A 72,089-nucleotide genomic window follows, 5' to 3' on the forward strand; every position below is an offset into this window, starting at 1 on the left:
ATTTAAGTGGCTTTAATGAAAGCCATCCCTTTTATGGGATTAAATGCATTAAATTCTATTTTAGCGTAATTGTTCTCTTAGTCCTGGCATTTGACTTATTTCAGAATGTCTAATCTACATTTATGCTTCACAGAAGTTTATTTTCTCATCCAAAAAATAAGAGGACATAAAGAGACACACAGGTTGGACTTCTTAGTGCCGGTTATTATGTTAAAGCAAAATCAATATAGAGCTTGATTTCTTTGGCCTAACTCCATTGACTTACTTTACGTGGGTGGTTTTGGTTGGAAATATACTGGGCTGCTAAAGAAATGAGGAGAAAAAAAAAAAATCCATGCCACAAGAGTGCTAAATAAACACATCTGATTTTCTGTCTAATTTTCTGACAGCATGGTTAATAAGGTTATCTGGAAAGAATCAAACAATCCAAGCTAAATCCTGGCTATGTTCTCTACTTTCCCATGTAGCATTTATCAAAAATGTAATTATCTAATGGCTTGTAATTATCTAGTGGTTTTTATTTTCTATCTTCACCACCTAGACCGGTACCACTCCCCAACCTCACCCCAGCAAATCTCTCTTCATTCAGGGTTGTATTCCTGGCAATGTGCATAGGCCTGTTCATATGGCAGGGGCTCCATAAATTCTTCTAGATTATAAGCCCCAAGGACAAGGATGGTCTCATAGTCAGCTTCAGATTCCTAGTATTTAGCCCATAGAATGGTAGAGCATGTAAATTTAGTAAATATTTCTTAGATAAAGTGTTGTCTAATGTATATATTCTCTTTACCAGGTACCATAGTGAACAAAACAAGTTTCATGCGCTCATGGAAACATTCTAGTAGGAGGTGGGACAACAGAGGTAACAGATACATATGCATGAATAATTCAAATATCAGACAGTGATCAGTGTAGGTAGACTCCTGTAGCACCACAAGAAAGTCACTGACAGCCAAATGCAGAGCCAAAAGTGCTGGCTGTCCTCTGAAAAGCACAGAAGAGTCTCCTAGGCAAGGGAATCTCTTGTGCAAAGACCCTGCACAGGAATTTGGTAGGTTCAAAAGGTCAGTGAGGCCAGGAGTTGCAGAAGGAAGGCATAGCCAATCCACCTATACCATTCTCTGCGCTGGAGACTGAAGAAAAGCAGCTTGAAAAGAGTGACACAAGGAATGCAGTAATGATGCTGAAAATTCGGCCTCCATGCACCAGTGCTGAATCGAATCTCAGAGACAGAGTTTTTGGTGAAATAGAAAAGAATAGCTTTATTGCTTTGCCAGGCAAAGGGAGACACAGCAGGATCATGCCTCAAAAACTGTGTGCCTCAACCCGGGGAGATTTGATGAGGAGTTTTATAGGATGGTTCAAGGGCAGGGTTCTGATAAGGATCAGGGTGTATGTGGGGCCTGCACTCCTTTAATCTGGCCTCAGGTGGTTTCCTGATGAGCTTCAAGTTTATCAGACTGTTACCTTCTCTCTGGAACATCTTCCATTTGGCGGGGCTTTTAATTTTGCAGAAGTCCTTAAAGATATTATTATGTGTATCCCTTGAGGTGGACCCAGGACCCTGCCCCGAGGCTGCACTATTGTTTCTTGGTGGCTTCTCCCTTGTCTCTGCATCCCCTCCCTTCCCTGTTTAGCAACTGGTTGAAAGTCTTCCGTGCTTGGTTTCAGTAACAGAACAACCATCTAAGAATGGATACAAAGAAATCCTGTCCTACTCACTCAAAGCCTTGGTGTTCAACACTCAGCATCCAATTTTGCAGCATTACGAGAAGATTCTCTCCTAAAAGCTTGGGGAGATACTATGTATATAACGTTAATTTAAATATCAAGATTCCAAATTGCTTAGATAGGATAAATTCAACTAAGCAAGGACTATTCAAGGGAATAAGACAATATTCGTGTTCATCCATGAAGGCATTATTTAACAAATAATAAGTGAGTGCCTCGAATGTCAGGCATCATTCTTGGTGGTGGGGATACAACCGTGAACAAAACAGAAAAAGCACCTGTCTTCATGGAGTTCATCTATATTATTGAGGGCGAGATAGCCAAAGAATAAAAATTACACAAAGGACAAGATCATTTCAGCTGTGACAAGTGCAACAAAGGAAGAGTGCCAGGATCAGCTTGGGTGGTCAGATGTATTCCCAGGTCCCCTTCACAAATCATGTCAGCCAACGAGTACAGCAAACACTAGGAGAGGTTTCCTTTAAGTCGTGGAATGATGAAATGGTTTTCTCCTTTATGTTTTCTACATTATCTAATTTTTTGCAATGAGGATGTTATTCGATTTACGTAATCAAATTGACAAAATTTATTAAATAATACATAAAAACATTCTCATTAAAGTTTCAGCTGCTAAAGATAAAATTAGGAGTTTCCTTTGTCAAGGGGAAGGAGACAGGCATCAAGTAATATTATAAATGAACTTTATTAAAAGTGACTTTATTAAAAGGTCCGTGTTTTGTGCCTCTGCTGCATAACTGGAACAAGTTTTCTCGGAAACAGTAATCTCTATTCCCAGAAGTATAAGACAGCATACTTCACTATTTTTAACACAAATGCTTCCTTCTTTAATTTATGAAGAGTGCTATCAGCAGGGATACCATTGTTAGTTCCATGTGATCCTCGAGATAATCCTGTGATTTTATCGTAGATAAGGAGCAAGAAGCACTTTTCGGGAGTTTGGTTCACATATTATGGAGACGTTAGTAAACCTCAGCAGAACCAAGCTCTTTTTTTAAAAAAAAACCTTCTTGGTCAAATGTTCAAACCCAGATTGAAAACGTTGTTGATTGCCACAAAACCAACTGTGGGCATGAGTCATCAACGTTGACTACAATTCAGCAGGACGTAAGGTATATTCTTGCTGCACGTACCTGGGAAGGAGGAACTACCATGAATGTTACAGTCCTCGGATGACAGGATCGGTAACCAGTGCGTCACAGGACTTTCATGTGCCGTGCCTCCCCTGACCAGTACTTGACATTGACGAGAAATGACACAGGTGAGGGAATGGGGACCAGCTCACTTTTTATTTAAAGCATACAGTCTGCTGTAAGCAATGTAATACAATCCAGAACAGTACGAAACAGGAAGAAACAATCTACTTAATTTGATCAAAACCAAAACAAACAGAAGTGTTATTTTCTTTGTCTCTGCTCTGCTAATGTACATACAAGTTTCTAGATAAACATTAATATAACCACTAGAAAAATGGGGAGGGAGTTATAGGGGAAGGTTCAATAAAGTGCCAAAACAGATAAAGCTGATATACTGGACCCAAGTCTCGTTAAACTGTAATTTTTTTCCCTCAGTCTTCTGTGTCCCTTTGCTTCCCCCCTCCTGTTATAGAACATCAATTAAATTTTTTTTTCCTTGGTGTTACAGTGAAGAGCATTCAGTGATTCTCAAGGAAAAACAGGCATCTATTTCTCTTTTCCCAGGCTTTCTTCTCTTTCCTTGAAAGAAAAAAAAAAAAAAGAGGCAACAAGGAGACTGTTTGGTGCTGCCCAGTTCCCCATCATGTGATGCTGATGTAACGAGCTGGGGGCGCCCTGACGGTCTGACTGAGAACTGGTCATGCTTTCTTCACCCATGGAGCGGCAATCAGCTTACAAGTAAATCACCTCTGAGCACAAGCTGTCTCCACAAAGGCAGCCAAAGAGGCAGCATTCAAAGGCTGACAAAACATCCCTAAAGCGTGAAAGAAAAGGAGCCCCTGAGGCTGCTGGAGGGAGAGGCTTCCAACATTAATCCCCACCCTGTCAGGCATTATGCGCACTCCAGAGGGAGCTTGACCGATGGAATACCATCTGAAGTTCACACTTGGAAAAAGCCACAAGTTCAACATCAGGAGTGAGGGGAAAGTGTCAAGATATAGGATAAACAAATAAATAAGAAGAGGGGGAGAAAAGAATAAGAAGGAAATGCAGTGTTGTGTGGTGACACCCAGAGCTGATGATGTCTGTTGCACCTTAAACTTCCAGTGAACTCCATTAATTATTCATAAGCGGACATTTTGTGAATTGTATACACTTTGCTTGTCATTTACTTTCTAATGTAAACATTGAGAAGAGAGTCATTTCTTGAAAGTGCAAATGTTTTTTGCAAGAAACACTTTGAAAAATCATAACACTGACCAAAGATCAACAAATGACATCTAAAACACAGTCTAAATATAGTAAGTCTGTTCTTCCTGAGCGGAGACTGTTAGTTAATACTCTATAAATTATTTACAATCATGGTACTGGTGAGCTTAGAAATGAGTTGAACCAGAAGAAATGCACCAGCTCTCACTTACTCTGGTCCTGAGATCTGCACTACTTCTGCTTACGGGATACGTCATGTACTTATCTATCTACGTTACCTACACATTTGTCTGCCTATCCCTACCTATGCATACTTTCATGCATCCAACACTTACCAAGCAGCTCACATATTGCTTGTGGCTGTATTTACATCTTTGTCATATCATCGCTCTCCTCTTCTAAAGAGACTTCCACAGTAATAAGTTACATCCTTTTTTTTTTGGCCGCATCACACTGCCAAGGAAGTCCCCCGTAAGTCCCCCACATAAGAACAAATTCCATTCTGAGAGCACGTTTGTAAGCCTAGTTTGTTTGTAAGTCCAACAAAGTTAGCCTAGGTACCCAACTAACACAACTGGCTATATAGTACTGTACTATAATAGATTTATAATACTTTTCACACAAAGAATACATAGAAAAAAAACACAAAAGATAAAGAAAACATTTTAAATCTTACAGTACAGTACCTTGAAAAGTACAGTCGTACCAGCTACATCACCACTGTTTTTACTCTTGCTTCTGGACATCTTGGGCTTGAAATAAAGATACTGTACTACTGTACTCTATACAGTGCTATACAGTAAAGTACACAAAAGCACAACCACTTGTAGAGGATGCACGCACGTGACAATGTATGTCAGACACGTGAACTAACTTACGTGATTGGACATATGAACGCACATTCACATCTTTGAAAATTCGCAATTTGAAGGTTCGTATGTACATCCTTTTTTTTTTTTTTTTTTTTTTTTTTGGACTCTCCCGTTGCGGAGCACAGGCTCCGGACGTGCAGGCTCAGCGGCCACGGCTCAGGAGCCCAGCCGCTCCGCGGCATGTGGGATCTTCCCAGACCAGGGCATGAACCCGTGTCCCCTGCATCGGCAGGTGACTCTCAACCACTGCGCCACCAGGGAAGCCCTGTACATCCTTTTTTGATAGACTTTTTCAAAGAGACATTTGATAAGATCCGTATATGATCCTTTTTTGATAGCCTTTTTTTTGTAGACTCTTTCACAGAGACATTTGATAAGATCTGTATATGAAAAATGTTTAATTCCAGGTTATTAACATGCAAATGTCAATTTCCTTTTAACCAAGCTAAGCAAAATAATCAAAACATTGAGCCTACTAAAAATTGATTGTGAAAAAAATTGAATAGGAGATATACAAGGTTTAGAACTAGATATGGAAAGAAAAAGAAAACTAAGAGATTAGTTCACAGGTATGCGTAGCTTACCCCATTTATTTAATGATATTAACTTATAGTTATAGTGGGGGGTTTTTTGCCAGATGCTATTCTAAGCACTTAAAAAGTATTAATTCCTTTAATGCATACCATAATTTTGTCATATAAATCCTATATTCATCATATTTTATAGATCAGGAAACTAAGGCCCAGAAACTTGCCAAGGTCATGCAGCTAATAAGAAATGGAGATGAAATTTGAACCCCAGCAGTCCTGATCCAGAAGCTGAGCTCTTAACCTCTTTGCTACACAGCCTTCATGTTAAAGCATATTTATGATTTTTTAAATCAGCTCCTTTTAAGGAATTTTGACACTTAATTTTCTAAATGAAAAATAAATGTCATTTTATTAACTTGCAAAAATAAATATGAGCAGGTCATTAAGCAGATCAAATTCTTATATCAGCTTAGCCAGCACGCAATTCCTGCTACCTGGGAAGTCAAAACATGAGAAGAATGCTTGATAAGGAAGGGATTAGAACAAAATGTTCATTGCAGCTCTATTTACAATAGCCAGGACATGGAAGCAACCTAAGTGTCCATCATCGGATGAATGGATAAAGAAGATGTGGCACATATATACAATGGAATATTACTCGGCCATAAAAAGAAATGAAATTGAGTTATTTGTAGTGAGGTGGATGGACCTAGAGTCTGTCATACAGAGTGAAGTAAGTCAGAAAGAGAAAGACAAATACGGTATGCTAACACATATATGGAATCTAAGAAAAAAAAATGTCATGAAGAACCTAGGGGTAAGACAGGAATAAAGACACAGACCTACTAGAGAATGGACTTGAGGATATGGGGAGGGGGAAGGGGAAGCTGTGACAAAGCGAGAGAGAGGCATGGACACATATACGCTACCAAAGGTAAAATAGATAGCTAGTGGGAAGTAGCCGCATAGCACAGGGAGATCAGCTCGGTGCTTTGTGACCACCTAGAGGGGTGGGATAGGGAGGGTGGGAGGGAGGGAGACGCAAGAGGGAAGAGATATGGGAACATATGTTTATATATAACTGATTCACTTTGTTATAAAGCAGAAACTAACACACCATTGTAAAGCAATTTTATTCCAATAAAGATGTAAAAAAAAAAAAAGGAATTCACTACAAGCCTTCGTCAGTTGGGGCTGCAATCACAAAAATACTATAGACTGGGCTTAAACAGCAAACATTTATTTCTCTCAGTTATGGAGCTGGTAAATCCCCGAAAAAGGTGCCAGCAGATCCAGTGTCTGGTAGTGACACTTCCTGTTTGCAAATGGCCATCCTCTCCTTATATCCTCACATACTGGAGAACAGAGAGAGCAAACTCTCCTGTTTCTTCTTATAAGGGGCACTAACCCTATTCATTAGGGCTCCACCTTCATGACCTAATTACTTCTCAGAGTCCCCACTTCTTAGTACCATCACATTGGGGATTAGGATTTCAACATATGGATTTTGCAGGGACGTGAACATTCAGTCTGTAACACTATGTGATACAAACGTAGAGCAGCATCAGGTCCTGATGTCCTGCTGCATCCATCTCCACCAAAGGTGGAATCAAGCTTTGTGCTGATCTGATTCAAGAGCCTTTTAAGAGCTGGCCTAGAGGAATCAAACTTATCCTCTTGTTTTGGATAGAGATATTTCACATACTAGCCTTTTTAAAGATAACCGTACTTAGCATCAAGTGTATGATCTTTCCATTTGGAGACCACCATACAACCAAAGAAGGCAGGATATATATTCAGGTCAAGAGTGACCACAAAGAGGATCTTGAGGGCAAATTAAGAACATACCAGAGAACAGTTTCAAGCAGTATGGGCTACAATTTTAAATGCTGTGAAAATATCACAATAATCTCAAAATTGTTTATGTTTTAATTGAGACTGATTTAAATTACTTTAAAAGCCTGTGGTTATCATTGAAACTCAACAAAAATCACAATGATCATAATAATGTTATTCCTGAGAAGCAGGAGTCGAATCTAGATTGTGATCAACTCTGTTTCATAAAGTCGTACCTATAATACAGTCAACTGAACGTGTTACAAATGGATTAGATATTTTCTGTGCATTTGAGGAATGGAGGGTGGGGGAAGAGGGTGGCTCAGGACTTAAAATCTATAATCCTATCACACAGTCTAATACAGTCACCAGGTACAGCCCATCTTCTAGTTTGTGTGTGAAATTGAGATGGAGAGACACTTTGCAAAACATACTAGTTCAGTCCAGAGTAGTCTTGCCTCTTACCTTGTTTTTTAGACTTTTTGATACTACTCTGTATCAAAAGTGGTTTATTCAAAGAAATGAGTAATAAGATATCACTAATCACATGGTTGAAAGTCTTTTTTTTTTCAACTTTTTTTTTTAACATCTTTATTGGAGTTGAAAGTCTTAAAAAAGGTTGTAATCATTGTTTGGTAGAGTGTGTTCTCTGTTTTGCTAGCAAGAGTATAAATTGGAATATACCATCTCATATGAAGAAAAAATGGCATCAGCAGCCTTATAATTTTTCATATCATTTGATCCAGTAATTATTGTTTCAGAAATGAATGCTAGGAAAATTAAAATCTACTTAAAGATTGATATATAAGAATATCCCTCATAACATTTATAATGATAAAACACTGGACCTAGATTTCTGCTATCAAGTGAATGGTTACATTATTGGTTATATTATTCACTTTAACTGCCGGGTCAATGATTACCCAGGTTTCAGAGGACATTCACTACTGAATTCCCTCAAGAGAGTGTGTCAATTATTCTCCCCCAGCTCCGTGCTGAGCGAGCTGGACTCATCTGGCTCCATCCTCGACGCTGTCTCTCAGGTTGCTGCCTCATCGCTTTCCTCTTTAGTTTTCCACAGTGACTCAGATCTGCGTCTCACTCCTCAAAGCATCAAGCTGCACAATCTGGTTCCAATCCCTAACCTCTCAGCTGTCGTCCCCTCCTCCACACTCCTCAGGAAGGAGCAAAGTAGCACATTTCTCAGTAGTGAATCTGTAAGTTATTGGTCCTCAGGGACCCAATTAAGAAGGGGTATGTCATTAGGAATCCATGCAGTATTTGGCTATTACAGAGCCAGGCATACAACAGGTGGTCACTTCCTGGGAAATCTGTCTGCCTGGAGCAGAAACCTCACCAAGGAGCTGAGGGACGGGGCTGGGTCCAGAGGAATGCAAAGAACTGCTTGGAGCTCTGTTTGATCAGGGTCTGAGCCCACATGTAGGAACTGTCCAGCCTTAGGGGTCTGCAGAAAATAGGCACAGAAGATTAGGGAGAAGCAGGCACCAGTTAGTATCATCATGCTTACATCTGCAGAGTGACCCCTCAGGCAATGGGAGATGTGCTTCCTTGGGCTGGCTTTTTGGGTTAGCCATAAAATTCCCCATCTGCTCCTGCATCTGCAGCCAACATCTCACCTTAGGGAATGATTCCATCAGATCCCAACTTGTTTCTCCCTCCTTAGCAATTTCTGTAAACTAAACCCTATCTCGGGGATCTTCAGACATTTTTACTTACATACTTTCTAAAGTAATTTATACAACGATGTACTCTCACACACATTTTTTTTTTTTTTTTGCGGTACGCGGGCCTCTCACTGTTGTGGCCTCTCCCGTTGCGGAGCACAGGCTCCGGACGCGCAGCCTCAGCGGCCATGGCTCACGGGCCCAGCCGCTCCGCGGCATGTGGGATCTTCCTGGGCCGGGGCACGAACCCGTGTCCCCTGCATCTCCAGGCGGACTCTCAACCACTGCGCCACCAGGGAAGCCCACCTCACACACATTTTTAAGTTCACAGGGAATACTACTCATCTTAAGTTTAAATAATTGCAAAGAATATAAATTCTGATGTATTCCAAATTTGACATTTTAAAATAAATCTGTTAAAAACTCTTGGAAAAGTATCCAAAGCGTTATAACGGCTCCATAATATGTTGGCTAGGCTAGGCTACACTATTTCCCCCAGAATTCTCTTTCCTGTGTGTTTCTGGTAAGGGTGGGCCACAGGAAGGAGTCTTGTGGGAAATTGGAGAAGAACAGTGAAGCAGCAGCCATTTTGTGGTTCACGTGAATCTTTGCTTCCCTGCTGGCTCACCTTGTTGGAGAGGACCTGCAACTGTTCTATCTGCTCCTTCAGCTCCTCCAGTTCCTGGGAGAAGTGTGTATTTAGCTGTGTGGTCAAGGCACCACCCTCTCCTACAAGCCACCCAATGTCAAGATTGGAGGCAGTGAGAACTGACATGGATTCCAGTCTCTTCTTGCTTGAGTTCATGCTGAAGAGATGCTTGTTCTTGTTCTCCCCAACTTCACATCTATTTCCGCTTCCCAATGGTTTGCCTTGTTGATTTCAAGCTCCAGTGTCAGAGGCAAAGTCTGCCAGTTTACAGAGACTGTTTAGCCAGTTCCCAAAATTGTATTAGATCAAATCCTTGTGGCAAATCTCTTATTCCATAAAAACAGAGAAATCGATATAAAGAGATAGGTAGGTAGATGGATAAACAGACTCCTCCTCAGTGGTTCTGATTGAACCCTAATACACGAAACACCATAGTGATTTGATCCCCATTATTATTCATTTAAAAAATACATGACCGGGTTTCCCTGGTGGTGCAGTGATTGAGAGTCCACCTGCCGATGCAGGGGACACGGGTTCGTGCCCCGGTCCAGGAAGATCCCACATGCCGCGGAGCAGGTAGGCCCGTGAGCCATGGCCGCTGAGCCTGCGCGTCCGGAGCCTGTGCTCCGCAACGGGAGAGGCCACAACAGTGAGAGGCCCGCGTACCGAAAAAAACTTGATCCATCTCTTCTTGAACAGTCAGAATGTTACTTCATTTATTTCATTCCTTGAATTCATATTTCCATCCCATTTTAATGCAAATGTACTACTTTTACATTTTACTCAAATATTGATCACTCAATCACACTTCTCTTCAACTAAAATAAATTCACAAGTTATTTTTTTTTATTTCCTGTGGCCATGATGCTCAAAGTATTAAAACATGTCTTATGGATTTTATTCTTATTCCATTATTAATAGTAAGCTATTGATCAACATTACAAAAATACTTTATTAACTACTAGACATTTATTTTAGTTAGCAATTGCTGCTGACACTCCAAAACTCAGTGATTAAATCAATAATTTATTTTTCTTGCTCATGTGTCTGTGATTAGGAATCTACCTTTTTCCAGGTTGCTATTGCTGGGGGCAGATTATCTGGGATTATTCTGCCCAATGTGCCTCTCGTCCTCTCCATGGACGAACTGCCTGGCCAGGCCACTTCTTTCCCATGGCTATGATGGAAACCTAAGAGAAAACATAGGCAAGGTGTTAGCTCTTCTCTAAATGTTTGATAGAATCTGCCTGTGAAGTCATCTTGTGGTGGGCTTTTATTAGTTGGAAGATTTTTAATCACAGTCTCAATTTCAGTGCTTGTGATTGGTCTGTTTATATTTTCTATTTCTTCCTAGTTCAGTCTCAGAAGATTGTAGTTTTCTAAGAATTTGTCCATTTCTTCCAGGTTGTCCATTTTATTGGCATATAGTTGCTTGTAGTAATCTCTCATGATCCTTTGTATTTCTGCAGTGTCAGTTGTTACTTCTCCTTTTTCGTTTCTAATTCTATTGATTTGAGTCTTCTCCCTTTTTTTCTTGATGAGTCTGGCTAATGGTTTATCAATTTTGTTTATCTTCTCAAGGAACCAGCTTTTAGTTTTATTGATCTTTGCTATCGTTTCCTTCATTTCTTTTTCATTTATTTCTGTTCTGATCTTTATGATTTCTTTCCTTCTGCTAACTTTGGGGTTTATTTGTTCTTCTTTCTCTAATGGCTTTAGGTGTAAGTTTAGGTTGTTTATTTGAGATTTTTCTTGTTTCTTGAGGTAGGATTTTATTGCTATTAAGTTCCCTCTTAGAACTGCTTTTGCTGCATCCCATAGGTTTTTGGTTCTTGTGTTTTCATTGTCATTTGTTTCTAAGTATTTTTTGATTTCCTCTTTGATTTCTTTAGTGAGCTCTTGGTTATTTAATAGTATATTGTTTAGCCTCCATGTGTTTGTATTTTTTACAGATTTCTTCCTGTAATCGATATCTCGTCTCATAGCATTGTGGTCGGAAAAGATACTTGATACGATTTCAATTTTCTTAAATTTACCAAGGCTTGATTTGTGACCCAAGATATGATCTATCCTGGAGAATGTTCCATGAGCACTTGAGAAAAATGTGTATTCTGTTGTTTCTGGATGGAATGTCCTATAAATATCAATTAAGTCCATCTTGTTTAATGTATCATTTAAAGCTTGTGTTTCCTTATTTATTTTCATTTTGGATGATCTGTCCAGGGTGAAAGTGGGGTGTTAAAGTCCCCTATTATGATTGTGTTACTGTTAATTATCCCTTTTATGGATGTTAGTATTTGTCTTATGTATTGATGTGCTCCTATGTTGGGTGCATAAATATTTACAATTGTTATATATTCTTCTTGGATTGATCCTTTTATCATTATGTAGTGTCCTTCTTTGTCTCTTGTAATAGTCTTTGCTTTAAAGTCTATTTTGTCTGATATGAGAATTGCTACTCCAGCTTTCTTTTGGTTTCCATTTGCATGGAATATCTTTTTCCATCCCCTCACTTTCAGTCTGTATGTGTCTCTAGGTCTGAAGTGGGTCTCTTGTAGACAGCATATATGGGTCTTGTTTTTGTATCCATTCAGCCAGTCTGTCTTTTGGTTGGAGCATTTAATCCATTTACATTTAAGCTAATTATACATATGTATGTTCCTATTACCATTTTCTTAATTGTTTGGGTTTATTACTGTAGGTCTTTTCCTTCTCTTGTGTTTCCTGCCTAGAGAAGCTCCTTTAACATTTGTTGTAAAGCTGGTTTGGTGGTACTGAATTCTCTTAACTTTTGCTTCTCTGTAAAGGTTTTAATTTTCCATCAAATCTGAATGAGATCCTTGCTGGGTAGAGTAATCTTGGTTGCAGATTTTTCTCCTTCATCAGTTTAAATATGTCCTGCCACCCCCTTCTGGCTTGCAGAGTTTCTGCTGAAAGATCAGCTGTTAACCTTATGGGGATTCCCTTGTGTGTTATTTTTTGTTTTTCCCTTGCTGCTTTTAATATTTTTTCTTTGTATTTAATTTTTGATAGTTTGATTAATATGTGTGTTGGCATGTTTCTCCTTGGATTTATCCTTATGGGACTCTCTGTGATTCCTGGACTTGATTAACTATCTCTTTTCCCATATTAGGGAAGTTTGCAACTATAATCTCTTCCAATATTTTCTCAGTCTCTCTCTTTTTCTCTTCTTCTTCTGGTACCCCTATAATTCGAATGTTGGTGCATTTAATGTTGTCCCAGAGGTCTCTGAGACTGTCCTCAATTCTTTTCATTCTTTTTTCTTTATTGTGCTCTGCAGTAGTTACTTGCATTATTTTATCTTCCAGGTCACTTATCCGTTCTTCTGCCTCAGTTATTCTGCTATTGATCTCTTCTAGAGAAGGTTTCATTTCATTTCTTGTGTTTTTCATCATTGTTTGTTTCCTCTTTAGTTCTTCTAGGTCCTTGTTAAATGTTTCTTGTATTTTCTCCATTCTATTTCCAAGATTTTGGATCATCTTTACTATCATTTTTCTGAATTGCTTTTCAGGAAGCCTGCCTATTTCCTCTTCATTTGTTTGGTCTGGTGGGTTTTTGCCTTGCTCCTTCATCTGCTGTGTGTTTCTCTGTCTTCTCATTTTGCTTAACTTAATGTGTTTGGGGCCTCCTTTTCACAGGCTGCAGGTCCGTAGTTCCCGTTGTTTTTGGTGTCTGTCCCCAGTGGCTAAGGTTGGTTCAGTGGGTTGTGTAGGCTTCCTGGTGGAGGAGACTAGTGCCTGTGTTCTGGTGGATGAGGCTGGATCTTTTCTTTCTGGTGGGCAGGTCCATGTCTGGTGGTGTTTTGTTTTGGGGTGTCTGTGGTTTTATTATGATTTTAGGCAGCCTCTCTGCTAATAGATGGGGCTATGTTCCTGTCTTGCTAGTTGTTTGGCATAGGGTGTCCAGCACTGTAGGTTGCAGGTCGTTGAGTGGAGCTGGGTCTTGGCGTTGAGATGGAGATCTCTGGGAGATTTTCACCATTTGATATTACATGGAGCTGGGAGGTCTCTTGTGGACCAGTATCCTGAAGTTGGCTCTCCCACCTCAGTGGCTCAGCCCTGATGCCTGGCTGGAGCACCAAGAGCCTGTCATCCACACATCCAATGAAAGAAAGAAAGAAAGAAAGAAGAGGTTAACCTTTTTAAAGGCTCAGAAAGAAACTAAAGATGGCTGTGAGAAAGTAAGAATGATTCACACAGCTCTTGAACTTGGCCTTTTGAGAGAACAGATATATTCTACCATGTGTTTACAGCATCTAATCCCAATCATCTCCACAAGAAAACCGGTAATGAAAGCTGATTATGCCATAATGTAACACTAGAATGAATGATCCATCTATTTTCCATTGTTTACTGAGTTACAAGAAGTTACCATGGTTCAGGCAGCCTCGTTACAAGCAATGCTAACCATGCAGTGTGAATGGAGATTCATAACAGTACCAGGGATGGTGCATTATGAAATCAAATGGTTCCTTGTTTTATAGGAACAAAATAGTCTGCTAAAAGGTGAGTATAGCAAGAGAGAGAAAAAAAGTTCAAGAAAACATGTAAGTCACATTTAATGTAAAAGTTTGTTACCTAAAATAATTAAGAAATAGTTTATGACACTAAAGCAAAAAAATGGATATTTTAGAGAGTAAGAAGTATGTAAATAAAACAAACCTCACAATTTTGTCCCTAATCTTTATGACTTGATTCAAATATTCCATTATTTTTCAAGCCACAAACAGCAGGAAAAACAACATTGTTGCTTCAATAACTTTCACTTTCTTTTGCTTTGTTTTGTTTCGGTTTTTAGCTTGAAAGTTTTTCTTGAATTAACTTTGCTATACATTGGTGTGTTTTTTCAAATGCAATTGTAGGATATCTCCCTTGTGAACAAAGGGACTGATGGATGCATGTCCAAGAGATAGTTTATCTTTTAATATTAGATGCTCTGCGGGTCCAGAACCAGTGCAGAAACTTGAAAAACATTCCATAAACTGGAGTAATCACGTATATAGGAACTAATTTTGTACCTTGTTTAAAATGGGTGCTCAGTAGATCATGTTAAATAGATAACTGACTGAGCCCCATTAAATAAATAATGAGCTATTAGAATTAACAGAAAGTTTTCTAGAAACATATTGAAAGTAATGATGCACTTAATATGTAAAAATCAAGATTGAAAAAAAATCTCTTATACTTGAAAAGTTACATTTTACCTACTCTGAAGTAAAAGAAAAAGGATAAACTCTTTCTTACATGATTCCTAAATTGTGTCTGTCAGGAGAAAAAAGAAACCAAATTATAAAACAGAAGTTTTAATTTAATAAAAGCAGGTCAAGACAACATCACGCAGCCTTCGTTGCGTTTTCAACTTATCAATAACAATCAAGTGAGTGTTTCCTCATAAGGAGGTATGTAGCGTCAAAAGAATATTTATTCTGAGATCTCAGAACAGGCAGATTCTAACAGGAAAAGAGGCAAGAGTTTACTGAATAAACACATTTTGAAATACTGACAGGCAATCTTGGAAAAATTCCATTGCCTAACTCAATTGTGAAGCACGTAATTGAAATTGTTTTAGTAGAAGAGTTTATTATCTATGCTTTATGAACCTGATGAATTATAACTCAATGTAGAAAGTGCTGGAAACTGCAAATTTGACTAGTATAATGGAAGGAATACTGAGCTTGGCGTCCGAAGGCGTGAGTTGAGTTTCAGCTTCTTTACTTACTCGGGTATATTCCTTGAGCAGATTACTTAATCTTTCTGAGTCAACTGTGCCCATAAATAATTTGGTAGATGGGCTAAAACACTTTTGAAAGACTAAAGAGCTGAAGGAATTATTATTTTGCAAGTTTATGTAGGAAATATACACAAAGATATACATTTTTATTTAAATTTTTAAATTTCTTTAATGAGCAATTTATCGATATTAAAATAGGTTGAACTGAAAATGACTTTAAAAATTAAAGTTCACTAGATATGCCTTACGTGCCTTTGGTTGAACTTTGGTGTCAAATGACATCTGTCTAGCAGCTCATCATATTGCCACTCTATGAATTCACAGAATAAGATCAAAAGGCACAACAATAAATTAAGCTCTATAAAGTCATGGATATTTTATCCTGTATCCCCAGTGCCTAAAGAGCACCTAGCATGTAGGAGGAATTCCATAAATATTTCATGAAAGAATAAATTAATTAACCAGGACCAGGAGTCATCTTGTCGTCAGAATCCAGAAAGAATTTGAACTGATAACTTGATGGGAATAACAATTACTGACCTTTGCATAATATACAATCAAGCATTGCAAGTCTGCTGGTCTGAAAGAAGAGAAACCTCTGCCTTTACCCCATATCTGCCTCTTGCTCAGAAGAACAAGACATTCAAGCAACTGGAAATCGAGACATATACCTCTCTCCAGCCAGAGTGCAGCAACCTGAGCATTGGTTTCCCTCCTCTTTAATCAGTCTATCTCATTCTATAAAAAGTTAGACTAAGACCCCAGAATATAAATAGGCGAGAAATAAGGAGAAATGTTTGTAGAACTCTGGGAGACACAGTCTTCATAGATAAAATTTTATGTAAGAATGGAGGTAAGATGAACCCAACTACTACTGCATGTGGGAAAATATGGGTTTTGCCGTGATTCTGATGTTTTAGCATCTCGGAGTACCAAACAGTAGAGACAAAATAAGATATCAGCTCAAGTCAAGCACACCCCCTCATTTATTGGGTGTCTGGCATTTACTTACATTAACCTATGAGATAAACAGCAATACACATCCAACTTGAGATCTAAGAACATACTGACTAAAACTCAGTGTTTCACTGTCTGTGACTTACTTAAAAATACTCCGTCAGAGATAACTGTTTTATGTATGTGCAAGTGAGTGTAAGCTTCAGCTCCTGGGCCTGTCCATTGTTATACTTAAAAGTTCATGTGCTGGGTGTTCAACTCACTTACTATCGAGAATGAAAGGCCTGAGAGTGGTCAATGCAATTTCTAATCAGGAAGCTGTTACTCTTTGCTAATTAGAATATTGGATTTCAGAATTTTTTTATGTTTTAATCTAGCCAAGGTTGGTTTTTTTTAATTGAAGTACAGTTGATTTACAAGGTTATGTTAGTTTCAAGTGTACAGCAAAATGATTCAGAGATATACATTTATATTCTTTTTTTTAAGGTTTTATTTTCTTTTGAATTTTAGTTTTTTATACAGCAGGTTCTTATTAGTTATCTATTTTACACATATTAGTGTATATATGTCAATCCCAATCTCCCAATTCATACCACCACCACCACCACCACCACCACCACCACCCCACTTTCCCCCCTTGGTGTCCATACATTTGTTCTCTACATCTGTGTCTCTATTTCTGCCTTGCAAACTGATGTATCTGTACTATTTTTCTAGATTCCACATATATGCATTTATATGCGATATTTTTCTCTTTCTGACTTACTTCACTCCATACAATGGTCTCTAGGTCCATCTACATCTCTACAAATGACCAATTTCATTCCTTTTTATGGCTGAGTAATATTCCACTGTATATATGTACCACATCTTCTTTATCCATTCATATGTCAATGGGCATTTAGGTTGCTTCCATGATCTGGCTACTGTAAATAGTGCTGCAATGAATGTTGGGGCGCATGTGTCTTTTTGAATTATGGTTTTCTCTTGGTATATGGCCAGTAGTGGGATATATATATTCTTTTCTTCAGATTCTTTTCCATTATAGATTATTACAAGATATTGAATATAGTTCTCCATGCTATACAGTAGGTTCTTGTTGTTTATCTGTTACACATATATAATAGTAGTGTGTTATCTGTTAATCCCAAACTCCCAATTTATCCCCCTCTCTCCCCTTTCCCCTTTGGTAACCATAAGTTTGTTTTCTGTCTGTGAGTCTATTTCTATTTTGTAAATAAGTCCATTTGTATCATATTTTCGGTTCCACATATAAGTGACAATATATGATATTTGTCTTTCTCTGAATGACTTACTTCACTTAGTATGATAATCTCTAGGTCCATCCATGTTGCTGCAAATGGCATTATTTCATTCTTTTTTATGGCTGAGTAATATTCCATTGTATATATGTACTACTTCTTTATCCATTCATCTGTCAATGGACATTAAGGTTGCTTCCATGTCTTGGCTATTGTAAATAGTGCTGCAGTGAACACTGGGGTGCATGTATCTTTTCAAATTAGAGTTTCATCGTTTCTAGATATATGCTTAGGAGTGGGATTGCAGGATCATATGGTAACTCTGTTTTTGGTTTTTTAAGGACCCTCCATACTGTTCTCCATAGTGACTGGACCAATTTACATTCCCACCAACAGGGTAGAAGGGTTGCCTTTTCTCCACACTCTCTTCAGCACAGAAATGCATTTTTATTGGTGAAAATAATAGTCTGTGGACTAGCATGATGAATGTTGAAAATGGACTCTCAAAGGAGAAATTAAAGATATGCAAAGTACGTAGGTAAGCTAAAATGGCATGGATACATAGATGATAGATGGATAGGCAGACATAAAAATATATGCATGTATTTTTTTTAAAGAGACACTCACTCCTCCTATCATACATAAGCAAGGTAGAAGAGCCAGGAGGCCAGCAGCCTCACCTCTAAGGATGATATCTTAGACAATCCTCACCCATTCTGCCTCTGAAGGCGAACTCCTGAGGGTTTTGAGCAGTGCCCCGTGAAGGCACATTGAAGCCTGAGCTCAGCAAAGAAAAAAAAAGTGTGCCCCTACATACTCTTACCAAAATATCCTCCCACATTTTGAACCAAATGTAAAAGTTAATAAAATCTCTACAATCAAAAACATGACCATAAAGCTCCATGTCGCCCAATGGGATCAGGTGCCACGGTAAATTTTCACGACCTCTTCTGGCAGTTTGGTAACCACTGGTTACTTGGAAATGACTTCTTGTTGCACAGCAATGCAGGAACATAAAACAAGGACTGTCTTATTTAAATTTTTGACATTTTGTTCATGACAAATTATTTTGCATTTTTAAAATATTATTTCTCTTGATTACTAAGTGTTTTGGCACCTCTTTAAATTTTGCACCAGAGGCTAACACCTCAACTGCCCTGATTTTGAGCATCTGAGGAGGCTACAAGACTGAAATATTGTATCTCTAGAATTTTAGTGTTTGACTCTAGCAAACCTCTAATCCGAGGTAGTGTTCAAAGAACCCCAATGGATGGAGAATGGGATCTTCTAGAGACTATAAAATGAGAATTGTAAATAAAATGTCTGTTGTTTGGTTTTATATGTTATTTTACTATTAAATATTTAGTTAATATCTATATATGTGGTATAATCTGGATGAAACTTGTTTTCATTATTATCTAACAGGCCAGAATTTGGGAATGGCTACCATTATCTGCCAAAAGAGAAGCTGAGAATAAGTTAATTTACAACACTCAAGGAGACAATGAATGGGATCAAGTGTAATGTACATTTTATCTCATTTAACTACATTTTTGTCACACTATGTGTCAAAGATTGTTTTATATGCTTTACAAAATTTGATTCATAACAATCGTCTTTGTGAAATACTATTATCTCTGTTTTACAAATGAGAAAACTCTCTTCTTTCACTTGGGAAAATCCAGAACTAGGTGTACCTCGTTTGAAACTGCATGACAGAAAAAGTCCACCATAGATATCATACAAAACTAATGTAGCAAAAGGAAAGAAAACATTGAGCCTTTAGACCCAGAGAGGGACTGTATTTTTTTTTTTTTTTTTTTCGGTACGCGGGCCTCTCACTGTTGTGGTTTCTCCCATTGCAGCGCACAGGCTCCGGACGTGCAGGCTCAGTGGCCATGGCTCACGAGCCTAGCCGCTCCGCAGCATGTGGGATCTTCCCGGACCGGGGCACGAACCCGCGTCCCCTGCATCGGCAGGCAGACTCTCAACCACTGCGCCACCAGGGAAGCGCAGGACTGTGTCTTTAAAATAAGTCATCTCAAGAACCAAAATACGTTTAGAAAATTGTTAAAATCCTCAATCAAATGCAAAAACCCAAGAACTCATAACTATAAAGGCTCAGGCAAAATAAGAGAGCAAATCAGTAAGATTTAATCTACTACAGTAATTTTTTTGGAGGGGGAGAAAGTTTTATTATCAAGTTAATGTAAATCCTCTTAAAGACTTTGTTAGAATGCTTCTGTCCCACTCTTGGCTCAAATCTACTTAAAAATTGCAGCACTGATTGGCACAAAATTATCTGTGGTTCAGAGAAATGTCTCTAAAGACTAACGTTTAATTATGTCCATTCTAAGAGTTTGTGGTATGAATCTGAAGGGTGGATATAATTTCTGGACTTAGATCCTCGTATCCTGATAGCGCTTTTCCCCCCGAGCTTTACTGAGATATAATTGACATATAACACTGTGTAAGTTTGCGTACAGCACGATTTCATATACTTATATATTGCAATAGAGTTAATGCCTTAGCATTAGTTAACGCCTCCATCATGTCACATAATTACAATTTCTTTCTGTGGTGAGTATAATAATTTTTAATTGTTCATTTATGTATATGTCTTCTTTTTTGTTTCAGGTTTCAATTACAGGCCCTGCATGTAACAGGCATTAAGAAAATGTTTGATGAATAAATGTATGAATCTACTCCTCCCTTTTCCATAAAAATAATTACTGAACATATGAGTAACTTAAATAAACCCAGTATGGCTTCTAAACAAGGGAGCCCCCAATTTGATATTCTGTGGTCTATCATGCTCAAATGTAGAAGATAAAAAATAACATCTTAAATGTACTCTTATTGAAAAGGTCTTGTTTTGCCTCTAAAGCATAAAGATTCCAAATGAAAGATTTTGGTTCTTTCTTCTGTAGCAAACATATCCATTAAAATATAATGATGAGTAGACGGTATTTAAAATTTTTAAGTGACTTCTTTTATTTTCAAAGGATTTTAATATCTTTATATATCTAAAATCAATGCTACCAACTCTTGGCAAAAAAATGAAGGGTTAAAAGGAACTACAGATATTTCAGCTAAAGATTCCAGCTAGATTTTAAGGGGACTGGTGGTTAATGAATTTTCAAGTGAATAAAAACTGCCTCAGGCTGCTGCTATGGTGCTTTGTTATCACTTGGCAGTCATTTGCAGGCTTAACAGGAAAGAAGACAAGTGAAGACTATATCACAACATTCCCTGTAACTCCAGTCCTTGTTCCAAGCACAATCCCATTGCTGTCTGGGTGATCTGAGAATAAATGCTTTCAAGACACACACATAAAAAGGGATTTTGTAAGTAGTATCCGGCAGGAACCTCAGTATTAATCTGCAAAATAACAAAACCTGCCTGACAGACTGATCAGAACATAGGTTTTTCTTCTATGTTGTGACAGCCATTTCCATGTTTTTGCAATTATATGGTTTTAGACAAAACAATCATTTTAGAAACTTTTTATCATTCTTCCCAAATAGCAAAGACTCAAGTGGACATCTTTGTAATACAGTTGTCAGTATTTCTGACCCTCTTGTTTTGTGACATGACAGTCACAACCCCTACTCAATAGTTTCTGGGAATGAAGTCCATTGTAATGAAGGTGATACTGTTAAAAATATTTAAATTGTTCAATCAGTTTTAGTTACGTGCAATGTGGTTCAAAGGCAATCAGTGTTCCCCATAAGCTGCGCCCACACGCGTGCGCACGCACGCACACACACTCATCACAGTAATGCACATGCTAGAATGAGCTCCATAAAGGAAGGAATCTTCATCTGTTTTGTTCACTGCTGTTTACCTAGCACATAGAACAGTGCCTGGAACACTACAGGAACCCTACATATATTTGTGGAGAGAATTGTGCCATACAAAACACAGTGGTTGTGGCTTTATGTGTGTATAAACTGAATGTTCCCCAGAACAACATTGAAAAGTATGAGGTTCTGTTTTCCTTAACTTCATCTTCCATCTTCTGTACTTCCAAGTCCCTGTCAAATCTACTCTGTTCTCTCTGGGCATCTAACAATGTAAAAAATCATATTAATATTTATAACTTTTACATAATGCTTACAATGTCCAGAAACTGAGCTATGCACTTTACATTTTCACTTAATTCCCACAATAATGTTATAAATCAGGTGATGCTATAACTCTCATTTAATTGACGAGACAAACTGAATTACAGAGAGGTAAGTACCTTGAACTACACAAACTAGAATCCCTGACCTCATCAACTTATCATATGGCCTCCCGATGATCTTCTACTCACTAAGCCCTTTTCCTTACCAGCATGTGAGAGGACAGGCTACCCTTCTTATGTCTCAAAATTCCCACTTCCCTTCTCAGTTCCCTTTCCCCAACCCGCCAATGCCAATGCCAGAATCCATCCTCTCTGTCTCAACTGGAATCAGTATGCTCTCAGGCACGTAGGATGGCTGACTAAACTCGTTACCCATTAGTGTAAATAAGTTTCCATCAATGGATTGCCTAAGCCAAACATTTCTATCTTCAACCTTTAATCTCTGCTGCTTAATGATAATAATAGATGGTTTTATCTAGTCATTAAGGAATTTGGCCATCAGCAAGAAATGGAGAAAAATATCTCCCAACATAGATATAATTTCATTAATTTGATACTGTTCATTATAAAGCTTACTTACCTATTTGTCAAGCATTGTGTTAGGTGATGGGGATACAAAGTTGGGTAAAGCAGAGCCCTGTCCTCTCAGAACTAAAGGAAGAGAGGGAACAAGAGAAAAATGGCATTGATGGTTTTAAATAAGGTAACGATGGTGGCCCCAAGGAGAGAAGATTAAGTGTGCCTGAAGAGGTTAGGTAAGTTTTGACAACAAAGGTAGTTTTTATGTGAGGTCTTAAGAAAAACAATATTAGAGAGAGCAAGAAATGGGGGACTTTAGATTGGGAAAAGGAACAATGTGAGCAAAGGTGAAGAAATGGGTAATTGCATGGATGGACCTAGAGGGTATTATGCTAAGTGAAATAAGTCAGACAGAGAAAGACAAATACTGTATGATTTCATTTATATGTGCAATCTAAAAAAGAAAACAAATGAACTAACATAATTCAACAGAAACAGAGTTATAGATACTGAGAACAAACAGGTGGTTGCCAGAGGGGAGGTGGATGGGGGTATGGGTGAAATAAAAGAGGGAGATTAAGAGGTACAAACTTCCAATTATAAAATAAATGAGTCCAGAGATGAAATGTACAACATGAGGAATATGGTCAATTATACTGTAATATCTGTGTATGGTGACACATGGTAACTAGACTTTTCATCGTGATGATTTTATAATGTAAAGAAATATCCAGTCACTATGTCATGCACCTGAAACTAACATAGTGTTGTAGGTCAATTATTCTTTAATTATTAAAAATATATGCATATATAGACACAGAGTAAATGCATCAAACTGCGCATGGTCATTACCTATAAGAGGTGTGGATTATGGGTGATTGTTACTTTTTACTTTATCCTTTTATGTATTTCTAGTTGAATGCAATGAACATGTATCACTTGTAAAATTAGAAAGAAAACAGTGTCATTAAAAATGAAAAATAAATAAATCCGAACCTTATAAAAAATTAGGAAATTGAAATATATGCTACATCTGAAGCTAATAAAAGAATAGAAATTAATCCAATAAAGTGTACCACTTTAAAAAGGGGAGAAAAGAACAATATGTAAGAGTTTCAGTTCTGTCTTCACCAGTTCTCGACTGTCAATTTTTCAAAATACAATTCAATCGGTGTGTAGTAGTAATTTATTTACTTAAAAATTTTTTTTTACTTTTTAGTTTACATTTTTTTAAATGACTAATGTTGTAGAGTATCTTTTTACATGCTTGTATGCCATTCGTATTTCTTCATTGGTGAAGTATTTGGATCTTTTGACATTTTAAAAAATTGGGTTGTTTTCTTACTGTTGCGTTTCAAGTTACGTATTTTGAATTCAAGTTATCAAACATACATATTGAAAATCTTTTGAAATGTATAATTACATGTGTGTTTAGAAACTGACAATCTATGTTAATTAGAATATGGGGTGGTGATGGGAGGAAAGAGTCTTCACTGAGGCAGGAACAAAGGCTACAGAAACCAAAAGGACCACTGGGTCCCTAGTCCCGCATAAAGAACAGTCCTCCAAGCCTACAAGGCAATGGTCAGGGGACACTCACAGCCATCTTCCTAAAACCACCAGTTTGGGGACATAGAACTTTCATAAGGGAATGTACTATGTATAGCATAGAATGCAAAAGACCTGAAGTTTTACAATAAAAGAGAGGAGTTTTATACTGATTTGTTTAAAATTAAACAACAGATTGTAGAAAGAAATTTGTTTTACTAAAAGTTAAGGATGATGAATCACACTAAATTTTAATGAGGAGAATTTTGTAAAACAGGAACTTCAGGTATGTTTTGAAAAACTAATTATAAAATAAACATGATCCTTACCTTATTATTTCTTTCTGTGTTCATGGAAATGTTGCCTAATTATGCTTAACACACATAATTGCTCCAAGGAGAAGCAACCCAAGTAGGGGATGCTGTAGCTTGAGAAAATCCATTCTCTACCAAAAGAATAGATAGCTCATCAATAACTGAATTAATATTATTTTTCCTTTCCTTAAGTGTCCTTGATGTTTGTCTAGAATGATTTAGGTAGTACCAGTGGGGAGGCAGGCAGATGATACATTCCTATAAGTAAGTCATGTTTATTCCTAATAAATTTTAAATATTGTAGAAACAATCACAGTAGTAGAGTCTGAGCTGTTTGGCTGCTTTCTTAGGGTACTAATTTATCTTTTAAAAGAAATCCTTAAGTTCTCAATTTAGAGATGATTAGAATAGAAAAATGTTTAAAGAACTAGAGGAATTCTTGGGTAGCCTGTATCAGCTGTAATACACTATAGTACTCTTAATCTGTTGCTCTGTGCCCCTCACACTCCCCGCCAGCCCTCTCCTCTTCTAGTAATCCCAACTCCCGCATAACACAACCATCTACCAGTTTCTCCAGCCAAAAATCTAGCAGTCATCCTTTATTTCTCTCTGTACTTTAGCTCTTACATCCTTGCCATCAATAAATCCTGCTGCTTCTACTTACCAAATATATCACAAAAGGGCTACTTCTCTCCACTGCCAGCACCTCAGCACCCCCCACAGTCCCTTCTCTACTAGACTACTTCAAACCCTCCAAGCATCTCCATGCTTTCATTATGAATCATTCTCCGTAGAAGAGCCAATATCATCAACTTTAAAGGCTGGATCTCTATAGTACTTAATATATTTAAAAATATATAAAGAAAAATAGAGCTAACATTAACATAGCCACCAGGAAATTGATTGAACTAGGAAATAAAACTTTACCAACACATTTAAATCCCCTTATATATCTCTCCCCAATCAACTTTCCCATTCATTAACCTCCAACATTCCTGTATTTGATGGTTACCAACACACCTCTTCTGGGGGAATCTATTATGTGTATCTGTAAGCAACATATAAATACTATTTCTGCATTTTTCAAGTTTGATAAAATATTTAGCCATTCTCCTGTGACATTCTCTTCCTTAAAACTTAGTTCTAAAGAGGACTCCCCTTCACTCACAGAATGAAGACAGCTAGTGAGGTCATGTCCTGTGATGTTTCATAGACTCAGAGATGGCCCTAATGTGACCTTGGTGTTTTCCCAAGAGTATAGATAGTGCATAAACAGTGTCAACCTCATACTTAAAACTGTCTGAACCTCAGTTTACACATGAAGTTTCCAGAAGAATGAATTAAAAGACTGAAAATTATCATATTAAAAATAATTCATCATACTTAGGGAAAAGTAATTTGTCTTATTGTATAAATGACAATTTCAACAAGAGTATAAATTAAATGTAATTATATAAACTGGAAGATAGGGTATTTACATCCAAACATCATTCTAGTAATGGGCAGTTTAGATACATTCAATATAATAAAAATTTAGGATGTTAAAAATATCTACATTTTGGGCATCATAAAAAAGCAAAGACAGGAATTCTTCCTGCCCACTCAGTAACTCACAAATTTTTGTATAACAATTCCACAAACTGATTTCAGAAACAGAGCAATGATACATTTTCTATGAGTACAGACTGTGAAATACTATGGATTGTGCTTTATATAATATTGTTTGAGGCAATCTGTATAAGAAATAACATCAAGATTCATAATTGCACAAATCTGAAAGGCCTTACATTTCTCATCACAAATTATCCTACTGTCATAACTCACAAAGAAGTAATTGTAGTATTTTATAAACTGTTTACTGTCTAAGATTGCAAATTGTTTAGCTAATTCATACAAACTTTTTGGCTGCAAATCTTCAATGTCATAGGCCTGGGTCAGGGTATACTCCAGCTTCCAATTAGATTTTCCCTTCAGATTAGCATCTGTCAGGTTCAAGTAATACTGTAGCACATCCTATAGTTAAAAAGAGTAACAAAGCCTGGTTCGTTTTTTGGCATATGAAGTACTGCATATCAAGAAGAGTTCTTATTAGGATTTATGTGACATTCTTAATTTAAAGTATAGTCATTTTAAGAAGTGTGCATTACTTTGAAAGAAAAAGAGTCCTGATAGAAAAATCTACATATTTTTTCATTTAAAAAATAATGAGGGCTTCCCTGGTGGCGCAGTGGTTGAGAGTCCGCCTGCTGATGCAGGGGACCCGGGTTCGTGCCCCGGTCCGGGAAGATCCCACATGCCGCAGAGCGGCTGGGCCCATGAGCCATGGCCGCTGAGCCTGCGTGTCTGGAGCCTGTGCTCCGCAACGGGAGAGGCCACAACAGTGAGAGGCCCACGTGCCGCAAAAAAAAAAAAAAGAAAGAAAGAACATAATACAAAATAATCCAACTATACAGAGGGGCTTACAAAATAAAAAGTGCTCAATTCACACACATCAGAAGTAACCACTGCTAACAGTTGTATATAAATCAGTCATATGCAGGAGGTGGCTTGTACCAGCCCACAAATGCTGACTGTCAAATTTTCAGGCATCTTGCAAGTTAGTTGGTATCACTTTGGCAGCTTGAAATTGACCATGATGGGAGTATTTATTCCATGGAAATTGGCAAACACTACAAATCAAAGCACTTTTCCCCCTGCCCGGTGAACCAGCTATTAAACATTTACCAGCACTCCAGTGTGCTGTTCTAGACTTTATGTACAAAGAAATATAAGTATTTAGAATACCTATTTCCTAACTTTTTGGCTTTTTCAAAAAATGAAATTAAACTATACAAACTGTTTTGCACTTTTAAAAATGATATAGTATTATATCAGGTACATCTTTCTATGTCAGTATACACACACACACATGCACACACACATGTGTGTGTGTGTCTCAGATTCAGATCCAAAAATAGGCAACTAATAGTTGTAAAAGAATTCCTTTGGGGACTTCCCTGGTGGAGCAGTGGTTAAGAATCCGCCTGCCAATGCAGAGGACACAGGTTCAAGCCCTGGTCCAGGAAGATCCCACATGCCGTAGAACAACTAAGCCTGTGTGCCACAACTACTAAAACCCACGTGCCACAACTACTAAAACCCATGCACCTAGAGACTGTGCTCCACAACAAGAGAAGCCACCGCAATGAGAAGCCCCCACTTGCCACAACTAGAGAAAGCCCACGTGCAGCAACAAAGACCCAATGCAGCCAAAAATTAATTAATTAATTAATTAAAAAAATTCCTTTGGACTATTTTCTCAATTGTTTTATCTCCTCATTTAATTTAATGTTTATGGATTAAACCAAATTTTTCCTGCCCTATCTTTTCTTGTAAAAACATGCTCTAGGGATTAACAAATCTATCTCCTACTAAATTTACCTAGGAGAAGAATACAGTCACATCAATAGAGACTTTAACTGAGAAATTCTTTTCAAATTATATTTGTTGAAAGGGGCAGTACCCATAAGCTAAATGCCTGGCCTTTTGAGGCTGAATTGATATAGAGTCATGTACCAGCTCCAGAGAGCTTTTGTCTCAAAAGTTTCAACTCAATTTATTTTCTTTACAAAAAAAATTTTGCCAACAGTTATTGAGTGCTTACTGTGAGCTAAGCATTTTTCCACGTGCTTTAAGAATAGTTGTTTGGGCTTCCCTGGTGGCGCAATGGTTGAGAATCTGCCTGCCAATGCAGGGGACACAGGTTCGAGCCCTGGTCTGGGAAGATCTCACATGCTGTGGAGCAACTAGGCCCGTGAGCCACAGCTATTGAGCCTGTGCGTCTGGAGCCTGTGCTCACAACAAGAGAGGCCGCAATAGTGAGAGGCCCGCGCACCGTGATGAAGAGTGGCCCCTGCTTGCCACAACTGGAGAAAGCCCTCGCACAGAAACGAAGACCCAACACAGCCGTAAATAAATAAATAATTTTTTTAAAAAAAGAATAGTCCTCACAGCAACTCAGTGAAGTCAGTAATATTTTAATCCCAGTTTTAAGGGGAATAGACTAGGACACAGAGAAGTAGGGTAAGACCACTCATGAGACAGTATGGTTTCAGAGTCTACATTCTTCTTCATAGCTGTGTTCTGGAGAAGAGTAATTACTAACAAATATGGAGTAGTGAAAAGTTTCAAATGTATGTAAGTCCACAAACAAGGTGCTACCCAATGAAACCTTATCTAAGTAAATGTGAAGACCTTAGAAGACAGAAACAGCTTCCCAAAGGCTAACCTCATAAACCCACACTTAGAAAGTGCTGACATTCCAAATATAAAAAAGAAGAAAAACATCCTGAGATTTCAACATAAAAGTACAACTCACAATAGCTGTGCTGAAAACATTCAACAAAACTAATGAAAACTACAAAGATATGCATAAATATGGGGTCAGTTCTAAAATGGTACCAACTTACCAGTAATTTATAATCATGAGGATCATATTGAAATAGTCTGACACCAGGATTGTTGGTCTGTTTTTCTAAAACACTCTTCACTGGAGTAACAGCAGGAGCCACAAACAAAGAATTTATCGGATTTCCTAGACAAAATATATGTACATAAACATATATTTTTAAATAATTGAGTTTAACTATATTAAAAATATGAACAAATTCCAGATTAAGAGGTTAACAGAAGTAATGGCCAAATGATGCGTGATGCTTGATGGATCCTGATCTGAAACAACACTAAAGAGACAATTTTGAGAAAATAGGGGAAGTTTTACTATGAAGAGATTAAAAGAATTATTGTTGATTTTGTTAGGTAAGTTAATGGTATTATGATGTAAGTTATCCATATACTTAGCAATGAATACAGAAGCATGTAGGGATGAAATACATTTGATGTATGAGACTTATGTTCAAATACTTCAGAAAAAAAAGAATAAAGAATCATAGATAAAATAAATGTGGCAAAATCTTGACAGATATTGAATATAAGTGATGGTGCATGGGGGTTTGTCTTATAATTCTCTCTACCTATATATATATTTGAAATTTTTCATAATAAAACTATCCAACTTATTACAAGTACACACACACAAAATATACAAAGCTAGTTTTTTTTGTACTCTACCTGTAACAATATTCCAATAATTATATAATAAGAATTTGATTTAAGTGTCACCATGTTTTACACATATTTGCTATAACAGCAGTCCCCAACCATTTTGGCACCAGGGACCAGTTTTGTGGAAGGCAATTTTCCCATGGGTGGGGTGGGTGGGTGATGCTTCAGGCGGTAATGGGAGCGATGGGGAGTGATGGGGAACAGCAGATGAAGCTTTGCTCTGGGCGGCCCCGTTCCTAACAGGCTGCAGACAGCGGTCCACAGCCCAGGGGTTGGGGACCCCTGTATTATAGAACTAAATTTCTGAGTAAAAAAGCTATCAAATGCTGAAAATGGTCATTTTTACCAAGCCCACTCATTCTAGATGAAGAAGGTAAAGCATTTCAAAAATGTTCCCCAGGGCTTCCCTGGTGGCGCAGTGGTTGAGAGTCCGCCTGCCGATGCAGGGGACATGGGTTCGTGCCCTGGTCCGGGAAGATCCCACATGCCGCGGAGCGGCTGGGCCCGTGAGCCATGGCCGCTGAGCCTGCGCGTCCGGAGCCTGTGCTCCTCAACGGGAGCACAGGAGAGGCCACAACAGTGAGAGGCCCACGTAAGGCAAAAAAAAAAAATGTTCCCCAATTACTGAAAAAAAAAAATACATATTGATTTTTCTCCTGGCTGACTACTAAAAAATCAGAACTCTTATTTTGTTAACTCTCAGTTTTCTTGCCCTTATACAGAAGTTATCTTTAAAAATAGATAATCATTGTCTTATTTAATGCTAGAGCTTCTTCTATTTTTTTTCTTTTAATGCTGAGTAGATGACAATGTCGATAAGCACTTAAAAGTAGGAGCTTAATTTATTTTAAACCAACAGTAAACTGTGCTTTGCTCTTTAAATTCTGAGAAGTAAATCTAATCACATCAAAGGAAACTTGAGTCTAGCAGGTAAATAAAAAGGAGCGATTCTCTAAACTTGAGGACTTAAAAGAATATTTGAGTGAACTGAGGGTTTCAGAGGCTTTTGTGTCAACAGCAGTCAAATGATGACGGCCTTGCGGAGCTAAAAAGAAGAAACTCAGTGGCAGGACTAAATACGATTTGGACAGTTGCCATCACTCACAGAAGGTAACTGAGAAAAAGCAGGTGCTGGCTTTTTTAAATTAAAAAGATTTAATAAAACTTTTAATTTACTGGATCAGTAAAAATTAATGGATATTCACTATTTTGTTCTAGCATCTTGGATTGAGGAGATGCAAATAGAATGTTATATTACCTTTTTTATCTGAAAGAACCATAATACTATCTCTGTGAGTGTGTCCATAAAATTGTCCTGCAATGATGTTACTGTATTTTCTAAAAATATCTATCAATTTCTCATTATAGTATTCTCTCATTGCCGTGATGCTCCTTGAATAAGGCAGGTACCCCACTGGAACATGAGCTATGATGTACACCTGGAGAAAGAAACACAAAGAGGACTGATGAGAATCTTTTCGCACATTTTTCACAACAAAATGATTTAGATACCCAAGATTGAAAGTATATTAGCTAAATTTTAGAAAGCAAATATACCATTTCTCCTATTTATCTACCAAAAACAGATGAAATTATGAAACTATTAATGACCCTATATTTGCACTTGTCTATTGGAACTACATGGTTTATGATGTAAGGTAACTGTGACGTTGCTCAAATTTTTTTTTTAAAATATCAACAGATGTCAATCAATCCCCAGAGCATTAAAAGCAAAATAAAACAAGCAACACAGCAGAGGCAAATCACAAAGTGTTTCATGTAAGAACATCTTTAAATTTTAATACTTTTATTAATACCTGACCCCACTCAGGTCTAATAAGTATACAAGTTTAACCCTCTGTTCATCCCATGATGACGCTGGTCTACGGCATCTACCTTCTCCTTATTTTGCTGAGAGATGTTCAGTGTATTTTCTAGCCATTCAAACTGATTTGCTGGGTCAGTCTTATTTAGGGTCACGATATTTGGGCCATAGTATAAGTTTGTGTTGAGACTGATGATCCTAAAGTTCAGATTAGTTGAAACTTTCTGTGAATAAAAGCCACCTATAAAAACAAATTTGAAACACATTCTGGAATAATACACACACAGATACATATACACTGTGAAAGCAAAATCTTAAGGTTTTCAATCCATTTAGGCAGGTTATACTTATTTCTTATTCTTTAGTTTGCACATACATAGGCTGTCATTGGATAAGAATCAGATTTAACAAACATTTATTGAAAACCTACTATGTGTCAAGTCCGATGCTGCCACTTCCACAAATTGAGGTAACAACAGTTGTATCCAACATTCACATGAAAAGATAACTAAATGTTTTGGCACTAGGCAATGAGGTACTGAATTTTATAAAAGAAAGATTAATACATCAACTTCTACTTTTGTATGTTTGGGGAATTAAGATAAGAGATATTGTGAAATCTAAAATCCAAAGAATGGGAACACACATGGATCTTGCCAGAGAATACTGAGGAAGAAATGTCAGATAAACCAGAGCTGCTACAATCTCAGGTGAGATGAGGCTTAAAGGTATAACCCCACTCACACCTGTGAACCAGTGGTGACAGAACACCCTGCTCCCGTGGCACTTTCAGTCACTGGGACTCTGCCCCTGCTTTCTTCGCCCTGGGCCCACTCACCATCCATGCCACTCCCCGGCTTTCAAACATGATAAGGCCTCCAGAGAAACTGGGCACAGGGACTCTGCAGAATTGGCACACTCAAGCAAACATTAAAGATCTAAGTCTAAACAACTGAGATAAAATAGGGATGAGTAAATCTTTCACTTACCTTTCCTTAGAGTACTAATAGCTTCTTCATCCAGCCATGGCTTCCAGAGGCTTGCTACTGCATTGTACACCTTGCTGGTGAATACAGGCAGTTGATCCTGGCCACAAACAATATAATCCACCAGTGAAACTCTGAAGATATGTGGATGAATTAATGTAAATATCACTTGAGCGGTTACTACTATGTTAGGCATCTGGAGATGCAGGAATACTAGATAGACTTGATTTTCAAGGATTTATAACTTAATTGGGGAGATGGAGGACAAAATGCAACCAATCATCTGTAAGACAATGTGCTAGGTACCACCACAAGGGTTCTGGGAGTGGAAAAGCAAGACAATCAAGTCTAGCCCAGAGAGTCAGCAGGGAGAGTGAAAAGAGCATTTGAACCAGATCTTGAATAATGATTTCATCAAGTTGACAAGAAAGGGAATCAAAGCAAAAATAATGGCCCAGACACCAACACAGTGCCGTATACAGAAACAAGCCCTTGTTTCAGCGTGACTGGGGTATAGAATGGACGTGAGAATATGCTTATTATAGAGACACTGAAGGCAGGTTTTAGCCTGAATATGTAGGACCTGGTGTAGCATGCCTAGGAGATGGATTTCAGAATTAAACAAAGTCCTCTGGAATGTTAATACTAGTATAAAGCTTTTTAACTTCTTGAATGAAGACTTATAACCACATGTTTTTGATTTTTTGTTTGTTTTATTGGAGTATATAGTTGCTTTACAGTGTTGTGTTAGTTTCTGTTGTACAGCAAAGTGAATCAGTTGTACATATATATATATCCTCTCTTATTTAGATTTCCTTCTCATTCAGGTCACCACAGAGCACTGAGTAGAGTTCCCCATTCTATAAGGGTGTGGTGAAAAGCGAACCCTCCTGCACTGTTGGTGGGAATGTAAACTGATACAACCACTATGGAAAACAGTATGGAGGTTCCTTAAAAAACTAACAACAGAACTACCATGTGACTCAGCAATCCCACTACTGGGCATATACCCTGAGAAAACCATAATTCAAAAAGAGCCATGTACCACAATGTTCATCGCAGCACTATTTACAATAGCCAGGACATGGAACCAACCTAAGTGTCTATCGACAGATGAATGGGTAAAGAAGATGTGGCACATATATACAATGGAATATTACTCAGCAATAAAAAGAAACGAAATTGAGTTATTTGTAGTAAGGTGGATGGACCTAGAGTCTGTCATACAGCGTGAAGTAAGTTAGAAAGAGAAAAACATGTTTTTGATTTGAAGTCTCTTTATGTCAGCCTAAATCATATCATTCTGATTTTTAAAATAATATATGTATAATACATTATACCGTATTTTTATCATCCTATTTTATCATATTATAATGAATATCTTTATGGTGACATAAGCTCAGGGGAAGAAAAAAAACTTCAAGAAAGTACATACTGAATAAAAACCCAGAAATCATTTGTGAAATTGGGTAATTATTCCTATTTTTCGTTTCAAAAAATTATGGTAAAAAACTGAAGCCATTTTCTTCACTCTCTTCATTTCCTTCTCTATATTGGTGACACAGACCTATTTCTCAAAGGAGTTTCCCTGTCATCATTAATTAAAATTCTTAGTTTTTTTTTTTTAAGATGACACCCAAGTCACATTAGTTCCTAAAACATGTGCCTAATACATAATGAAAATACAAATATATTCAGGGCAAGTAATAAGCAAATGACTTCTTTTAACTGAAACTGATTTTCCAAAGGATATTTTCAATTTGTGTCAGCGATCAGAGTCATCTGTCTGAAAATTACACAATGGCTTAGGCCAATCTAAATTCTGATTAAAAATTGGTAATTATCATCATCATCATCAAAAACCTAATATCTTAGCCATTTGTTTACATTGGGATGGATGCCAAGATACTGGTATGGTCATGTAGAATCAAAATTATATAAACATTGCTCTAGATTTTTCTGTCTATTTTAAGTATGAAAAACATGAGCACCAGAGAAGTTAAGTGATTTATCCAGGGAGAGCTGGTCAGTCCCAGAGCTGGGTCTAAATCCCAGGTCTTTCTACCATCACTCTTACATTCAGTTATCTGTTGCACAATGGGAAGTGACCCACTCACCAGTTTGGTGGCACCAGCCTTGCCATTGTAGGAGTACCAGAGGACCCTGGCCCAGACTGCTTCCTTGAGTGGCAATGGGAAGAAATCCCTGGGCTGTCCACACAAATATCTACTTCTGATGTAGTGGGTGGGAATTTGCATCTGTATTTGTATGTTGATGTAGCTATGTTTAAATACATGTTTATGGGGTTTTAGTGGAGAAATAACACATCCGATTTATTTGTTACTAACATTCACTGGAATTTGATCTCAGATATGAGAAGTCTCTAGGAGAATTTGTTGTAGGGCTTTCATGTTACATCTTACATCTGGATGGAAGGATGGCAGTAGAATAATAGAAGGTTTTCAGGTATAAGGTCATAAGCTAGGAAGAGAAAAAAATTAACTGTTTAAGGTATAAAGGCTGCCAGTTTATCCTAGCTGTACATATAATCGGATATATTTTAAAAGTTGGATAGCATCTATATCTTTGAATTACTATAAGATTTGGCTTTGCAGAAAGAAGGCAGAGATAAAAGTAAAATAAAACCAATCGTCAGGGGAGTCAGGAAACATGTGTCCCATGTCACTGCTTCATGCTACAAAACTACCACTTCACTTACTGAGGGCTTATCATGTGCCAGGTAGGAAACTATGCCCTTTCCACATAGTGTCGCTAATTCTCCCCAAAACTTTGCAAAGTAGGTATTATTGCTCTTGTTTACAAATGATCAGGGATAATTATGTGCATTATCCAAGTTGCTCAAGCTATTAGAAGCAGGACAGAACAGGCTTTTAGCCTCCAGTGAATGTGACTCTAAACCTCACATGTTTTCCATTACAACAGTCTACCTGTCACCTAAAGCATATAAAAACAATGTGTGTAACCTCTGATTCCTGGAGATTGCCCATTCCCAAGCCTCTGCCCTGTGTGGTCTAACATCTCAACAGTAACAAAAGCTGACCACTGGTTGAAAGGCCAACTCGCAAAGACTCACATATTGTTCATCTCAAGACAGGAGGCCGGGCTCAAGAAGTCACTTGAAACTTAAGCTCATCATAGAGTGCAACTTTTCGAAGTCACATTATTCACATTAATTAACTATTATAATCAAAACCTTCATTAAGCAGCCTTTGGACATGAGATGGAAAAGATATGCTAAACCAAAAGAAAAATGTAGACAAAGAAAGGCATGAAAGTAAACATAATGTTTAGGAAATATTGATATGTTAGTCTGGCAAGAGTAAAGGATGTGTGAAAGGATGTTTGTTTAACTGAACACAAAAGATCCAGGATGTGGGCTCTCCCACTAAGTGACTGTGAGCACCGGAACAAGCAACTTAACATTTCTGGGCCTCAGTTTTCTCTTTTGTAAAATGAAGAGTTGATCTAGAAAAGGGGTCAGCAAACTTTTTCTATGAAGGGTCAAAAAATAAATATTACTTTAGGCTTCTGGGCCACATAGTCAATGTGGCAAGTATTCTACTCTGCTGTTACGGTACACAAGCAGCCACAGGCAAAACAGAAAGCACGGCCATGGCTGTGTTCCAGCAAAACTTTATCTACAAAAACAAGTGTCACACTGCATTCGGACCACAGGCCCTAGTTTGCCAAGCCCTGAACTAAACAACAATCTCTAAGATCTCTTGAATCTGAACAGATCTAAGATTCTACACTGCTAGAGCAGATCGCTGGTTACAGCGCTGCTATCCAATTGTTATGCACAGGCTGTTTAATAAACAGCCACCCTAATAGGTTGAAGCCTGGGCCGTATCAGGCATTAAAAATATTCTGAACATGCTCTCTACCTTGAATCACATCTTGAACATGGACCTCCCTTTTGGGTTCTTATGATGATTTGCTATGCTTTTGTTTTTAATCACAATTCAGCTTAGATCAGAGTATGGGTAGCTTAGTAGGCCTAATAGAAATTCTGAAAAATGTAAACATTTGTCAACATTAACCGTTTTTGCTAACCTGAACATGGAAATTCAAATGAACAAAATTATTCAAAAGCAAGGAGAAACTGCGGAAGAATACAAAGGAAATCAAGAATTAATAGCTCACAAACTAGGTAATTGGATTCCAAAATCTCACTATGGATGTAACTTTTTTTTTTTTGCGGTACGCGGGCCTCTCACTGTTGCGGCCTCTCCCGTTGCGGAGCACAGGCTCCAGACGCGCAGGCTCAGCGGCCATGGCTCACGGACCCAGCCGCTCCACGGCACATGGGATCTTCCCGGACCGGGGCACGAACCCGTGTCCCCTGCATCAGCAGGCGTACTCTCAACCACTGCGCCACCAGGGAAGCCCTGGATATAACTTTTTATGAACTATTAGGAGTCCCTTTCAAGTCCCCAAAGCACTTGTCTTGCCTTCCTCGATGGTTAGCATTAAGAGCAAACTCCACCTCCATGAGCACCCCTCCCATGCCCTATCATCGTCTAGTTATCAGCATACTTTTGACACTATTGGTGGAAAAAATCCTTTAAGCATTTCTAGAAGTTGTGGTCAAATTTACCTGTGGCCAATAGTCATGATTACCCAGTGCAGGGAAAACCTGGAGATTTGGAAAGAGACTCTGGACTGTGGTTGTCATATTAGCAATCACATTTATGACCGTGTCTGTTGAGAGTTCACGCACTGGAACATGAGGTGGGCTATCCCTGAAAAGGAGACAGAATCATAGAGAACAAAATCAGTTTCCATAAAAAGTCACTAGACTCCCGTGTAATGCCTTGCTGTATTGTCATTGTCAAGTTCCACTATAAATCAACAGATGATAAAGAGTTGATAAACTACTCTTCATTTACCTTTGTCCCACAGGGAAGCCTATAAAAAAGAAAATTTGTGAAATACAAAAGATAAACTGGAAATCTCAGTCTATTTCACTGCCTGACTGAAGATTTATAAGAGGCAAAAAATTTTAGCAATTAAAAGCACAGATTCCAGGGCCAAAAGTGCCAGGTTTGCCATTTATTAGTTGTGTGCACTTGGGCAAGTTACTTAGATACTCAGTGCCTTCATTTCCTTATCTGTAAAATGGGAGTAACAATATCCATTGTGAAGATTAAATGAGTTACAGTGTATAAATTAAAACAGTGCCACGGTCATTACTTCGGGTCCCGGAAATATTAGGCCTCTTCACTCTGTCATGATGGATGGAATTTGTTAATTACACCACCAGAAGATGATGTTTGCAAAATCGCTACCACAGGTTAACTCCCATTGTTGCCTTTTGTTTTTGGATTATTTAATCAAGACCTATTATCACATTAATAAACACCTCAAGACACTGACACAAATATGCTGTTTATGGATTCATCTCTTAGTTAACATGGACATATTTCTAGAGCCTGTATTCTAAACAAACAAAGAAAGAAAACTGGGTCTTTTAAAGTTTTTCTTATCCCTAATAATGTTGATTAATTTGATCTAGTATTTTTTTAAACCCCAAGAATTCTTAAAACATAATATATATTCTTATGAAATTTGGCATTCTAATGAAGCTTAGGACACTGTAGATACATACTGAGTAACTAAGGGTATTTATATAATCACTCACCCTGTCCATATCATAAAAGATGCTTCCTGTCCTGAATTTTTAATAAAATCAAATGCTGACAAAATGAGGTGATAAGGAGAATCACATAGAACATCTCCAAAAGGGCCAGGATTGGAGGCATTTGCACCTTTCGAGGAAGCGCACACTTTTGTGTGGTCATCTGTGATGTGGTAAGTAGGGTCTAAGTGTAAGTCAGTCACGTGCCAAAACTGTCCTGGTGATGAGAAAATAAATGCTGTTAAATCTACTTCTCTATTGGAATTCCCATACCAATATTTACAGTAAGACGAGACAGTTGCTCCACCCTGTGATAGAGGAAAGCCCTAGTCATTTAAATATTCATATGCCCTGAAGTTAAATACACTCCCTGCCAGAAATAAGGATTCTAAAGACAATAGGAAGACTTTACTAGAATTTACTATTTACACACATCAGAACTGATGAAGTCCCTCAAAGCCTGCCTACTTAATAAAGACTACATGACAAACATAAGTTTGCATAGTGATATAAATGGAGACATCCTTCTGGGAAGTCAATAATAATCCCATATTGTATCTTAATAGCATGTCTCCTTCCTTGTAGAATTTGAGGTTTTAGAATTTATTTATTTTCTTGTAGAAAAATGGACCAAAAATATGATGTGTTTTGTTAGGGTCACACAGTGAATAGATTGCAGAACTTGTAACTAATAAATCTCACTCCTAATTTCTTGTAAAACCTTGCCGCTCAACATTAATGAAAGAAAGTCTTCAGTTTAGCTTTCAGCAAAAAATAGCCACTGCCAGAGGTTCTTAAAAGCTATTTAACAGAGGAACATCTTCTATCATACACTTGTATAAGATGTTCATAATATTAAGGGAAGCATTTGTTAGAGAAGATGCTTCCACTGGGTTTTCAGGGAGAAGCCCAAGACCCACTTGATAGCACCCCTGACTGGAAATCATCTTGAGAAAGATTCTTTCTTTGAAGGAAACACAGGTTAATCATAGTAGTATCCCTCTTTATTAAGTATTTACTATGTACCAGACATTGTGATAAGCAATTTAAATATACTGTGTCATTGCATTCTCAAAACTACTCTCTGAAGTAGGAATCACTGTTCTTATTTTAGAGTTGAGAAATTAATGCTGGATCAGTTAGAAAATTTGCTCTAGTATATATAGCTTAATAAATGGCAGAGACAAAATCTGACCGCTCATTTTGAAGGGCCCTCAAGTTTGCTTATACTTAATTCATATATATCTTCAGTGATTTTGCTGCCTTCTCATATGCAACCAATAAACTGTTTTAATATTGAGACTTTTTCACACTTTGAATTCAGAGCTCACTCTGATTAGGACTAATTTACAATAGGAAACATCAGAAGTGACATAGCAGCAGTACTACACCAGAAGCATGGAGCAAATAAGTAGAATGCAAACTTTTATCTATACAAATGATAAAAGCTAAGTATGCACCTGAGCAGACACTTGGATAAAACCCAAAGCTGGATAATAAAGTAGAAAACTGAAAGCAGTTAACTTAAGGTGGAAAAGGTATACTACATTTAGGATGTTATTTCTTTGCAAAGTTGTTGTAATTTTATAACACATTTAAGTTCACAGCTAAGAAGTGGTAGACAGAAGATCCAGAACAAAGTAGTCATTAAATAGTCTTTATGGTCAATTACTTGGTATTCAGCCCCCATTTGAAAACATTTGCCAAGAGTTATTTTCTTCCATAATGCAGAAAGCACTGCAACTCTTTTTCCAGCTTGGACATACTTTACCCAGCACAAAAAGTGGTTTGGCAGATAGCTCAGAATCATCCTGGTGGCTGCCCTTCCTTGGGGTATAAATATATACTGCAACTCTATTTTACGTAAATATGTACATTATTATTCATAGAATGTTAAGGCATGTAGTAAACTACACACAGAACAGCACAGTGTTATGGTTAAGGATGGGGGCTCTGGAATCAGACCGCCTTACTTCAAATCCAAGCTCTTCTTCCTAATCTAGCTGTATGACCTCGGCCTGTTTCATCTGTAAAATGGGAATAATATTATTGTCTACTGAATGAGGGTTAAGTGACTTAGTAGCAGAAAGAGCCTGGCATCTGGTAAGCTCAACATTAGTTGTATTGTTATTCATTTGTAATGTCAAGCTTGCATCTGAGATTGAATTTCCTCATTTCCAAGTAGTGGCTGAAATGTATTGAGTACTTACTGTAAGTTTAATACTGTTTCTTATGCTTTACGTGTATTGACTGACCATTATTTCCATTTTACAGGTAAGGAACTGCAGCACTCAGAGATTAAGTGCAAGTCACGTATGTCATATTCAGGAAATCTGACTCCAGAGTCCACACGGCTCTTAACCACTGCACACAGTACCTCTCTGTGCGTGCTCACATTCAAATGTCCTTCCAGAAAAAAGAAGTCCTTCCGTCTCACTTGCCTCGTGTAAGATAGATAACAGCTACACCTATAGGGGATACTGTGACAAGTAAGGGACATGAAATTATTAATATATTAAACTTTGTAAAACAAAACTGGAAACACATTAAGGACACATTCCTCTGATGTAACCTATTACCTGGATTTATATATCCCCAGCATCTAGAATACGTCTGACCTATAGTAGGTCCTCTACAAACATTCTTTAACTGGCACAGGCAGATTCAGAATTTCCTCAATATCACATGGTGACTCAGTAATGAAAGCTGAAATGGAACCTGTCTCTCCAGACTTGCAGTCTAGCACCCTTTCCACTACACTGGATTGCTAGACAGATAAGTGAGGAATAATTATTTAGGTGCCGTGAAGGGTGTCTTTAAATAGAAGCCAAGAATGGAGCCCTGACAGGTTCCTAACCTGGGATTTATGAATAATGAACCTCTGGAGGCCCCACCTCCCACCTCTAATGAAATTTATACAAAATACTGTGTGTGTGTGTGTGTGTGTCTCCAAGGCCAGAGACCTGGCCTGTGGCAGAGCCCACACTTCAACTGATTCTCTGGTTCGCAGTCCAATGTTCTTTTCACTACACAACAATTGCTTTCTCGTTCTGCAGATAATATTTAAAAAGATTCCCACATATGTATATGTGTATATGTGTGTGTGTTGTAAACATATCTGGACAAATGCTCAAAACAATCTTATCGTATCTTTGGGATAATGTATCCCAAAGAAGCTAGTATATCATAATTCAGATGTTTGGACATATGGTTGTTGTTTAAAATAGGTGTTTTTGTTTATTTCTTTATAATGTCAGTTCCTACCAAATACTCCATCAGGTCCTGACTTACTAAATCTAAAAACTTGTAGCCAAACACAACCAGGTGAAGTCTCCCTGGGCTATTGTCCTCTGACCACTGGGACTTGACAGGACAGAAAGCTGAGACCGGGTGGGAATTGGCGCGCGCGCGCGCACACACACACACACACACACACACACACACACCACGGTGTAAAGAAGTCCTAGCATTTGGGGTGGGAACAGGGGGAGAGGGAAGGTCACATCAAGCGGAAAGCATATGAATTAATATATCCAATGTGAACCTGCTGAATGGACACTTCAGCAGGTCTTTGAACCTTGGCTCCCCCTCTCCCTTTCTCTTCCCCAGGTGTAGCTTCCCTGCAGAAACAGGGCGGTGTGAAGTGGAGACTCACTAGACCCCAGAAAGCTGTCATTGAGGCCTTCAGCAATCAGATCCTTAAAACCAAAAGGTGCATTTGCCATGGGTTGGCCTCCTGCATCCTAGGACATTTTATCTCAAAATCCTAAACAGCCACATAATTAAAGAAAAACAGCTTTAATGAAAGCAAAAGCCAGCAGCATGCATAAGTATTTGAGAACAATTTCTTGTTATCACTGACAGTTGGGAAATAAGATTGACAGTTCTTGCTTTCAATTGCCTGACAGCTGAGTCATGAGGACTTGGCTCCTGAACAAACAGGAGGCATTTTTTGCCCAGAGCATTTCCGAAATCATGTGAGAGTCAAGTGATGGAGAAGAGAGGAGGTTTCAGAGCCAAGTACTAAGCTGTTTCAGAGACAGCTATGCCCAAACCACAGACCACAACTCCACCCATCCCATTTCGCCCCCTCTAGATAACAAAGCAATTATGTTTAAAGTTGAGTCAGGGAGGTGAGTGGGCACCTTGACCTTTAGCACTGAAGGCTCAGGTGGCATCACAAAATCTCTCATCCAACGTTTATGCATTCTGGACCAGTGGTTCTCAGACTCTAGCATCTATGACAATCACCTGGACGATTTGTTAAACAGATCGTTGGGGCTCAATTCTCCGAGAGTTTCGGGTTTGGCAGGTCTGGGGTGGGGCTAAAAACTTGCATTTTTAACGCATTTAAGCAATGCTGGTGCTACTGGTGCCGGACCCCACTTTGAGAACCACTTCTGTACAGGCTAAGCGTTGGGAATGAATTAACATCGGCCCTGCCGGCGGGGAGCCCAGGGGCGTCCAGGTAAAGTGAAGGCCCCGTGGGTTCTAACGTAGACTAACCAGCGCGGAGCGCCAGGGCCGCAACCGCGCTGGGGTTGGAGGGGTGGGAAGAAAAGGCCACCAAATTTGACGCGCAGGACAGAAGAAACTCAGTCCCACTGAAATTTACGCTGCTGAGAAGCTGAAACCCCGCAGCTCCCCCTCTGCTCTGGGCAGATTCAGGGCCTCTGGAAATGCGGGACACCCAGCCCCCAGCTTCTTTTTTCCTTGAGACACCCAGGTTTTCCTTCCTTTCCTCCGGGCACAAAACACACCTGGAGACGCAAAGCGAAAACAACTGCACGGGAGGAGCAGCGGCCCCCACAGTCCGCAGCCAGTCCCGGCCTCCCCGCCGAGCCGAGCTGGCGCTCGTGTCCTTCCGTCGCCCTCGCCCTCCCCGCGCCCCGAAGGGGGAGTCGCAGCCCAGAGCCTTGGCTGGGGCCACTGCTGCCCACACGCACTTTTCTCGGCTTTGCGCAGGCGCTCTGGCCGCCGCTCCCGGGCAGCTTCTAGCAGGATAAGGGTACAGACGACTCACCCACCGCCGGACTGGGACTCGGGCCGCCAGCGGGAGCCAGAGGCAGTCCGAGGCCGGGGCGGCAGTGCCAAGCAGCCAGCAGGCAGCAGACGAGCGCGCCCAGCCGCGCCATCGCGGGTCGCGGCCACGGGCCTGGGAGTCCCGGGGCTCCACACGACTGTAGGGCCCGGGGCTGGGGAGGAGGAAGACTTCTGCTGGGGTTGACGCCCAGTGGTCACGTGAGAGGGCAGAGTCCTTAATGAGTAGGTTCGGTTGACCTTCAACAGCTGTCTAGCTATAATCCGGCTTTTCCCGTTTCTGTTTGTGTCTCAACGTCAGTAACTGGCCTGGGAAGGAATGTGCTTGGAGCAACCCCTCGCAGATCATCTTCCCAAAGTGCCACCTGACCCTGAGCGCATGGGACTCCTCTGCAGAAGTGATGCGGAGAACCTCGAAGTGTCTCGATTTGAACTAGGTCAGCAGAGATTTGGGATACAGTGGATCTGAGTGTGGGCCCTCGACCAGCAGTGTCAGCGCTACCTGGGAAGTCTAGTTAGAAGGGAAAATTCCCAGGCCGGGCAGGGACCTACTGAGCCACAAACTCTGAGGGTGAAGCCTAGTCGTTTGTGTGTACAAGTCCTCTACGTGACGCTGAAGTGATGGTGATGTTTGAGAACCACTGCTCAGAAAACCCTAGGTTTCAGTTTTTTATTCGTTTGGCTTTTTTTCTTTGTTTTTGAAACTGAGAACAATGTCTCAGAACCATATTCTATGCATTCCAGAGATACACAAAAATCATAGAACTGGTTGATTTTACTCTTCAAGGAATTTTTGAAGATACTCAGTCTGACAAAGGAGCCAAGATCCCCAAACTTCGTTGTGTTCTGTAGTTCTTCTATTACCATTTATGAGGATGCTGACTTCTTTAAGATAAGGGAACATGTAGTTTAAATTTGTAGGGCGTGGAATTCCTCTGAAGAAGAAAAAGCCCTCCAGAATTACTAACCTCATAAAAGATGTTGTAAAGTGTATTTGTTTCCCAACAGAGAAAACCTTATTTTGTATGCTGTGTAATTTAATGGGAAAGTGTCTCATGAAACGGGCTTTGAAATGGGAGTTAGGGTGCCTCCATTTTATGCTTCATAGGCTGCCAGGGCTGTTCAAGTTCTGCTTCAGCTTTAGGATGAATCAAAAGCCTTTGGAGAACCAAAGTGCTTTCCTATTGTGGAAAAAATTGTCCTTGGAGTTTCTCAGTCAACAACCTCAAGAGTGTGGAGGAAAATGGAGCAAGATTTTTTTAAAAAAGGAAAATGGATGTGAGAGAACAACTTTAAGGACAGCAATATAACTTTCATGTTTCTAGGACAAGCATTTTGAAAGATAGAAAAAGGATTTTTAAAAATTGTAAAAATAGCAATTCTCACTCTTCTTTTGCCAATTTTCAGTCAGCTTTACTGGAAGTAAATTGGTTGTGAAATAATTCTTCTTAAGTAAGCATAAAATATGGCATACACATTTTGAAACCTAAGAAGTGCTTGCAGTTTTAAAAAGGCAACATATTGAGTTAATGGGTAGAAACACTATCCTCCCTTTGACTCCCTCTGCTTTCTTTTGTTTTCCTTTATACCCTCTCTCTGAGGAGCACAAAGCGACAGTGCCTTACCATCTCTGGGTGTATACCTCACACCTGGGCATGTATTTGTAGGTCCCCATGTTCCAGGTGTAGGTGTAATTTGTTGTGAGCATGTGTATCTGGGTGAGAGACTGCACCAGTGACAAAGTGGCTCGTGACTAGATTTCACAAGACAACCTTTAGCATAGTCAGTATCTGAGATCTTGGAATTTCAGAGATGTTCTTCCAGGGCCAGTTGGTCAAATTGCCTTTGGGCTTAGTAGTTTTTCCTTTTCAAATGTGTTGAAAAATTTTTAAAGAGGCAAACCAGAAACGTTAGTACCTTGGCAGGTTACTGTATGAGATAGAATATAGCTTGAAGGAAAATGATTTGTAACTACCTTGTAAACATTTAGGAAGTAAATATCCGTGTTATTTGTCTTCCTAGAAAACTGCATTTGATCTACCACTGCAACTCTTGAGCTTTTAACCCAGTGTAACTTTGCTTCCCACGAGGCCATCCCAAAACTTTTCCATTTTTCAGGCAGTTGTTACGGAAATGAATGCCAGGATGTTATTTGAACTAATTATAATGAGATGAAGCTAAATCCCTATCCTTGCCCTTGTATCTTTAAGAATAGAGAGGCCAGAAGCCGTGCTTCTATCAGAGCATAGACTGAAATCACCAAGAGAAAGCAGTCTTCCTCCAGAAGCAGAGATGAAGGTTTTCAGAGCTATTGGAGCAAACACCCTCTCTATGTTCTGTTTCATGCTTTTAAAGACAAAGGTAGACTCTAGTTTTAGTAATGGTAACCTGAGCTAGACCATTATATCCTGACATTCAGTAATAATTGTGCATTCATGTGTTAAATCCTATAGCTGCACTTTAGATTTTTTCTACTCTTTACTGCAGTAGTTAAAAGTAATACAAGGGCTTCCCTGGTGGCGCAGTGGTTGAGAGTCCGCCTGCCGATGCAGGGGACACGGGTTCGTGCCCCGGTCCGGGATGATCCCACATGCCGCGGAGCGGCTGGGCCCGTGAGCCATGGCCGCTGAGCCTGCGCGTCCGGAGTCTGTGCTCCGCAACGGGAGAGGCCACAGCAGTGAGAGGCGCGTGTACCGCAAAAAAAAAAAAAAAAGTAATACAATAGTCAGGTAATAGTATCATTGTGTTGAACTGTGTAGGTTAAGGGAAGTTTCCTCATACTTATATCTGTAAGTTAATTGGACCTTGAATTAACTTATAGAAACTTACTGAAAATATTGGGTTGATTAAAAATGAATACTGAATGTCCTGATAAATATTTACCCTTTCCCTGCCCCATGCACCAACCTTCACAGAGGCTAACAGGAAAGTTTTCCTAAGGAGTAATTCAGGGAAAATAAAATCTTACATTTTTGTTTCAGAAGAAAATTTAGCTGAAATATTAATTTTTGAGAGGAAATAAGCGGGAAGATTGCAAGGTTTGCAGTTCTCAGTACTATTCACTAGTCAAGAGAACTTGGACATGTTCATCGAATCTTCAGTTTCCTCATCGGTAAAGTAAAAATAATAATATCTGCCTTACCTGCTTCACATTGTGGGTTTGAAAACATGTACAAAAATCATCTTATAAACAGTGAAATACGAAATAATATTTGTACTTTACAAATGCAAATCTTAGCCAGTCATAAACAGATATTTACCTTCCTTTGGTCAACTCAGTTCCACCAACCTCGCACACCCCTGCTTCCCCACCACCACACACACACACACAATGCCCTCTGCACACTCCCTTTTATCCATTTTAGCACTTATAGACTTTGTTCAGCTCAGTGTACTTGTCTGGAGATACGTCTTTATAGTGTTAGCACAAGTTCGTGTGCCCAATGCACAATGAGGCCAAACAAACTGAAACGTCAGAGTCTGGAGCAGAGAAAGGTTTATTGCAGGGCCATGCGAGGAGACAGGTGGCTTCTGCCCTAAAAGCCCTGAGCTACCTGAAGTGTTTGGCCAAACATTTTTAAAAGCCAGGTGAGGGAGGTGGGGTCGCAGGGTATGTGATGAGCTCATGCACAATTCTCTGACTGACTGATGGTGAGGTAACAGGGTTGTGTCACAAGGGTTCACATTATCAGTCCTTAGGCTCCAGGAGGCCTGGGGGCTATGTGCTCATGGTCATCAAGTAGTTAACATCTTCCGTTTGGTGGGGGGTTTTCACATCTGGAAAACAACTCAGGAAATGTGCATCAAATACTGTTATCTAGGTACTTCAGAGAGGAGCTAAAGCAGAGGATATGGAGGAAGGCCTGTCCCAGGAAGGCCCCATAGGGTCCTACTCGGTTACAATAGTCTCGGATAAAATTCACTCCCTGGTCCTATTTACCTTTCAATAAGAAGCTTGAATTACATGACACTTTGATTATATGAGATTTTGATTATATTTACTCTTTAATAAGACATTTTCATGTATATTAGCTTGCTTCTTCAGACTGCCTGTTTCTAGTAGCAAGAGGTCATTCGTGCAGTCCAGCCCACCATAACAAAGCTCCTTTGGATCCTGGACATCCCAAATTCTCTACAGAAGTACCAATCCAAATTTTTCCACGTTTCCCTGGGCTTCTGCTTATTTTTTAAATTAGTATTTTAAACAAAGTGCTAACTTCCCCAGCCTGACTTTATGCCATAAAAAAAGGCTATTTAAAACTCTCTAATATATAGTTCCCAGCCAGATTAGTGATATTAACAACAAATTTCTCATGGGTGTAAGATTTTTATTCCAATTTGATTTGCATTCCATTGGAAATTATAGAATGTATTCCCTTCTTTATTTAAAAAAAAAGTAGTTTACAATTTTAATAGGAATTATAAAATGTGATAAATCTGCAGATCAAAAATGGCTTTGATTGCTTGCAGTAACAAGTCTTTAAAACAAGTTTTGAAGTCATCATTTTCCACCTCCACACCAAGGATAACCTTCTAATTAGTGATCAGCCGTGCTGTAACAGCAGTAGAGCACTGAGACTTGGGTAAACAGAAAGATTGTAGAACGTCTCCAGCCCCAGATCAGGATGTTTTCTATGCCTTCTCATAGTGGCGAATGGCAACCACATCGCCAAAAGTAAGAGTCTGAAAGATTCAAAAGATAGCCAAATCTTTTTACACAGGTCCATCAGTAGCTGGAAATTTTAAAGATTATCATGTTATGTTATTTTAAAGATTATCATATATATGATTTAAGTATTATACAAAAGAATAATGGCATTTACAAACATTAAATGTTGCATAAGTCTTCATTTTTTGAAAAGAAACCCTTATATTTATCTCGTGAATGACATGTGTACACAGTTCATGTCTCTAAAAGACATATGAGGCAAAAACTGAGATTATCTAGATTCAGGTCAAAAGAATTCCTTTTGCCTTAAATTATCAGGGTAATTGGAGCAGATTAGCTATCTGCTTTAAAAAGTATATAAAATTTATAGTAGGTTTTCATAATACTTTACAATTCATGACCTAGATAACTTTTGAAGAGTTTTTTGAAAACCCAAATTATTTGGACAAATGGTATTTGCAACGATTTGTTCCACAATCAGCAGGAAAAGGTAAATGTACAAACGTTCTCGTTGCTTTGGCTGTCATGTTGTAGCCTATGTGAACCTTGGTGGTTATGTGGCTATAATGTGCAACATGGGCTCTTGTATCTAATCCAACTTGAAGAATTGCTATAAATCCTCTTTACAAAATTTAGTGTTTCTTAGTGCTCATCATTTTCGTGTAGTCCTGTGATTTCCAAGAGTATAGTGTGCCCTTGTCATCCATTACTTTCATTTCCTTGTTTGAACTCAGGCTTGCCTGATCACCGTCATACATGCCAAAGCTGAGCTATCCACTTTTCTGTATTCAGGAAAAAAATAAAGAAAAAATCATAAATGAGAACTTCAGATTGAATCCTTTATAAATGAATTTTTTTGTTTGTTTGTTTGTTCGATGATGGTGATGGTGACTGCAGGAAAACGTGGGCAAATGTTCATCAACATGAAAGGAAAACTGTCCCTCTGCTCCCCACACCCACTTCCACCCAGGAAATGAAGAATGGATATGTAAGCCCTCTACCTCAACCTAGAACAGCTAGCTGGTAGTCAAGGGAAGGAGAAGAAAACTAATCAATAGTCTTAAATAACAAAACCAAAAGACCCTTCCTGCTATTATCTTAGAAGGAATATGTAAAGCAACCCCCCGCCAAAAAAAACCCCACAAATGATGTATTGACTACTTCAATGTCATCAAAATTCCATTTTAGAGAAATTATTTTTAAATTATTTTTTATTTTATAATTTTTACATGACTATCCAGTATTGAATAGACATGTTTTTAAAGCTATCTGATGCATTAAAAAGGAAGACTGGAAGGAAGTAATACCAAAATGGTTCTAAGGGGACATTAAAAAGGATTTTCATATTTTTGTTACACTTTCCTGTTATATTCCAAATTATCTGCACTGAACTTGTGAAACCTTTATAAACTAAAATATAAAATGTTTAAAGCTCTCATTTATTACAGAAGCTATAAGGTAATTTTTCTGAGTTTCAGCAAATGATAATATAATATCATCTCTATATTTTCATGATGATTGGTTTTATATTCAGATTTCATTGGAGGATTAGACATTACGGTAATCCAACAACTGTTCTTTTGACACAGTTTTAGCTAAATCAATGGCAACTTTTTAAAACTACACTTAAGTAGAACTTTTCTCTTTTTCTGTAATTAAAAAAGCAGAGTGGAGGAAACAATTAGCTAAGATATTTTTATTTCTCCTGTTTTACACATGATTAAAGAACCTTGCTAGTGATTTAATGTTGTTAAAGAAGGAAAGACAGGAGAAAAGGAGGGAGGGAGGGACAGGGAAGGAGATGGGAAATGAGGGGGTGAGGGGTGGGCAACGAAGCAGGAAGGGGAAATTGCTCCTACTTACCATGACCATTTTGCCATTCTTAATCTCTCTTACAAAATTTGTCTCTTTGCCATCCCATTTCTGTACATGGACAAGTTTGTCTCCATCCAGGCTAACAACAGACTGAAACCAACAACAAAATGCAGAATATATCAATAGGTACACGTCAGATTTCTGATATGGAAGCCAAATGAATTGATTTTTATCTATTTAAAAATTTTTTTAAACATTTATTTATTTATTTTTGACTGCATTGGGTCTTTGTTGCTGAGAGTGGGCTTTCTCTAGTTGCAGCGAGCAGGGGCTAATCTTCGTTGCGGTGCGCAGCCTTCTCATTGCAGTGGCTTCTCTTGTTGCGGAGCACGGGCTCCAGGTGCGGGCTTCAGTAGTTGTGGCACACGGGCTCAGTAGTTGTGGCACACGGGCTCAGTAGCTGTGGTACACGGGCTTAGTTGCTCTGTGGCATGTGGGATCTTCCCGGACCAGGGATTGAACCCATGTCCCTTGCATTGGCAGGTGGATTCTTAACCACTGTGCCGCCAGGGAAGTCCCTGAGTTGATTTTTAAAAGAGTGATAATTGAATAAATAGTGATCAACTAATTATCAAAGTAGTACAATTTCCTCTGTTGCTTCCAGAGTCATTATTATAAAATCTCTAGTAATTCATAATTTGATTGAAATGTGTACATATAAATGCAAAAATTTACGTATTAGAAATAAAAATCCTGAGCTAGTGCTTTCTGACTAATCATCCTACTCTTTTAAACAGAGTCTTAGAATGAGGCAAGCTATTGATTGAGTCAACCTGAGGCAAAAGAAAGATTAAACAAAATGCAGTCTTTCAAATGAACACTATTAAATACTTTCTGAAATACAGGTTTAATATAAAATGAGAAAAACACATGGTAAAGAAACAGATTCAGGGCTTCCCTAGTGGCACAGTGGTTGAGAGTCCGCCTGCTGATGCAGGGGACATGGGGTCGTGCCCCGGTCTGGGAAGATCCCACATGCCGCGATGCGGCTGGGCCCGTGAGCGATGGCCGCTGAGCCTGCGCGTCCGGAGCCTGTGCTCCGCAACGGGAGAGGCCACAACGGTGAGAGGCCCGCGTACCGCAAAAAAAAAAAAAGAAAGAAAGAAAGAAACAGATTCAAGATTTGAGCTATAGTAGGTGCCCATTATTCAGAATATAAGCTATGAACACTAGGATGCAAAATTAACTCTTGGTCCTTCTCTCTGAAGTGAAATACTGAGAACATTTTTCACTTCCCATCATCTAGAAAAAAAGAAATATTGGGACTTTCTCTTTTTTATTCTCTCCTTCCCATCCCCACCCTCAGAGAAGGAGCAGCTCCTCACCTTACAGTTTCTGTCATCTGGAGTGGTTTCATCAAACTCTTCTCCCAGATGGAAATTAATCTCCGTGTTCTTGAATGTGCTTTGAGTCCTGATCACCACTTTTTCCCCCTCCTGACTGATGATCACTGTTGGTTTAGTCACATTTCCCACCTGCCTAGTGGCAAAGCCCACACCTAAAAGAGCAAAAGGAAGCAGTACAGTTGGCTGCAACTTCCAAAATAGCTCACAAAGCAGGAATCTACCTTCCTATTCTGGAATCTATGTCCTAAAGCGGAAGTTTCATTAGAGTATGTTTAGCCCATCAATTATGCAGGACAACTACTGAGCCGTAACAATAAGCGGATGCTTATTTGGAAGCATAAATAGTAAAAGGATGCTGAAGAAAAAGCGGAAAAGGTGCAGAAGCTTCATGTCCTCCCCAGAATACTAAATGCTCCGTTATTTGGCCCTAAGCAAGAAAGCAGGCAAATGCTACATTTAAATATCCATTCTGTGAGAAACACACAGCGTAGCACCCTGATTACGACAATGTGATCTCTTTGTCTCTCGCTAACCTGATGGGTGAAGAAGGAATCTGCAAGTATCTGAAGCTGCAGGTTAAGATGAGAAAGCACATCTTATTTTTACCTACCTAGAGCCTTCATGTACTCGTCAAAATTCTGACTGTCCGTCAACTTCCACGTAGCACAGAAAGCCTCCACCATCCTTACCCTTTTCCCGTTAGCTTCAGAATCAGATAAAAGAGGCAGAGGCAAGGATCTTCGGATCTTAGGGCCACTGCAATTCGGAAGACCCCTTTGCACCTCACGGCAGCTCCTGCCTTCTTATTAAGAAAAGAGGCAGGCAGAAAGCCAAGGATTTGAATTGCAAACACATCCCTCCAATGTCCCTCTTTCCAGGAGGCTGTTGCAGGGGGAGGAGATGGGAAGGGGGGCATTCAGCGAGGTTCCAATCCTCTTTGTGATTGGCTCAGGCCACTGGGTTAGCGGAGTAGGTCGAGTTCCTCCCAAACCTCACACTGCAGCCCTTCTGCCTGAGAAACCTCTGCAAAGATTCAGTGAGGCTGGAGGCAGGGAGCGTATAATGAGAGAAGGTCTTTCAGGTTCAGCCCGAAAACTTGGCAAAGGCCATTTCAGACTGTGAGGAAAGAAAAAAACGCACAGTAGGACATTCAGATTGATTTCCGTTAATGGCAAAGCTGGTTGCAAATGAGGACCCCGCCTTAAAGAAAACCACTGAAACGCCAGACTTTTCAGACAAAAGAGACTGAATAGTGCCTTTTATTTTCTCTCGTATTTATAGGGAGAGCAAAACATGAGCTAGAATTTGCCAGACTCAGGAAAGAGGAGGGGGAGGGGGTGTAAATACCTTCCCTAGATTGTACTGCTAGAAGACCACTCCGGCTGAGTACTAATGGGACACTAATTATGGCCTCTTCCCAGCACAAACTGAGTGAATTTACAGATCCCATTTTTCTTTCTAAGGCTATGAGAACGAGACTAAGATGGAAAAGGGACCTAAGGGCGAGTATGCTTAGGATTCACTAATGAGCTACAAAAATAAAGCAGAACACACTCTTTTCCCCCACTCTTTCAACAGATTGTAGAATCGAAGTGGAAAAACTGGACAGAAGTTCATTTGCTAAGATTTTAAATGACCTGCACTACAGAACCTTTTGATTTCCTGAGGCCACATCTACATCTGTATACTAGTTGTGAGTTAGCAATGGAGGGGGGGCAAGAATTGGAGCAGAGGTGGGAATCGGAAGACTTTGGCTTCAGTTCGTCCTGGCTTAGGGCATCTCAAGGATGGCAAGCTATCTCCAGGGTTCTAAGTAATAACATATTTAAAGGGGGACTCAGACTCCCCTTTACCCAGAGTTTCTTCCTGCTTTATTAGTGCAGACTGCTGATGAAAAGCAGGTTCCCCCCTTTCATGGGGACAGATCAGGGGACTCTGACTTGGCAGTCTCTGCTCTTCTCTCTCTCTCTCCTCCCATTTCAATCTCAGCCCACTGCCTTTCAGCTTCTGTCCACACCAAATACAAGAGACAAGGCTCAGAATGCATCTTACTCCAACTGTCAGCTCTGTGGTTCTACTTTGGTGTCTCAAAGGTACCTCTAAACATAAACTCAATCTTTCCCCTCACCTGGTCCTCCTCCAGTTTTCACCATGTTTGTGAATGGCAGCATCATCCGCCCAACTGCACAAGCCAGAAAACTTGAAATCCTTTCTAACTTTTACTCTCTACATCAAAGTCAATGTCAGAGCCCATCTATTTTCCTTCCTGAATATGTCTCTAACTTCTCACTTTCCCCCTATCCCCACAACCACCTTCTTAATTCAAGTAACCATTGTCTTTTACTAGTCCTATGGCAATAGCCTCTTAACTGTTCTCCCTGCAGCCATGCCTGATCTCCGGCCGTTCACTAGGCTGAAGCCAGTGACCTTTTAAAATACAAATCTGCATCTTCCCAGTGACTAATGGTGCTGACCACACTTTTCATGTGCTTCTCTGCTGTTAATCTATCTTCTTTGGTGAAGTAACTGTTCAAATCTATTGCCCATTTTCAACTGGATTGTTTCTTTCTACTGAATTGTAAGAGTCCTTTATATAGTCTAGATAAGTCATTAGTTGAATGTGTTCTTCAAAACTTTGTTCTGTTCAGTTATAGATACAGAGAACAAACAGATGGTTGCCAGAGGGGAGGGGGACTGGAGGGAGGAAAGAAATAGGCGAGGAAGATTAAGAGGTACTAACATTGCAAAATAAATGTCACAAGTATGAAATGTACAGTGTGGGGAATACACTCAATAATTACGTAATATCTTTCTATGTGACATATCGTAACTAGACCTAACATCGTGATTGTTTGGAAATGTATAGAAATACCGAATCACTGTGTTGTATAATAGCAACTAACACAGTGTTGTAGGTCAAATGTACTTCAAAAACAAACAAACTCATAGGAAAAGAGGTCAGATTTGTTGTCACCAGAGGCAGAGGGTAGGAGGAGAGGGGATTGGCTGAAGGCTGGTCAAAGTGAACAAACTTCCAGTTTTAAGATGAATAAGTACTAGGGATGTGACGTACAGCATGATGACTATAATGAACGCTGCTGTGTGTTATACAGGAAAGTTGTTAAGAAGGCAAATCCTAAGAGTTCTCATTGCAAGGAAAAAAATTTTTTTTTCTATGTCTTTAATTTTGTATCCAGATGAGGGGATGGATGTTCACTAAACTTATTGTGATAATCATTTAATCTTGTATGTAGGTCACGTCATTATGCTGCACACCTTGAACTTATACAGTGCTGTATGTTAATTATATCTCAGTAAAACTGGAAGAAAAAATGTTGTTTAAGTTTTTTGCTTTTCATTTTCTCGATTGTGATAATGGATACATTGCTGTGTCAAAATTTATCAGTTGTACATGTTAAATGCGTGCAATTGATCTTATGTCAAATATACTCTGGTAAAACTATTTTTAAAAAGCTAAATCTTATCTTGTCCCTCTCCTGATTAAACTCCAAATGGCTTTTTCCTGCTCTCAGGTTAAAGACCAAAATTCCTATCATTGCCTGTACCAGACCTGCCTCTAACTTTTGAAGGACTCGGAGTAAGACTCCAAACAGGGCTTCCCAGGTGGCGCAGTGGTTGAGAGTCCGCCTGCCGATGCGGGGGACACGGGTTCGTGCCCCGGTCCGGGATGATCCCACATGCCGCGGAGCGGCTGGGCCCGTGAGCCATGGCCGCTGAGCCTGCATGTCCGGAGACTGTGCTCTGTAGCGGGAGAGGCCACAACAGTGAGAGGCCCATGTACCGAAAAAAAAAAAAAAAAAAGAATCCAAACAGAGGTTCACATGCCATATGCCTAAACAGTAAAAGTTATGGATCAAACGATGCCCACAGCCTGGCCCAGCATCGAGTCAGGACTCATAGACACCCTTCCACCCTTTCCTGACAGGCTGCTCCATGGCTGCCCACAGGCACTGGCACGGATCTGGTGGGGCAGGCAAGTGGAAGCTTGTCTGGAGCTCAGGGTTTCCAGTCAGTGACTAGAGTACCCTAAACCTGCAATGCGGACTAACATGGACTTGCTGTTGTGCTGACGTGAGCCTGAAGCTGCCAAAGGCTATAGTGAAAAGTCTGAAGTGAAACAAGCCCAGAGGAAGCAAAGCTTATACATCAGACACATCCGACATCATCTGAGCCTTTGAACCGAGTCCCTGAAGATAGCCCCACCTATGAATTTTTCATACGTTCTCTTTTTTGCTAAATCTAGGCAACTAATTAATCGATTTACACAAACCATCCTTATGGTAGAAGTTCTCAGACCAATTTATTTTGTTATGTCAAAGTATTCTTATATGTTCCCCTTAATAAAACATATTTAAACTGGTAGAATGTTTAACTATTATTCTAAAATGTAATAAACCATTTCTTTTTCATGGTCCAAGAATATAAGATCAGGATTGTTGAGAGCAGGGTGCATGTATTAGACATCTTCATCTTACCTCCTAACTGATCATGATGCTGAAATATTCATCTGTCTCATTTATTTCTTCCACTCTTTAGATAAGGAAAGGAACTGATGATATATTTATTTTAACTTAAAGCATATATTTCTGTAATTCAGATTTTTTTACACCTTATATAAAACATAAAAGCTCAGCAATTCAGAGATAGGTTTTTTGGAATTGTATATTAATTTAGTAATAAGCAGGAGAGAATATTGTTATCCAGATGTCTATAGTAGAAATTTTAGGAAAAGCCACTTGACTATTTTGTAATTCCCTAAACTGACACATTTAATCTTACTATTTTTAATTGCTCAGGATATAATAGATTTACAGCCAAGAATAGCTGCTTTCAACTAATAGGTAATAATAAGTCATTTGCTCTATTTATTGAGGACTTTATTAGAAGAGAAAGTGAAAGAACAGAGAAAAGATTGTGCTGTGCTAAGGAGGATTCAACTAATGGATATTTTTGGTAACCTAAATGGGAGGGAAGTCCAAAAGGGAGAGGATATCTGTATGTGTATGTCTGATTCATTTTGTTGTGCAGTGGAGGCTAACACAACATTGTAAGGCAGCCATACTCTAATAAAACTTAATTTTAAAAAAAGATATTAATTTTAAAAAACTAATAGATATTTTTTCAATTCTCCTAAACCTAGGAACAATTTATGATCTTGCTATGGCTTCTATAATATAAATGCATCCACAGACTTAAAAAAGGAAAGAATGTGACAGATTGACCCCTCTCTCAAGGCTATGACCTTTATGTATGGGAATTTGGACTCTAAAGAATCCATTATAAAGATTATTTTTAACAGTGAAATAAAAGGAACAAAGAAAAATTGCTTTGGGAGATCTTGGCAAAATCTCCACGTGGGGCTGAATTTCCTGGCACCTGCTTTATGGAAATTTTTCCTTCTCAAGAAAATAAAAAGTTTTAATAAAACGTTAACACTGTTCTTGAGCCAAGTAAGCCAACTGGGGTCATGACACTATTTCCGATAAAATATCCAAGGATCTGCACCAAAAGAGATTAAGTAACATTCAAAGTACTTGCTTGAGGTTCTTTTTGTTACCAAATGGCACAAAATAAAATAGTAATGGATCTCTATAGTTGGAAATGAAATGTGATTACACCATGAAGGCACTCTTGGCCCACAATCTCTCCCATGGTAGGTAATATCTTCAGACAACACCCCTTGCTGAACCAGTGGTCTGTCTGTCATGTGAATCACACTCTCTCCCCCCAAAAAATTAAACAGCTAAACCAGCTCTAGGCTTCAGGAGTGATGAAGATTCCAACATTCAAGCAGGAGTTAATGTGCTATGGGTAATGGAATTCAATGGGAGGAGGTGTGTGGGAAAAGACCTGTGAATTGTCGTCCCTTGGTGTTGTGAAATTTTTATATTATTATACTTTTTTAAATGTGGGCTAAACCAGAGAGGGGATGCACCTCCAGGTGTGGCACAGTCTTGAAAAGAAGGGTTATATTCTTCTACCGGAGAATGAAAAGCTAATAAAGACAAGCTGTTGAGGTTTGGACTATCTTTCCAATGTCCTTCTCATTCTTTTTGATTTTCTGCAGTTTTTTTTTTTCTCCTTTTACCTCTCATTACCTGAGTATTCCACTCTTCACATTTTCTTGGGTATAAAATGTAAAAGAAGTCCTTCACCTGCTTCTAGATATGACAAATCTACTCAGGAGAGAAATTTATTCCAGATTTGTTATGAAAGAGTTATGGACCTTCCCTCTCTGGCCATTTATATGCCACAACTCTGCTGAGAAAACTCCACTCTCCAGTCCCCTAGGTACTTTCCTCTTGTCTTTTAGAGGTTAGCTCAAATATTATTCACTCAAGGAAGACTGGATCAGAACCCCAATTATGTCATCCCATGGTTTTATGTCTTTTTAAACATATAAATTTAATTTAAAACTTTTGTAGTCAATTGTTTAATATCTTTCTCTCCCATTAGAACATGAGTTCCCTGAAGCATTTATTTTAGCATCTATGTCTTTTATCCTCCATTGTGCTCTATCCTCATTGTCTATCACAGTATCAAGTTCACAGTGTTTGTTCAACAAATGTTAAAGGCATGAACAAATATAGAGCATGGACATAGAGAATCACAGAACTTCAAAAAAGTAAGATTGTAAACTATTGTACAAATGATCTTTTCCAAGTTTCTATTCAAACTTTTCCTCTCTTTGCAACCTGTATAATCTCCAGAGAGGGATACCTAAACCTCTTCCTCATTCCTGTCGTGTCAATTTGGGAAGAAATTAAGGCTCAACTTTTCTAGAGTTCTTTTCTTTGAAGTAAAAGCACATAGACTAGTCTGAGTGAACCTCTAGATGTATGATGGATTTATTAAATGCAAAAGGAGGAGAGTTTTGTGCAATCTCATATGTGGAAACCTGGTGCCAATTAATATGCACAGAATTTGTTCTTTCAGTGGATCTGTTTGATGTGAGTTGTTGATGTGTAAATAAAAAATTTAGAAGGTTTTTTTTTCTGGTTCACATACTCCTGGAAGATCTCTATTGCTAATTCTGCACACGAAACGTCGAAGTAAGCTTTGAGTAATGATTATCAGACCGGTGGCTATAAAAGGAAGGTATTAAGGTATTAATCAGTTTAAGATTAAAGAAACCACTCTAGCTATTTTTAACAGAAACAGGATGAAATACAGGGAATTATACACTTATAAAATTCTTAGAAGTGTTGGAGGACAAGGTTTTAGGCTGAGCTGAGCTTTCAGTAATAATTCCAGAACATACCACCGCATCATAGAAACTGGTCTGCTAAGGAAAACATTTTCTCTACTAAAATCAGAACGCTGGGGAATCAGGAAGCTGCTTTCCCACCTGCTGACTCCAGAAATCTCTTGCCTTAGCTGTCATCCAGGAATGAGGGAGCGTCACCCAGAAATAGTGATTCCAGAGGCATGCCACATGGGCCAGATCTCAGGAGCAAAATGGTTGTCTTGGGTTCATTCTCTCTCACCACTTACCTGAGTTTTGAATTCAAGTCCTACTCAAGCATGTATGATAAGCAGGGCCTAAATCAAGTGCAGATAGAGAGGAGATTGGGAAATGTTGTTTTGCTCTCTGGGGCCTCTGCAGAATAGAGAAGACCACAGAAGGCAGTGGGAGCAAAGGTCAGGTGAGTCAATCTATCACACCCTATACACAACTCAGAGATAATTGGATATATTTTTTAAATGTTTGTTAAAAGGGGAGAATAAAGAAAATATAGAGATCCTATATGTCTGGAAATATTTTAGAGTAGTGAAATGGGTAATCATTAGAATCACCTGGGGAGATTTATAATAACGCAGAATCTAAAGTTACCCAGAGAGATTTTGATACAGGTGGTCTGGGGTAGGGCTGAACTTTGTACTGAAAAACAAAATTTTAAGTTGAAATCCTATGTATGCTGATGCATTTAATGCCTTATGATTTATAAAATAAATAGTATACTCCAGTCTGTCAGAATCACATTAATAAATTTGGATCGTAATACTTCTTCAATGCAAAATACAGGGTAAGACTAGGATAGCGATGCTACTAGTTTCTTGACACTACCATTTCAGAAATGGTGTGTAACTTATACCAAGGATGGCTCCACATTTAAAATTATGTGTGTTACACAATAAACTTATACTACGCTTTAGGTCAATTATATCTCAATGAAACTAGAAGGAAACAAATTTAAAAATGAAAAATAATGTGTCATGTGATAATCAGCAAGTAAGAAACATGATCCAACTATCCTAAGGATGAAACATATTAAACCAATGTTAACAAGTAAAATTCTGAGTTGTAATGGAGAGTGTAATCTATCATAATCAAATTATCAGGATTCATAAAATTAAGGAGCTCTCTATAAATTTAAATGGAGACATTTCTGAAGACATTGAGAAGTCTTATCCCAAGAGAGCATCTGGTCTACCTGGGCCTTCTTGTGAATAAGATATTTTCATACTCATTTTCTAGAAGAAACAGAATCCTTGAATAGTACGTTCCATCTAAAATTTAAGTCTCTACAACATGCAATTTTCAAGACAATTTATTGGAACAGCTCTTGATATAGTTTGACTAGTAACATAATTAAAAATTATAAATGGGCCATTGAGATTCATGGTATTTTTCACCCAATCACTAATTGGAAAGCACAGGAGTATAAGCATATCTTTGAAAGCTAGTGATATAAAAATAAAATAAAATAAAAATAGGGTATTAATTTATTTTTTATTTCCAAAGCAACTTATTAAGTTGAAACCATTATTATGATTGCATTATTTTTGTTATTGTTTTTAAGCACATAGGAATAACTTTACAAATGTTAGTACCCATTGATTTGTTGAAGGGTGAGCCTCCATTTTGAAGCTGTTAAGAAAATGCCAGAATATCATAAATTTTCTGCTCTTCATATTAATTTACTATGTTTGGAAATAGTTAATATCCTGAAGAGGAGACAGTAATAAATAGAATTATATTGTTTGAAGAGAATTTCTAGAATGCAGGGAGATATTATGAATAGTAAAAGTGGAAATAATAGATACGAAGAGAATGAAAATACAGCCTAATTATGGGTATTACTAAGAAAGACATCTAAACAACTGGAATAAGATATGTAATAAAGAAAATCATAATTGAGAAAAACATTCTGTAGCTAAAAATAGGCATCAGTATATAGATCAAAATGTTCATCATTTGACATAATTAATGAAAATAGAACACAAGATCTTTAATTCTAGTAATATATTTGAATCAAATATAATTTAAATAAGTATATATAAATATAAGGAAAAATCCAATAAATATTCAATCAGAGGAAAACATGCATAAAATGTTATAAGAAGTGTGGCTGACCATAGTCTTTTCATTGTAGCATTTAGATACCAAATAAATATAGAGCAATGTTACAGAGTTATTGAAAAAAGTGGTGGCTCAAATTTTTTTTCATCATATTGTGAATGTAGAAGAGATTTTCTTTTTGAAAATCAATCGATGGTCATTTTCATTATACCATTTTCATGTGCTACTTGTCTGCAGGAAAAGAATATATTAGTCAACGGACTTGAGAACACAATTTACTCTGCAATTATATTTCTCTTGCAAATCAATAAATTCTGATTGCATATATCAGTCATGGCAGCCTAGTTGACTCATGTCTGTCCCTGAGACAAGATCAAGGTTTGCTGTCAAATTGTGTTTCCAGATCCTCAGGATCAAAGTCCAGTTTCTGAACAATGACAAACACTTTTCTGTTTTTGTTGTTGAAATATAGTTGATGTGCAATATTATGTTAGTTTCAGGTGTATTACATAGTGATTTTGCACGTGCATAAATTATGAAATGATCACCACAATAAGTCTACAAAAACTTATTTTTGTCCTTATACAAAGTTACTACAATATTATTGACCATGTTCCTTATGCTGTATATTACATCCTCACGGCATATTTATTTTATGAATGGAGGTTCATACCTCTTAGTCCTCTTCACCTATTTCTCCCCTCCCACTACCTTATGAGTCTGTTTTCATGTCTTTTTGTCTGCCTGTTTGTTTCATTTTTCAGATTTCACATATAAGTGAGATCAAATAGTGTTTGTCTTTCTCTGACATTTCATTTAGCATAATGTCCTCTAGATCCATCCGTGTTGTCACAATGACAAGATTTCATCTTTTTATAACTAAAATTCCATTGTCTGTGTGTGTATATATATATCACAGCTTCTTTACACATTTATCTATCATTGCACACTGAGGTTGCTTCCATATCTTGGCTGTTGTAAATAATGCTGCAATAAACATTGGTGTGCAGATATCTTTTTGAATTACTGTTTTTATTTTTTTTTTTGAGTAAATAACCAGAAGTGAAATTGCTGGATTGTATGGTCATTCTATTTTCAGTTTTTTGAGGAACCTCATACTGTTTTCCCTAGTTTCTGCACCAATTTACAATTCCATCAACAGTGCAAGAGGATTCCCTTTATCCCACATCCGCGCCAACACTTATTATTTGTTGTTTTTTTGATGATAGTGGTTATGACAGGTGTGATTTGGTAGCTTATTGTGGTTTTGATTTGCATTTCCCTGATAATCAGTGATATAGAGCATTTTTTCATGTGTCTTTTGGCCATTTGTATGTCTTCCTGGGAAAAATGTCTGCTTAAGTCTTCTGCCCATTTAAAAAATTTTTTTTATTTGAGTTGTATGAATTGTTTGCATATTTTGGATAACTACTTATCAGACATATCATTTGCAAATATCTTCCCTCATTCAATAGGCTGGCTTTTTGTTTGGTTGGTAGTTTCCTTTGCTGTGCAAAAGCTTTTTAATTTGACATAGTCCTATTTGTTTAGTTTTGCTTTCATTTCTCTTGACCGAGGAGACAGATCCAAAAAACTGTTGCTGAGACTGATGTCAAAGAGCATACTGCCAATGTTTTCTTCTAGGAGTTTTATGGTTTCAGGTCTTACATTTAAGTCTTTAATCCATTTTCAGTTTATTTTTGTATGTGGTGTGAGAAAGTAGTCCAGTTTGATTCCTTTGCATGTATCTATCCAATTTTCCCAACATCATTTATTGAAGAAGCTGTCTTTCCTGCAGCTTTGTATAGTCTTGCCTTCTTTGTTGTAGGTTAATTGACCATATAAGTGTGAGATTTTTTACTGGGCTCTCTATTCTGTTCCATTGATGTGTCTGTTTTTGTGCCAGTACCATATTATTTTGATTAATGTAACATTGTAGTATAGCTTAAAATAAGTGAGCATGATACCTCCAGCTTTGTTCTTTCTCAAGATTGTTTTGGCTATATGGATTTTTTTCTGTTTCCATACACATTTTAGAATTCTTTGTTCTAGTTCTGAGAAATATCCCCTTGGTATTTTGGTAGGGATTTCATTAAATCTGTCAATTGTCTTGGGTAGTATGGCCATTTTAACAATATTAATTCTTCCAGTCCATGAAGTTGGTATATTTTTCCATTTTTTTGTATTGTCTTCAATTTCTTTCATCAATGTCTTATAGTTTTCAGAGTACAAGTCTTTTACGTCTTTGGTTAGATTTATTTCTATGTATTTTATTCTTTTTGATGCAATTGTAAATGGGATTGCTTTTTAAATTTCTCTTTCTGACAGCTCATTGCTAGTGTATAGAAATGAACACATTTCTGTAAGTAACTTTGTATCCTGCAACTTTACTGAAGTCATTTATTAGTTCTAATAGTTTTTGGTAGCATCTTTCAGATTTTCTATCTATAGTTATCATCTGCAAAGAATGACAGTTTTACTTCTTCCTTTCCAATCTGTATTCCTTTTAATTTTTTTTCTTGTTTGATTTCTGTGGCTCGGACTCTCAATTCTGTGTTAAATAAAAGTGGTGAGAGTGGGCATCCTTGTCCTGTTTCTGATCTTAGAGGAAATGCTTTCAACTTTTCACCCTTGAGTATGTTGTTGGCTGTGAGTTTGTAATATATGGCCTTTATTATGTTGAGGTATGCTCCCTCTGTACTGACTTTGTTGAGAGTTTTTATCATAAATGGATTGTGGATTTTGTTGAAAGCTTTTTCTGCATCTATTAAGATAATCATACAATTTTTATTCTTCAATTTGTTAATGTGGTATATCACGTTGATTGATTTGTGGATATTGAACCATCCTTGCAATGACTTTCAACTCATAGGAGAGATACACACACATACACACACACACATCCCTTCCCTGAGGGAGAGGATACTGAGCGTGGAAAGAGAGGATGTGTTCTCTTTAAGAAACCATGTTCAAAATTGCCATTGCTTTGACTTAAAAATCAAGAGAAAGCATACAGTTTTTATCAAAGAGAAGATGGGTTATAAAATATTGAAGTAATGCTTCAGTTCAAGATCTTGGGGATCCTTCAGGAGAGAATAGTCATTCTATCTCTTTAAACATCTTCTCAAAATTTTTAACAGGTCAGAATTGAGTTAAATTTATAAATTTTTCAGAAAAGATTGAATCACTATGATATGCAGTCTTTCCATTTAGAAACCATAAGGTTTTAGCTCTACTTATTCAAAAGTGTGATACTTCTTTCAGCAATGTGTTTATCTTTCATGTATAAGTTTGTGTTCCCAATCCTTTTACTCTCTTCAAGATAGACTTTGGCTGCAAAAATAATTTAAAACAAAATGAAGCAAAACTGCATATTCCAGGGATTATCACTTTTAATCTTAAATCTGTGCAAATCCAGCATTTGGATAAATGAATATAATAATCCTTGGATGCCCTATATGAAAAGCCTATTAAGAGAAGATTTTCTTGTTTTGACTACTGTCTAGGTTCAAAACACAGGGTTTCTTCCACTATCTATCTGTATATTTATCCTTAGATAAATTATCTAAACACTTTATCATTTGTATCATTGTCTGGAAATGATGATGTTGTTTTGGATCAATTAGTCTTCTTCTTTCTCTAATGTCCCGGGATTCTTCCATACTTTTACATTATGTTGGTCCATTTTCAAATTTAACTTCATGGAAACTCTGGCAGAGATGTTAAGAGAACTTTGACCTATTTATGTTAACAGTCACCTTGTAGGGGCCTCATACTTCATTCTTCCTGCACTCATCCAGATGCACTCAGCATTTAACAATCACCCAAATGCACTCAAGATTCTAAATCAAGGCAAACAAAACAATTCTATTGATGTAAAATTTTGAGATTAAAAAAAAAAAGTAATCTCTTTAGGAAGATGGAATTGGGGAAAGGAGAAAGAACTAAATAGCTATGCTTGAGTTTCCCAAGTAAATAAAGCTAAATTTAACTGGAAATATCACAAAATTCTCTTCAACATGACTTTTCTTAAAATTTTGATTATTTACTTAATGAGGAACTGTCTACTAATCATTGGCAAAAATTTTCACTTAAAATTGATACAGTAATACATGTGCAATTAACTAGAATTAGCTTGCATGTCTAGATTTTCAGCTTGAGCAATGACAAAGGTCTTTATGTAATTGATTTGCATAGCTGGCACACACCCTATGGGGAAAGACAGCAGCCAAATACAGTTCAGAATTGTTGCCAAGAACTCTTGTTACTTGATTTGGAAACTCTTAGAAGGAACCTCTGGGCTCTATCCTGTCGCACTTTACACATAGGAGATACTTAATAAGCATATTTGAATAAATTAATGAATGGGGCGTTGTGGGACTCATTCTGAGCTTGTGACACTAGTGGCCCTGCTTTATAACTTCACAAAAGAAAAACCCAAGAAGAGAACAAAATATGATGCTGGTCCTAAAGGAACTTGTTTCTTTAAGAAACTTTTTAAAGTACCGTGTAGCTCTACTATTTCCACTGTAAGATTTAGAAGTAGCCTTGCTAATTGCTTTCCTAATGAGCAATGATCTCTAAATATTTTTTATTTTACATCCCATCAATAAAATATATTTATCTACCTCATATTTGTGTATTTATTTATTCATAACTTATGTACATATAAATGAACACAGTATGCATATTACAACATATAAAATATAAATTGAAGAGAATGAGATGAAGACAAAATAAATAAATTTTTATATATTATTTTGCTAATTGTAGATGGCTTCATATTACTGTTAACTACTATTTCGAGGCCAAAATACACTCAGGGTTGAAATAGGATGAAAAATGAGGGACTCACTGACTGTCATACACTCTTCCCTCAGGATCCTGCAGGACAAGTGACTGATGTATGCCCAAGTGAAGGACCAATGTCAATATATACATATCTTAGCAAAGATTTAGATCTAATCTTATATAAAATTAAATATGAATGAGGGCATTAATATCTTCTTCTGGCTTCTTAATAGATCATCCTGCTGACTCACAGGGATTCCTGTAGCCTCCTTGAGCAGCCCGTCTGGAAAGAAGGCCCACAAGCCACATAAAGAGGAGAGAAACCCCAAGGACAGTGGGTATGAATTTGCAGCCCAGAGCCTATATATAATAACACATATCTTTGTTCTTCTGTAATTGAACTTGATTACTAACTTCACTTCCCATTTTTACCTAAAAGCAGAAAACTTTATATGGTCACTTTTTTGCACATTTAGTAAAATTTGTGATTATTGAGACATTTTAGGTTTTCCCCAAGTCGATTCAAGGATTCCCTCCTCCTTCTCCATAAGGTTGCATCTTAGGTCTAAAGACAGGGAATGAGATGAAAGGGCAAGGGGCCAGGGGCCAGGGGCCATGAAGGAAGTGCTTGTTGTGGTGGCATCACGATATCTAGTCCTCAGTCATCTTCTTTGGACATTGGCCGCGCTCACCCTGCAGTGTATACAATGCTGAGGTTTCCTGTCCCACGTGAGAGAAAGGGCAGCGTCAAGAAAGATTCCAAGATTTTGGCAGGAGCAACTTATTGAACTGTAATTCCATTCAGAGCATTTAAAAAACCTAGAGAAAAACTGGTTTTGGAGGGATAAATCATTTTTCATTTGGAAATGATAAGCTTAAGATGTCTATTATGGGGCTTCCCTGGTGGCGCAGTGGTTGAGAGTCTGCCTGCCGATGCAGGGGACACGGGTTCGTGCCCCGGTCCGGGAAGATACCACATGCCGCGGAGCGGCTGGCCCCGTGAGCCATGGCCGCTGAGCCTGCGCGTCCGGAGACTGTTGCTCCTCAACGGGAGAGCCCACATCAGTGAGAGGCCCGCGTACAGAAAAAAAAAAAAACAAAACACTGATGTCTATTATGTATGCAAGGCAGATATCAAGTAGCCTTTTGAATATGGCAGTCTAGAGCTCAGGGGAGAGATTTAAGGATAGGATATACATTTTGGAGCCACCAAATCATATAATTGATCTTTAAAGCCATGGGACTGGATTAGATCATCAAACTCTTACGTTCCGAAGAGTGAACGTGGACAGTACAGAGAAGCGATTCAAAGACTGAGCCTTAGGAACTCTTCATTAATAAATCAGGAAAAGTAGGAGGTTCCAGACAAAGGAAGCTAAAAAAAAGTTGTCGGTGGAGTGGGAGGCAAACAAGGATGGTGTTATGTACCAGAAGCCAAAGGAAGAAGAACTTCAAGGGGAGGGACTGATGAACTTTGTCAAATATGGATGAGAAATTGGGAGAGATGAAGACAGAGCTGATCTTCAGACTGGGTCATCTGGAGGCCACTGATGCCTCTGGGAGTAGTGATGAGAGTGAGTTCAGAGAAACTAAGAGACAAATTGGACATAGTGAGGACAGACAAGCCTTTTGAAAAGTTTTTCAAAGAGAAAAACACATAAATTGGGGAAGTGGCTGGAAGGTTATGTGAAGTCATGGAAACTGGTTTTGTTTTGTTTTGTTCCCGCTGCATGAAGCCTCATGCAGAATCTTAGTTCCCGACCAGGGATGGACCCTGTGCCCCCTGCAGTGAAAGGGCGGAGTCCTAATCACTGGACCACCAGGGAACTCCCAGTTCATTTGGTTTTTAAAGAGGAGTATTACAGCATGCTGGTATGCCAGTGAGAATCATGCAGTGGATTGGGAATGATGACCGGAGAGGCTTGGACAACAGGGACAGTAAGGCTATTCCTAATGATAGCCTCCTAGGGGCAGTCAGTGTCAGCCCTCTTTACAGCCTTCACAGTGAAGGTATCATTGACTGTCTGTGGTAGTAAAAAGTGAGAGTGGTGGGGAGAAGTGGTGGTTTCAGCAGAGGCATGGAGCGCTCTACAGTGTGCCTTAGAGCTTGCTATGGGCAAAGTCAAAGTTTGACATTGTAAAACTTTGTACAAAGTGACACTATACACCAAAGTGCAATAGGATAATATACTTTGTACTGTTTAATCATTGTGTTTTTCACCCCGGGAATGCTCTTTTGTTCCATTACTCTTTCAAACCAGACTCTTTCAAACCATTACTCTTCAAGGCACCTATTGTCACCACTGAAGACAGAGAAGGAGAAAGGCAAAAAGAAAGTTTTGGAAGCTAACACTTTGGAGTTGAAAAAGTCTGACCTTTTAAATTACTTGAAGTTCTCATGCCAATTAAGAAAAAAGGTATAATTTCAGGAGAGAAATCCTTGAGAAGGTGGAAAGGTTTGAGAACTACAGGGCAGTGAAGGAGTTGTCTTAGGAGCAGGGGTATTTCTTCCATTGCAACAGGAGGGATGGCAAGCACATGGGCACAGAAGCAGGAAAACTGGTGGATTTAATGCGAGAAAATGAGAAAACACCTGCCTGATTTTCTTCTATGAAATACAATACATTCATCAGCTGAAAACAAAGTTTAAATGAATTGAGATTATCTAGAATTGACAGAGATTAGGTAGAAACCACTTTGCGGAACTCCTATTTGAAACCAAATTTGAATTTAGAAAGATAAAGTTACATTTCTTATACAACTGAGTCTTGTGGGCTAAAGCACTACCCACTGTATGCAGAAGCCTGTCTATAACAAATACATGCACTACAGAACCAGGTCATACTGAGGTGACAGAAGGGAGAGAATGGCATGTGGGGATGACGCAGACTCCAAAGTCAATACCAATTTCAGAAAAACTGCTGGATTGAGTGTAAGCAGACTACTGACTGCTCTGCATTTTCTAGGTAGATGCGGGGGAACCTACATAAGGAAAGAAACAAGGGTCAACAGTCTTATAAATTGCTGCAGAGATTCAATTCTCTGAATCCCTGGAGAACACCTAGGAAGGAGTGAAGGTTTTATTTAGAGCCCATTCCTTAGGCTCTGAATTTCTTTTCAAAGCTGTCTACAAAAACACAGCAAGACAGAGTTCCAGTTACCTTGCAGAGCTGTCATCAAGCAGCCTGGCGACAGATCGCGCTTTGGGAGAGAGGTTTAGTCTCCATGGTAAAGCCAGAGAGAACGGCTTAGTCCCCAAGAGAAAATTGTTTCAGACAGCTGTTAAGCTTTAAGTCAGGAATAAGCATTTTTCTCTTTCTTTGCCTTTATGGAAGCAGCATTTTATTCTTGGCTGAGACTTAAAAAGAGACTATAGCTAAAACAACAGAGACCATGCAGGCTTAGGCAGACCCAACAAACCAGAGAGGGGCCCCCGACCCTATGCAGCCCAAACTCAGCCAGCGTTTTCTTGATGGCAAAAGAACAGGCCATCACTATGTGGAAGGAGTGGATACAGCTTTGTTTGTTGTGTATAGACTCTAAGTGCCGTAAAGTTTGGTTTGCTGGGTGGAAGAGAGACTATTCCGATTCACACCTATTGCCCTGGCATAATTATCCCTTTCAAAGGTGTCAGAAGCTTAGACAAAAGGGTACAAAGCACCCTGTGTATAAGCAAAGCCAACTCTTCACCTCTTATGCAAGAGCTTTCACTGGAGCTTATTCCTGAAGAACGGCTTCCACCTGCATCACGGCCAATGTCCCCAGAGACAGGCAAGAAAGGATGGGAGAAGTTTAGGCCAGCACGTGAAGGTGGAAAACCCCTATAAAATGACTGTCAATGCTAGTGAAGGGCATTGCATATGAAACCCACTACTTAGGCTTAACCCTGGAGCGAGGGGAGGAAATGTCACCCAGAGAAGCACAGGCTGCATTGTGTCATGAGGAAGTTACTATTCTCATGAAATAGATTCTGTATAAAAAACTGGTTTTCACCCTTTTGGAGACTGCAGACAGGGACAAATATACCTACAGAGAAGTCAGTTTTCTTCCCAGAACACAAAGACTTATTAGAACAAAATAATATTTTGCAATATAAATCACTGATTCTTTCTTTTTGCTCCTTAGCCTTCTAGCAATCAGATTAGTAAATTACTTTGCTAGTCAGCTAAGCCTCCGGGGAGGAGCCGTGCCCACAGAGAAGAGCAGGGAGAGGGTGCTGGGGTGGAAAGCTGGGGAGGGGCAGTGGATTCTCAGTTACAGAAGCCAAAACATTTGGGTATGGGCACCCAGGGACATCAACAATAGATCTGCAGGAAAGCCTGAGGAAATAAGAGCCAGTCCGTTAGCTCAGATCTCAGAGGATCCATAGGAAGTAAAGATTACCTGGGCTGGGGGGAAAGGATGGGAGAAGAGAAAGAAGGAAGACGAGCAGGAAGCCAGAGAGCTTGGTAGCCAGTGAGTCCCCGCTAAGGCCCAGTGTCCTCCACCAGCTTCCTTTCCCCGGCCGAGTTCTAAGGTGGAATACAGGACAGAAATCCTCTACTATACATTTGGATGAATCTGAGAGACAAAGAGTCAGTGCCTTGGTGCTCAAATGGAGTGAAAGGAGTTGAGTTCCCTTCTTACCCAGCAGCACAGCTGAGCATTAAATAAAAGTGGCCTTTTGTATCATCTAACATGTCTGACCCAGCATTTTCCCAAGCTAAATGTGCTGAAAAGAGGTGTGAAAATAGCTAAGTGTGAAGTGAAACCAGAAAGGCCTTGTAGACAGGATGTGGTAGTAACCTGAGTAGAAACTTTAAAGGAATGTGACTTCTCAGCAAGGATGCTAGCAAGCAGGCAAAGATGATGAAAATCAAGGACGAGATGCTTCCCCACCTACCGTGCTTCCCTATGACCCATCACCTCTTAGGACCAACATCAAGGATGAGAGCAGAGGTCATAATAATAGTATAAAACATATAAGGCTTTCTCTAGACCGAGCACCATTCTATGCAGTTTACATATATTAACACATTTAATTCTCACAACAACCCTGTGATGTAGGTACTGCTATAAAACCTATTTTACAGATGAGGAAACAGACACACAGAGGTTAAGAATAAAAATCCTGAATTAATTTAGATTAAGTAGAACTTACTGACATCAGTTTCATGACCTCTTCTATACTAGAGTGATCAAAGAAAAAATGTCAGTATACATATATATTCATGTACATTTATGTGTGTATAAATTTATTATAGCTGAATTTTCACACAAAGATTTAAACTCACTAAAAAGAGGACTAATATGAATTTTTAATTATGAGGTGTTATGTATAACAGGTAATTGAGAATCAAAGTAACAGCATATTTAGCACAAAAACACAGAAAAACTCAGAGTAACTTAAGCAATCCAGAACAGGAAAAACTCCACAGCATAAACCTAGTCGTTCAACTTTTCCTTATTATCCCATTTATTAGCTACCTCCTGACTTCATTTATCTCTCTTCATGGGCCTTCCCCAAAAGTAAATCATTCCAGTCCTGCTCTTATCAACACCTTAAATTCTTTCATGACATCCAGGTTTAGACAAAATTTCTTGTCTTCTCTGTTCGTCCTGCCTTTAACACTGCTGGATCCCAGAGTAAGAGTAAAAATGGAGGCCCACATGCTGTTAAATATATGTCCTGTCTCCCTGCCTTGACAAAAACACCTTCATAATGATTCCCTGCCTTGACAAATACACCTTCCTAATCCAAAGACATATGTAATTGTATGATTTCATAAGGATGAAAATTAGCAAAATGTCAAAGACCAAAGAATTGTTATTATTGCACACGTCTGATTGCACTGTTAATGAACTATCAATGGATGGATGACTAATAATGAAAAGCATAATTTATAAATTATACAATTATTCAAAAATATATTTTCTTATGTTCATTTAAGCAAAATAATTATATTGTGATAATCGAGATTGTTTGCTTATTTTGTGTTCTATTGGCAGCAATTATTCTAGAGGATTAAAAGATAGTATGGACTTATATTCAAAGTATACAAAGTTTGAATATAGGTTTTTAAAAATAAATTAAAATTAGATAAACAATAAGGTCCTACTGTATAGCACAGGGAACTATATTCAATAGCCTGTGATAAACCATAATGGAAAAGAATATGAAAAAGAATATATATGTCTAACTGAATCACTTTGCTGTATAGCAGAAATTAACAACATTGTAAATCAACTATATTTCAATAAAATTAAATAAAAATTTTTTTTAAAGATACCACCATATTCTGTAGATTCTAGTAGTCCTAACGCCCTAATCTCATAGAACTCCACTGGATTACAAACATCAAAAGTGAAAAAATTAAAATTAATTCAAAAAAAATTAAAAGTATTTTCAATGTTTTCAAAGCACTTTTCTTCTTAAATATATAATTTTATCTATTAAAATTATAAAGCAAATACAAATTTTAAATTAATGAATATTAAAATTAATGAATACTATTTTAATTTTAAAATTTACATAATCTCATTATATATGTTAATAAATTTAAAACTACTCATAATTCTAGCATTCAATTTTCATCTAGTTGAACTGGTCTCACAATTTACATGACACCTAAAAGTAATACAGATTGCTCTGTTCCTTGCCACTGTGGAGGGAACAAGTGTCAGTCCTGGCCAATCCAAGCACCTTCTTTCTGTAGCTAAAAGATTCAGTACTGAAACATGTCTCAAGTCAGACTGACCAAAGTATTCCAGAAATTATTTGCTGGAACTGTTGGGGAACAACAGTCTCCTTCCCCTGTGGGATGTTTAAGCTGGAAGTCACGCATCTGGAGTCATTGGTGGCCATCTTGTCAATCATACATCTGGTCCTAGTGTGAAAAATCAAAGTCAGGCAGAGGTAAGCAGAACCAAACGAGAGGGTCAGAGCCCTGTTGACTTGCTTGAGCTCCTGGCCACAGCCATGAATAAACCAAACACACACACGAGGGCTAAAAAGTGTAGTCAGAGCCCCACAGAATTATTGAAGGCTCTGGACCCCCTTTTTTACAAGTTGGCTACACTTCTGGACTTACAGTTATACAAATCAATAAGTTATTTTTGCTTAAATTCAGATTGAGTGTCTGCATCTTGCAATCAAAGAGCACTGCTGAATACTTTAATCTATAATAACACAATTAAGATGATTAACTCTTGATTCATACAACAGATGGGTCTAGATACTATTTAGGCGTGCCAAAGTGGGAGAAGATGGAGCAGGAGCGTGTGCTCTGGCCTCAGTGGTGATGTGGGTGGTGCAAACTCTACCGTCATAAAGCGTGTGCATTAC

At 38.4% G+C, this 72,089-nt stretch overlaps 2 protein-coding genes across 5 annotated transcripts; both read right to left on the reverse strand.

The window, feature by feature from the left end:
• Positions 1 to 23,451: 23,451 nt before the first annotated feature.
• SMPDL3A (sphingomyelin phosphodiesterase acid like 3A) lies at positions 23,452 to 42,929 on the reverse strand. 4 transcript variants are annotated; one of them, XM_024759052.1, is made up of 8 exons: positions 42,743 to 42,929; positions 37,723 to 37,936; positions 36,679 to 36,823; positions 32,064 to 32,160; positions 31,146 to 31,315; positions 30,508 to 30,688; positions 28,595 to 28,719; positions 23,452 to 26,159 (listed from the first exon to the last, which is right to left on the reverse strand). In XM_024759052.1, the coding sequence occupies exons 1-8, from the start codon at positions 42,852 to 42,854 to the stop codon at positions 25,842 to 25,844; spliced, it is 1,362 nt and encodes a 453-aa protein (XP_024614820.1). In that variant the 5' UTR covers positions 42,855 to 42,929; the 3' UTR covers positions 23,452 to 25,841. The 4 variants fall into 4 exon arrangements, with proteins under 4 accessions (XP_024614820.1, XP_024614821.1, XP_024614822.1 ...); XM_024759053.1 differs by having other exon boundaries at positions 42,666 to 42,760; XM_024759054.1 differs by lacking the exon at positions 37,723 to 37,936 and having other exon boundaries at positions 42,743 to 42,867.
• A 4,141-nt stretch (positions 42,930 to 47,070) lies between these two features.
• FABP7 (fatty acid binding protein 7) lies at positions 47,071 to 51,423 on the reverse strand. The gene is made up of 4 exons (XM_024759048.1): positions 51,260 to 51,423; positions 50,629 to 50,801; positions 49,292 to 49,393; positions 47,071 to 47,442 (listed from the first exon to the last, which is right to left on the reverse strand). The coding sequence occupies exons 1-4, from the start codon at positions 51,330 to 51,332 to the stop codon at positions 47,392 to 47,394; spliced, it is 399 nt and encodes a 132-aa protein (XP_024614816.1). The 5' UTR covers positions 51,333 to 51,423; the 3' UTR covers positions 47,071 to 47,391.
• Between the last annotated feature and the right edge of the window lie 20,666 nt (positions 51,424 to 72,089).

Source organism: Neophocaena asiaeorientalis, unplaced genomic scaffold, assembly GCF_003031525.2.
Source record: "Neophocaena asiaeorientalis asiaeorientalis breed wild unplaced genomic scaffold, Neophocaena_asiaeorientalis_V1.1 scaffold5, whole genome shotgun sequence".
Lineage (NCBI taxonomy): Eukaryota > Metazoa > Chordata > Mammalia > Artiodactyla > Phocoenidae > Neophocaena > Neophocaena asiaeorientalis.

Excerpts from the sequence above, each read along its gene's own strand:
- SMPDL3A (XM_024759052.1), bottom strand. The coding sequence starts at position 42,854 with ATGGCGCGGCTGGGCGCGCTCGTCTGCTGCCTGCTGGCTGCTTGGCAC. Across the intron at positions 31,316-32,063 it reads TATTAGTACTCTAAGGAAAG|GTGGCTTTTATTCACAGAAA; the intron begins GTAAGTGAAAGA and ends TTGTTTTTATAG. Across the intron at positions 26,160-28,594 it reads CTCATGATTATAAATTACTG|GATGTGCTACAGTATTACTT; the intron begins GTAAGTTGGTAC and ends TTTTAACTATAG.
- FABP7 (XM_024759048.1), bottom strand. The coding sequence starts at position 51,332 with ATGGTGGAGGCTTTCTGTGCTACGTGGAAGTTGACGGACAGTCAGAAT. Across the intron at positions 49,394-50,628 it reads CAGATGACAGAAACTGTAAG|TCTGTTGTTAGCCTGGATGG; the intron begins GTGAGGAGCTGC and ends TGTTGGTTTCAG. Across the intron at positions 47,443-49,291 it reads AGAATGGCAAAATGGTCATG|ACTCTTACTTTTGGCGATGT; the intron begins GTAAGTAGGAGC and ends TGAATCTTTCAG.